The following is a 72,089-nucleotide window of genomic DNA, read 5'->3' as shown; positions in this document are numbered from 1 at the left end:
GGATACAATTTTGAGGCCCAATAGAAAATATGCAGCTGCCTATTTGGATGATGTGGTAATTCACAGTACAGACTGGGGGTCCCATTTGGTTAAAGTACAAGCAGTACTGGACTCAATAAGAGAGGCAGGGTTAACTGCTAACCCAAAGAAGTGCTACCTCGCAATGGAGGAGGTCAAATACTTGGGCTTCACCATAGGCAGAGGTCTAATTAGGCCCCAATTGAATAAAATTAATGTTATTCAAAACTGGCCTCGTCCAGTGAATAAAAAACAGGTAAGGGCTTTTTTGGGAATAACTGGGTACTATAGACGGTTTATTCCCAATTTTGCGACCACAGCAGTGCCGTTGTCAGACCTTACAAAAGGGAAGCAGTCAAATATGGTGAAATGGAACCCTGATGCAGAAAAAGCGTTCCAAGCGTTAAAAGTGGCTTTGTGTTCACAACCGGTATTGATAACACCAGATTTTTCAAAAGAATTTGTGGTACAGACAGATGCCTCAGAGGTAGGGATAGGCGCGGTGCTGTCCCAAGCCAGAGGTGGGGACGAACACCCTATCATTTATTTGAGTAGGAAACTCACTGAGCATGAAAACAAGGTATGCCATTGTGGAAAAGGAGGCTTTTGCCATTAAGTGGGCACTAGATACCCAGAGATATTATCTCTTGGGTAGACAATTCAGACTAGTGACGGATCATGCCCCTTTAAAATGGATGTATGTAAATAGAGCACAGGTTCTCAAACTCGGTCCTCAGGACCCCACACGGCGCATGTTTTGCAGGTCTCCTCACAGAATCACAAGTGACATAATTAACTCCACCTGTGGACCTTTTAAAATGTGTCACTGATTAATACACCTGTGCAGCTGCTGGGTTACCTGCAAAACATGCACTGTGTGGGGTCCCGAGGACCGAGTTTGAGAACCACTGAAATCGAGGCAAGAATGCCCGTGTAACTAGAAGGTTTCTAGCGTTGCAGGATTTTACGTTTACTGTCGAACATAGACCGGGTACACAATTGGCCAACGCAGATTGCATTGTCTCGCATCTTCTGTTTGGGGGCTACAAGTGTTCCGGCCCCTAGGTCGAAACAGGGGAGGGGAATATGTGACAAGAACACTGGGATAGTGTTTGAGGGCAGGTATGTTTGTCCCAGGTTCTTGTCTTGCATGTATTAGAAAAATTAAAACTTCTAGGAATATGTTTTGTTTTGTTAGAACCTTTTCAGTTTGTTGGAAAAGCTGGGTAAGGGCCCTGAAAGAGAGATGGGGCAAGTTCCAGACATTGGGCCCAGTTCGGGTATTTGGCCTCACAGAAGGCTAATCAGGCTTTCAGCTGTGTAAGAGTGTTATAAGGCTGCTAGCCTGATTAGGGTGGGCAGACTGCCTGGGAAGACTGCAGGATCTCTATGAGAGAAACACGCTTTCTGATACAAGTGAGCTATACAGTGTTTGCTGGAGAACTCTGTGTTTTTTGTTTTAGTGATAGTTAGGGACATCTTGTGTTTAGTTAGTGCCGGACAGGCAAGGTATTTTCTTTTGGTGTTTGTTTTATTTTCTGTACAATAAAACTGGCTGGGGCCAGTTGATCCTCAGCTGCTGCGTGCTGCCATATACCGGCACCTTGCACTCTTTCAGTGTTAGACCCATCCAAATCTAACTCTCTTTGCACATGTTACATATGCCCCACCTGTAGTGCACATAGGCCCTCATTCCGAGTTGTTCGCTCGCAAACTGCTTTTAGCAGCTTTGCACACGCTAAGTCACCGCCTACTGGGAGTGAATCTTAGCTTCTTAAAATTGCGAACGACCTATTCGCAATATTGCGATTACACACTTCTTAGCAGTTTCAGAGTAGCTTCAGACTTACTCGGCATCTGCGATCAGTTCAGTGCTTGTCGTTCCTGGTTTGATGTCACAAACACTCCCAGCGTTCGCCCAGACACTCCTCCGTTTCTCCAGCCACTCCTGCGTTTTTCCCAGAAACGCTAGCGTTTTTTCCCACACGCCCATAAAACGGCGTGTTTCCGCCCAGTAACACCCATTTCCTGTCAATCACTTTACGATCACCAGAACGATGAAAAAGCCGTGAGTAAAATACCTAACTTCTTAGCAAATTTACTTGGCGCGGTCGCAGTGCGAACATTGCGCATGCGCATTAAGCGGAAAATCGCTGCGATGCAATAAAAAATACAGAGCGAACAACTCGGAATGACCACCATGGTTTTGCCCATTAAAGAAAGATTTTGCTTTGGCTGTCAGATCTGAATTAGTCCCAAGGTTGTGAGATCTGCACAGGATCTGAACACAAATATAAGCTTTATACCCAGCTAGTAAGTAGCTGTATTATACTCGTATCATAAAAACAATATTCATTGATGGTGGCACTGTCAGGGGCTCATTCTTAGCTGCACGCAATGCAGCTGTAATTGCAGCCAGCAGTGGAAGCCACACGTCTACCTTATACTAATATGAGAACTGTAGTAGTCCTAGGATTTGCCCATCTGTAAGCAGCAACCTGCGCTGCGCTCCAGCCACCGCAAATCATAATTAATATTGACAGATAAAAGTGTCATTTGACATTGCGCATTCGCTGTATGCAAAAGCTCCCCATTTGCGTCCATGCACAGAGATCCGCCCAACTCGGAATCAACCCCTTAGAGGACAGGAAACAGCAAAATTGTAACATTAGTAAATTTTAATCTTTAGGATTCCAATAACTAAAAATCAAATGATTAATAAATATGTGAATACTGGCAAAACATTAGCTTATAGGGCGGATTTCAAATGTTATCACACTGACAGCCACTAGATGGCACCCAAAAAGAGTTAATCAATTGTAGCTCCGTTCAGGCGCAATGGCTGCCGGCGTCTGCATTTTAGCTTGCACCCCCTGTGGGTGGCAAGCTAAAATGCATGAAAAGTGACCCATTTGGGTGCCAAACTTAACTTTTTCACGATTGTGCCTTGGTCAGGTTCAGCTGCTTTATGCGTGATCAGCGTAGAAAAGAGACACAATTAAATACCACCCCGTTTTCTCCCTTCACTTTAAATTAGAGATTGGGCGCGATAATCAATTGAATATCGCCCATAGTGTGATTAGATAGAAAATTGTGAATAGAGTTTAATAAAACAGAAAAACATATCTAAGTAACGTATCACTTCTGTGAGTAATCATATGCTGGATCCTTTAAATAAATAAATAAAAAGAAAAGCAATGACCATATATGAAATGATTTATATAACACTGACTACAGTAATATGAAGTGTAGGCAGTGCCTGGTACTCAGTGTATGTACAGTAATATAAAGTGTAGGCAGTGCCTGGTACTCAGTGTATGTACAGTAATATAAAGTGTAGGCAGTGCCTGGTACTCAGTGTATGTACAGTAATATAAAGTGTAGGCAGTACCTGGTACTCAGTGTATGTACAGTAATATAAAGTGTAGGCAGTGTCTGGTACTCAGTGTATGTACAGTAATATGAAGTGTAGGCAGTGCCTGGTACTCAGTGTATGTACAGTAATATGAAGTGTAGGCAGTGCCTGGTACTCAGTGTATGTACAGTAATATATAGTGTAGACAGTGCCTGGTACTCAGTGTATGTACAGTATTATGAAGTGAAGCGTAGGCAGTGCCTGGTACTCAGTGTATGTACAGTATTATGAAGTGAAGTGTAGGCAGTGCCTGGTACTCAGTGTATGTACAGTAATATAAAGTGTAGGCAATGCCTGGTACTCAGTGTACAGTATGTACAGTATTATGAAGTGAAGTGTAGGCAGTGCCTGGTACTCAGTGTATGTACAGTAATACACTGAGTACCAGGCCCTGCCTACACTTTATATTACTGTACATACACTGAGTACCAGGCACTGCCTACACTTCACTTCATAATACTGTACATACACTGAGTACCGAGCACTGCCTACACTTTATATGTACAGTATTATAAAGTGTAGGCAGTGCCTGGTACTCAGTGTATGTACAGTAATATGAAGTGTAGGCAGTGCCTGGTACTCAGTGTATGTACAGTAATATATAGTGTAGGCAGTACCTGGTACTCAGTGTATGTACAGTAATATAAAGTGTAGGCAGTGCCTGGTACTCAGTGTATGTACAGTAATATGAAGTGTAGGCAGTGCCTGGTACTCAGTGTATGTACAGTAATATGAAGTGTAGGCAGTGCCTGGTACTCAGTGTATGTACAGTAATATAAAGTGTAGGCAGTGCCTGGTACTCAGTGTATATACAGTAATAACAGGTGTAGGCAGTAGTGCCTGGTACTCAGTGTATGTACAGTATTATGAAGTGAAGTGTAGGCAGTGCCTGCACAGTAATATGAAGTGTAGGCAGTGCCTGGTACTCAGTGTATGTGCAGTAATGGGAAGTGTAGGCAGTGCCTGGTACTCAGTGCATGTACAGTAATATAAGGTGTAGGCAGTGTCTGGTACTCAGTGTATTTACAGTAATAGGAAGTGTAGGCAGTGCCTGGTACTCAGTGTATGTACAGTAATATAAAGTGTAGACAGTGCCTGGTACTCAGTGTATGTACAGTAATATAAAGTGTAGGCAGTGCCTGGTACTCAGTGTATGTACAGTAATATAAGGTGCAGGCAGTGCCTGGTACTCAGTGTATGTACAGTAATATAAAGTGTAGACAGTGTCTGGTACTCGGTGTATGTACTGTAATATAAAGTGTAGACAGTGCCTGGTACTCAGTGTATGTACAGTAATATAAGGTGCAGGCAGTGCCTGGTACTCATTGTATGTACAGTAATATGAAGTGTAGGCAGTGCCTGGTACTCAGTGTATGTACAGTAATATAAAGTGTAGGCAGTGCCTGGTACTCAGTGTATGTACCATACTTGCCTACTTTTGAAAACTAGTTTCAGGGAGATTGCAAGTGGTAGCAGAATGTGTAGCGTGCTGTTGAGGGGACGTGTCATGTAACACCCAAAGGGCGTGTCTAGATCCGCCTATAGGCGTATCTATTGCCACTCAGGGGTGTGTCCTGCTGCAGAGCTGCTGGGTTTAGTATCTGTGTGGTTCCCAGTGCCAGCAATGTGGAAGGTTTGTGGGCAAGGTGAGGTCACTTAAATTAATTAAAAAATTACCCTTTGCTCCCTTCTGTAATTACCCTGGTAAATTATACACAACAAATGAGAATTTGCATATACGACTGTACAAATAACATTTATTCATTTTAAGTTGGGCCACTGTGAGATTGGCTTCCTTTGTACACTAACCCAAGACCCAAATGCTACAGATGAAAGGAAAGAAACTGGGTGCCGAGTGTCACAGGCATTACCCAGAGAGAGCACTCACTGAAAGCCATGGATGCCCTTTCAGAGTGCAGTTAATGCCTGTGACACTATGCACCCAGTCCCTTCCTTTTCTCCAGCCCAACCACCACGGACCGTATGATGCAGTTCTGGTTTACTTAATTCCCTTACATTCTAACAGACCACCGTCTGGGGAGAAGAGGCCACCACTACAGCTGACACTGACACTGCCGTAAAGCACACTAGCCTCCGCTTAGGCTACACACTAGAAGATATGAAATAATTCCAGGCACACAGCAATATATGCTTATACTGCAGCTGCTGAAAGGGATACCAGCCCCCAATAAATGGTAACAACAAAACAAAACAAACAATTTAAGCAGCACCGACATTTGCATAAAAACCAAATAAAATTAAATTCAACTCTATTATTTAAGTAGATATAGCAATTTATTTACACAGAAAAACAACATAAATGTATTAATCAGATGTAAACTGCTGGTACCTGAACAAGATTAGTCTATAAAAAAAAATCGAAAAAGTTACAATGCAACATGTTACATATTCCCATCCATCAAAATAGTTGTATGATACCTAGTTGCAACCAACTAACACATTTGTGACCACTACAAATATAGAATATCTATTCAGGTTTAACTGAATAAAAAAAGCATCTTTGAAAGACCAACCAACAGTCCGGGTAAGTAGGACTATATAAGAAAGAGTGCAGTAAACAATTAGAGAAGAGGCCTGTAATCCAATGAAGAGTTCTCCTTAAAGATAGTAATTAGCTAAAAGCACTGCACATTAGTTTCAATAGTCTAAAAAGCTGTGGCCAGGTTGGGTAGAGGATCCCGACAGCCATAATCCTGATACATTTTGGTACTATAAGCCTTACCCTACCCCTAACCCTCCCCTGCCACAGCCTAACCCTCGCATCCACCTTTCCCACAGCCTAACCCTAACCCTCCCACAGCCTAACCCTCCTCCTAGTGCTAACCCTATCCCTCCCGTCCCACAGCCTGACCCTCCTCCTAGTGCTAACATTAACCCTCCCCTCCCACAGCGTAACCCTCCTCCTAGTGCCTTACCCTAACGCTCCCCTCACACAGCCTAACCCTCATCCTAGTGCTAACACTAACTCTCCCCTCCCATCCACCCTTCCCGCAGCTTAACTCTAACCTCCTCCACCCACAGCTTAACCCTCTTCCTAGTGCCTAGCCCTCCCCTCTCACAGCCTAACCCTCCCATCCACCCTTCCCGCAGCCTAACCCTAACCCTCCCCTCCCACAGCCTAACCCTCCTCCTAGTGCTAACCCTATCCCTCCCGTCCCACAGCCCTACCCTCCACCTAGTGCTAACCCTAACCCTCCCCTCCCACAGCCTAACCCTCCTCCTAGTGCTAACCCTATCCCTCCCGTCCCACAGCCTAACCCTCCTCCTAGTGGTAACCCTAACCCTCCCCTCCCACAGCCTAACCCTCCTCCTAGTGCTAACACTAACTCTCCCCTCCCACACCCTAACCCTCCCATCCACCCTTCCCGCAGCCTAACCCTAACCCTCCCCTCCAACAGCCTAACCCTCCTCCTAGTGCCAACACTAACTCTTCCCTCCCACAGCCTAACACTAACCCTCCTCTCCCACAGCCTAACCCTAACCCTCCCCTCCCTAACCCTAACTCTCCCCTCCCACACCCTAACCCTCCCATCCACCTTTCCTGCAGCCTAACCCTAACCCTCCCGTCCCACAGTATAACCCTATTTCATCCCTCCCCTTCCCCGCAGCCTCACCCTAATGCTTATTGGTGGAATGTGTCAGGATTATGACAGTCCGGATGCCACTGTCAGTATTGTGACTCTTGGCATCCTGTCGGAATGCAGACTACATACCCTCTGGCCAGTGTGCCAAGTTCCCTGTTTAGTCATGGGACACAAATAAACTGCTCACCTGCACAGCCAAGCCCTGATGCTGTTAATGATCAGATGATATACATTGCCAGGACTGGTTATATGGCACCTGTGGATTCCTGCAAAGAGTGACTGAAAGTGGTGCATGCAGACCCAGGAAGCTAGTGTAAGAATACAAGCTGCTGCTACCATTGTTGCTAAATCCAAGTGGGCTAAAGTACCTCTGGCTTCTCAACCACGTGACACCCGCCGGCAGTGGAAGGGGCAAGGAAGTTTGAATAGCACTGTCACTATCCGCGTCACCATCTATTGCCTTTAGTAACCAGGTGGAGAGCAAAGTAAACCACTGTGCCCAAAGCGTGGCGAGCGAAGTAAGCCTGCATGAATGCATTTGGGCTCCCGTGTTTTGACCTTGATCCTCCCCCTGTTGCTGAGTGTCACATGCTTGTGATGTCAGGGGTCCTTTAGCCAGATAGGATTTAGACTTAACTCTGCTGCTACTGCTACCGCTTACAGTGCAGTGGTTGGCAGGAGAAAGCAGTTGAGAGTAATCTGATGCTGCACTTGGACAGTAGTAGGGTCTGAAGCTGGTGCTCAGGGACAATGCAGGCAGCTCAGCGGCATCTGAGACTGGCAGAGTGGCTCTGGCTGATGAGGCTGCTGCAGTGAGGCTCAGAGCGGAGTTAGAGATGGCAATGGCTGTGACTGGGAGTTGTGCCTTTCTGAACGTGCGCTGCTAGACGGCCACTGCTACCCACAACCCGCGGTGATCGGCCTTTAAGTAACATGACGTCATGTGTCATGATGTCTCCCGTGCAGGCCCCACCTCCAGCATTTCCGGACTTGCGCATGTGCAGTCCAGATTCTCATGGGGGACAGTGAAAAACCGGGAGGATAAGTAAGATTTGTGGGGCAGTGGAAGGCTATATTAAAAACTGGGAGCCTCCTGCTCAATACGGGGAGGGTAGGCAAGCCTGGGATAGCAGCAGAGTGGGGAAAATGCCTCTACAGCAAAGTGCATTGCTGCCCTTGCTGAGCGCATCACTCCGGCCCTGTCTACATGGTCTGTAAATCACATAAACACTTTCCGGTATGTGCTGTTTGAGTTACTTTGTGCTCCATCCTATGTCAGGCAGCTAAACGTAGGGCAGGGAGAGGGGACTGACTGCTGCTGCAGCAGCCTCTCTCCCCAGCACTGCACAGGCTGCTGTGTGCCGGGGAGGAGGCTGCAGCAGCAGTCAGTCCTCACCCTGCATGATGAGAGGAAGGAGAGCGATTGCGCCCGACCATCTGCATGGCCACAGCCACCCACTGATTCTGACACTGGTGCTCCCACCTTGTGCAGCACATACCCACTACGTCGCCACACAATTTTTTTTTTTATATATTTTTGAAAAAGCAGGGTCTGGCCACACCTCCCCCATTGACCACGTCCCCTCTCATTACCGGGAGCGGCAGAGCTGTCGGCACCACTGGTGTCAGGTTATTTTGAAAGAAAAATATTGGACCCATTCAGTGACAATATTATGTTTTCTAGGCTTGTCATGCTCTGATATATTGGTGGCAGAGCTGTGAAAATAGAAAGGACTGAGAGCTCTTACCTGTAGTATCTCTGCAGGATCTGCATAGCTGGGGCTGGAGAGGGTGGGGGCCTATGAGATGGGCGGGGTCTCAGCTTCTGGCTGCCTGCTGCAGCAGGGAATTCTGTTCCTGTCTGAGAGGAGTATTAGGAGGAGGATCGCTGGAGGGGGCGTGGCCAGTGAGATGGGCGGAGTCTCGGCTTCTGGCTGCCTGCTGCAGCCGTAGCAGGGAATAAATCTGTTCCTGTCTCTGAGGGTAGGAGGAAGATCGCTGGGGGGGACGGGCCAGTGAGATGGGCGGGGCCTCTGCTTCTGGCTGCCTGCTGCAGCAGGGAATTCTGTTCCTGTCCCTGTCTCTGAGGGGAGGAGGAAGATTGCAGGAGGGGGCGTGTCCTCGGCAGTGGGATCGCTGCTGCAGCTGTATCAGGAAAAAATCCCTTTTACCATCTTTGAAAGGGTGAGTGGAGATACGGCCAGGGAGATGCAGCAGCTGATAGTTCCCACACTGCTGGGACCAAAGCTCACCTGGCAAAGCTGTGGCAGGATACAGTCTCTGCGGGAAGCTTCTGTCCCGCACTCATGACGGCTGCAGTAAAGTGTTTGACTGTCTCTGCAGGACACTCAGCCATTGATCCGCTGCCTATAGGACGGCTCTCGTGCAGGCCCCGCCCCTCAGCCGTTCTGGACTCGCACATGCGCAGTCCATATTTTCACAGAGTGACCTGTCAAAAATCGGGAGGCTAAGCAAGGTTTGCGGGGCAGCGGGAGGGTAAACTAAAAAACGTGAGCCTCCCGCTAAATGCGGGAGGGTAGGCAAGCCTGGTATGTACTGTAATATAAAGTGTAGACAGTGCCTGGTACTCAGTGTTTGTACAGTAATATAAGGTGCAGGCAGTGCCTGGTACTCAGTGTATGTACAGTAATATAAAGTGTAGGCAGTGCCTGGTACTCAGTGTATGTACAGTAATATAAAGTATAGGCAGTGCCTGGTATTCAGTGTATGTACAGTAATATAAGGTGTATGCAGTGCCTGGTACTCAGTGTATGTACAGTAATATAAGGTGCAGGCAGTGCCTGGTACTCAGTGTATGTACAGTAATATAAAGTGTAGACAGTACCTGGTACTCAGTGTATGTACTGTAACATAAAGTGTAGACAGTGCCTGGTACTCGGTGTTTGTACAGTAATATAAGGTGCAGGCAGTGCCTGGTACTCAGTGTATGTACAGTAATATAAAGTGTAGGCAGTGCCTGGTACTCAGTGTATATTCAGTAATATCGGGGGTAGACAGTGCCTGGCAGTCAGTCTATGTACAGTAATATAAAGTGTAGGCAGTGCCTAGTACTCAGTGTATGTACAGTAATATAATGTGTAGGCAGTAGTGCCTGGTACTCAGTGTATGTACAGTATTATGAAGTGAAGTGTAGGCAGTGCCTGGTACTCAGTGTATGTACAGTAATATAAAGTGTAGACAGTGTCTGGTACTCGGTGTATATACAGTAATATCAGGTGTAGGCAGTGCCTGGTACTCAGTGTATATACAGTAATGTAAGGTGTAGGCAGTGCCTGGTACTCAGTGTATGTACAGTAATATAAAGTGTAGGCAGTGCCTGGTACTCAGTGTATATACAGTAATATCAGGTGTAGGCAGTGCCTGGTACTCAGTGTATATACAGTAATAAAAAGTGTAGACAGTGCCTGGTACTCAGTGTATGTACAGTAATATAAAGTGTAGGCAGTTCCTGGTACTCAGTATATGTACAGTAATATAAGGTGTAGGCAGTGTCTGGTACTCAGTGTATGTACAGTAATAGGAAGTGTAGGCAGTGCCTGGTACTCAGTGTATGTACAGTAATATAAAGTGTAGACAGTGCCTGGTACTCAGTGTATGTACAGTAATATAAAGTGTAGGCAGTGCCTGGTACTCAGTATATGTACAGTAATATAAGGTGCAGGCAGTGCTTGGTACTCAGTGAATGTACAGTAATATAAAGTGTAGACAGTGTCTGGTACTCGGTGTATGTACTGTAATATAAAGTGTAGGCAGTGCCTGGTACTCAGTGTATGTACAGTAACATAAAGTGTAGGCAGTGCCTGGTACTCAGTGTATATACAGTAATATCGGGTGTAGACACTGCCTAGTAGTCAGTCTATGTACAGTAATATAAAGTGTAGGCAGTGCCTGGTACTCAGTGTATGTACAGTAATATAAGGTGCAGGCAGTGCCTGGTACTCAGTGTATGTACAGTAATATAAGGTGCAGGCAGTGCCTGGTACTCAGTGTATGTACAGTAATATAAAGTGTAGACAGTGCCTGGTACTCAGTGTTTGTACAGTAATATAAGGTGCAGGTATTGCCTGGTACTCAGTGTATGTACAGTAATATAATGTGTAGGCAGTAGTGCCTGGTACTCTGTGTATGTACAGTATTATGAAGTGAAGTGTAGGCAGTGCCTGGTACTCAGTGTATGTACAGTAATACACTGAGTACCAGGCCCTGCCTACACTTTATATTACTGTACATACACTGAGTACCAGGCACTGCCTACACTTCACTTCATAATACTGTACATACACTGAGTACCGAGCACTGCCTACACTTTATATGTACAGTATTATAAAGTGTAGGCAGTGCCTGGTACTCAGTGTCTGTACAGTAATATGAAGTGTAGGCAGTGCCTGGTACTCAGTGTATGTACAGTAATATATAGTTGTATGTACAGTAATATATAGTGTAGGCAGTACCTGGTACTCAGTGTATATACAGTAATAAAAAGTGTAGACAGTGCCTGGTACTCAGTGTATGTACAGTAATATAAAGTGTAGGCAGTTCCTGGTACTCAGTATATGTACAGTAATATAAGGTGTAGGCAGTGTCTGGTACTCAGTGTATGTACAGTAATAGGAAGTGTAGGCAGTGCCTGGTACTCAGTGTATGTACAGTAATATAAAGTGTAGACAGTGCCTGGTACTCAGTGTATGTACAGTAATATAAAGTGTAGGCAGTGCCTGGTACTCAGTATATGTACAGTAATATAAGGTGCAGGCAGTGCTTGGTACTCAGTGAATGTACAGTAATATAAAGTGTAGACAGTGTCTGGTACTCGGTGTATGTACTGTAATATAAAGTGTAGGCAGTGCCTGGTACTCAGTGTATGTACAGTAACATAAAGTGTAGGCAGTGCCTGGTACTCAGTGTATATACAGTAATATCGGGTGTAGACACTGCCTAGTAGTCAGTCTATGTACAGTAATATAAAGTGTAGGCAGTGCCTGGTACTCAGTGTATGTACAGTAATATAAGGTGCAGGCAGTGCCTGGTACTCAGTGTATGTACAGTAATATAAGGTGCAGGCAGTGCCTGGTACTCAGTGTATGTACAGTAATATAAAGTGTAGACAGTGCCTGGTACTCAGTGTTTGTACAGTAATATAAGGTGCAGGCATTGCCTGGTACTCAGTGTATGTACAGTAATATAATGTGTAGGCAGTAGTGCCTGGTACTCTGTGTATGTACAGTATTATGAAGTGAAGTGTAGGCAGTGCCTGGTACTCAGTGTATGTACAGTAATACACTGAGTACCAGGCCCTGCCTACACTTTATATTACTGTACATACACTGAGTACCAGGCACTGCCTACACTTCACTTCATAATACTGTACATACACTGAGTACCGAGCACTGCCTACACTTTATATGTACAGTATTATAAAGTGTAGGCAGTGCCTGGTACTCAGTGTCTGTACAGTAATATGAAGTGTAGGCAGTGCCTGGTACTCAGTGTATGTACAGTAATATATAGTTGTATGTACAGTAATATATAGTGTAGGCAGTACCTGGTACTCAGTGTATGTACAGTAATATAAAGTGTAGGCAGTGCCTGGTACTCAGTGTATGTACAGTAATATGAAGTGTAGGCAGTGCCTGGTACTCAGTGTATGTACAGTAATATGAAGTGTAGGCAGTGCCTGGTACTCAGTGTATGTACAGTAATATAAAGTGTAGGCAGTGCCTGGTACTCAGTGTATATACAGTAATAACAGGTGTAGGCAGTAGTGCCTGGTACTCAGTGTATGTACAGTATTATGAAGTGAAGTGTAGGCAGTGCCTGGTACTCAGTGTATGTACAGTAATATAAAGTGTAGGCAGTGCCTGGTACTCGTATGTACAGTAATATGAAGTGTAGGCAGTGCCTGGTACTCAGTGTATGTGCAGTAATAGGAAGTGTAGGCAGTGCCTGGTACTCAGTGCATGTACAGTAATATAAGGTGCAGGCAGTGTCTGGTACTCAGTGTATTTACAGTAATAGGAAGTGTAGGCAGTGCCTGGTACTCAGTGTATGTACAGTAATATAAAGTGTAGACAGTGCCTGGTACTCAGTGTATGTACAGTAATATAAGGTGCAGGCAGTGCCTGGTACTCAGTGTATGTACAGTAATATAAGGTGCAGGCAGTGTCTGGTACTCAGTGTATTTACAGTAATAGGAAGTGTAGGCAGTGCCTGGTACTCAGTGTATGTACAGTAATATAAGGTGCAGGCAGTGCCTCGTACTCATTGTATGTACAGTAATATGAAGTGTAGGCAGTGCCTGGTACTCAGTGTATGTACAGTAATATAAAGTGTAGGCAGTGCCTGGTACTCAGTGTATGTACTGTAATATAAAGTGTAGACAGTGCCTGGTACTCAGTGTTTGTACAGTAATATAAGGTGCAGGCAGTGCCTGGTACTCAGTGTATGTACAGTAATATAAAGTGTAGGCAGTGCCTGGTACTCAGTGTATGTACAGTAATATAAAGTATAGGCAGTGCCTGGTATTCAGTGTATGTACAGTAATATAAGGTGTAGGCAGTGCCTGGTACTCAGTGTATGTACAGTAATATGAAGTGTAGGCAGTGCCTGGTACTCAGTGTATGTACAGTAATATAAAGTGTAGGCAGTGCCTGGTACTCAGTGTATATACAGTAATAACAGGTGTAGGCAGTAGTGCCTGGTACTCAGTGTATGTACAGTATTATGAAGTGAAGTGTAGGCAGTGCCTGGTACTCAGTGTATGTACAGTAATATAAAGTGTAGGCAGTGCCTGGTACTCGTATGTACAGTAATATGAAGTGTAGGCAGTGCCTGGTACTCAGTGTATGTGCAGTAATAGGAAGTGTAGGCAGTGCCTGGTACTCAGTGCATGTACAGTAATATAAGGTGCAGGCAGTGTCTGGTACTCAGTGTATTTACAGTAATAGGAAGTGTAGGCAGTGCCTGGTACTCAGTGTATGTACAGTAATATAAAGTGTAGACAGTGCCTGGTACTCAGTGTATGTACAGTAATATAAGGTGCAGGCAGTGCCTGGTACTCAGTGTATGTACAGTAATATAAGGTGCAGGCAGTGTCTGGTACTCAGTGTATTTACAGTAATAGGAAGTGTAGGCAGTGCCTGGTACTCAGTGTATGTACAGTAATATAAAGTGTAGACAGTGCCTGGTACTCAGTGTATGTACAGTAATATAAGGTGCAGGCAGTGCCTGGTACTCAGTGTATGTACAGTAATATAAAGTGTAGGCAGTGACTGGTACTCAGTGTATGTACAGTAATATGAAGTGTAGGCAGTGCCTGGTACTCAGTGTATGTACTGTAATATAAAGTGTAGACAGTGCCTGGTACTCAGTGTATGTACAGTAATATAAGGTGCAGGCAGTGCCTGGTACTCATTGTATGTACAGTAATATGAAGTGTAGGCAGTGCCTGGTACTCAGTGTATGTACAGTAATATAAAGTGTAGGCAGTGCCTGGTACTCAGTGTATGTACTGTAATATAAAGTGTAGACAGTGCCTGGTACTCAGTGTTTGTACAGTAATATAAGGTGCAGGCAGTGCCTGGTACTCAGTGTATGTACAGTAATATAAAGTGTAGGCAGTGCCTGGTACTCAGTGTATGTACAGTAATATAAAGTATAGGCAGTGCCTGGTATTCAGTGTATGTACAGTAATATAAGGTGTAGGCAGTGCCTGGTACTCAGTGTATGTACAGTAATATAAGGTGCAGGCAGTGCCTGGTACTCAGTGTATGTACTGTAATATAAAGTGTAGGCAGTGCCTGGTACTCAGTGTATGTACAGTAATATAAAGTGTAGGCAGTGCCTGGTACTCAGTGTATATACAGTAATATCAGGTGTAGGCAGTGCCTGATACTCAGTGTATATACAGTAATATAAAGTGTAGGCAGTGCCTGGTACTCAGTGTATGTACAGTAATATAAAGTGTAGGCAGTGCTTGGTACTCGTATGTACAGTAATATGAAGTGTAGGCAGTGTCTGGTACTCAGTGTATGTACAGTAATAGCAAGTGTAGGCAGTGCCTGGTACTCAGTGTATGTACAGTAATATAAAGTGTAGACAGTGCCTGGTACTCAGTGTATGTACAGTAATATAAAGTGTAGGCAGTGCCTGGTACTCAGTATATGTACAGTAATATAAGTTGCAGGCAGTGCTTGGTACTCAGTGTATGTACAGTAATATAAAGTGTAGACAGTGTCTGGTACTCGGTGTATGTACTGTAATATAAAGTGTAGGCAGTGCCTGGTACTCAGTGTATGTACAGTAATATAAAGTGTAGGCAGTACCTGGTACTCAGTGTATGTACAGTAATATAAGGTGCAGGCAGTGCCTGGTACTCAGTGTATGTACAGTAATATAAGGTGCAGGCAGTGCCTGGTACTCAGTGTATGTACAGTAATATAAAGTGTAGACAGTGCCTGGTACTCAGTGTATGTACAGTAATATAAAGTGTAGACAGTGTCTGGTACTCAGTGTATGTACAGTAATATAAAGTGTAGGCAGTGCCTGGTACACAGTGTATGTACAGTAATATAAAGTGTAGGCAGTGCCTGGTACTCAGTGTATATAACATAATATAAAGTGTAGGCAGTGCCTGGTACTCAGTGTATGTACAGTAATATGAAGTGTAGGCAGTGCCTGGTACTCATTGTATGTAAAGTAATATAAAGTGTAGGCAGTGCCTGGTAGTCAGTCTATGTACAGTAATATAAAGTGTAGGCAGTGCCTGGTACTCAGTGTATGTACAGTAATATAATGTGTAGGCAGTAGTGCCTGGTACTCAGTGTATGTACAGTATTATGAAGTGAAGTGTAGGCAGTGCCTGGTACTCAGTGTATGTACAGTATTATGAAGTGAAGTGTAGGCAGTGCCTGGTACTCAGTGTATGTACAGTAATATAAGGTGCAGGCAGTGCCTGGTACTCATTGTATGTAAAGTAATATGAAGTGCAGGCAGTGTCTGGTACTCAGTGTATTTACAGTAATAGGAAGTGTAGGCAGTGCCTGGTACTCAGTGTATGTACAGTAATATAAAGTGTAGACAGTGCCTGGTACTCAGTGTATGTACAGTAATATAAGGTGCAGGCAGTGCCTGGTACTCAGTGTATGTACAGTAATATAAGGTGCAGGCAGTGTCTGGTACTCAGTGTATTTACAGTAATAGGAAGTGTAGGCAGTGCCTGGTACTCAGTGTATGTACAGTAATATAAAGTGTAGACAGTGCCTGGTACTCAGTGTATGTACAGTAATATAAGGTGCAGGCAGTGCCTGGTACTCAGTGTATGTACAGTAATATAAAGTGTAGGCAGTGACTGGTACTCAGTGTATGTACAGTAATATGAAGTGTAGGCAGTGCCTGGTACTCAGTGTATGTACTGTAATATAAAGTGTAGACAGTGCCTGGTACTCAGTGTATGTACAGTAATATAAGGTGCAGGCAGTGCCTGGTACTCATTGTATGTACAGTAATATGAAGTGTAGGCAGTGCCTGGTACTCAGTGTATGTACAGTAATATAAAGTGTAGGCAGTGCCTGGTACTCAGTGTATGTACTGTAATATAAAGTGTAGACAGTGCCTGGTACTCAGTGTTTGTACAGTAATATAAGGTGCAGGCAGTGCCTGGTACTCAGTGTATGTACAGTAATATAAAGTGTAGGCAGTGCCTGGTACTCAGTGTATGTACAGTAATATAAAGTATAGGCAGTGCCTGGTATTCAGTGTATGTACAGTAATATAAGGTGTAGGCAGTGCCTGGTACTCAGTGTATGTACAGTAATATAAGGTGCAGGCAGTGCCTGGTACTCAGTGTATGTACTGTAATATAAAGTGTAGGCAGTGCCTGGTACTCAGTGTATGTACAGTAATATAAAGTGTAGGCAGTGCCTGGTACTCAGTGTATATACAGTAATATCAGGTGTAGGCAGTGCCTGATACTCAGTGTATATACAGTAATATAAAGTGTAGGCAGTGCCTGGTACTCAGTGTATGTACAGTAATATAAAGTGTAGGCAGTGCTTGGTACTCGTATGTACAGTAATATGAAGTGTAGGCAGTGTCTGGTACTCAGTGTATGTACAGTAATAGCAAGTGTAGGCAGTGCCTGGTACTCAGCGTATGTACAGTAATATAAAGTGTAGACAGTGCCTGGTACTCAGTGTATGTACAGTAATATAAAGTGTAGGCAGTGCCTGGTACTCAGTATATGTACAGTAATATAAGTTGCAGGCAGTGCTTGGTACTCAGTGTATGTACAGTAATATAAAGTGTAGACAGTGTCTGGTACTCGGTGTATGTACTGTAATATAAAGTGTAGGCAGTGCCTGGTACTCAGTGTATGTACAGTAATATAAAGTGTAGGCAGTACCTGGTACTCAGTGTATGTACAGTAATATAAGGTGCAGGCAGTGCCTGGTACTCAGTGTATGTACAGTAATATAAGGTGCAGGCAGTGCCTGGTACTCAGTGTATGTACAGTAATATAAAGTGTAGACAGTGCCTGGTACTCAGTGTATGTACAGTAATATAAAGTGTAGACAGTGTCTGGTACTCAGTGTATGTACAGTAATATAAAGTGTAGGCAGTGCCTGGTACTCAGTGTATGTACAGTAATATAAAGTGTAGGCAGTGCCTGGTACTCAGTGTATATAACATAATATAAAGTGTAGGCAGTGCCTGGTACTCAGTGTATGTACAGTAATATGAAGTGTAGGCAGTGCCTGGTACTCATTGTATGTAAAGTAATATAAAGTGTAGGCAGTGCCTGGTAGTCAGTCTATGTACAGTAATATAAAGTGTAGGCAGTGCCTGGTACTCAGTGTATGTACAGTAATATAATGTGTAGGCAGTAGTGCCTGGTACTCAGTGTATGTACAGTATTATGAAGTGAAGTGTAGGCAGTGCCTGGTACTCAGTGTATGTACAGTATTATGAAGTGAAGTGTAGGCAGTGCCTGGTACTCAGTGTATGTACAGTAATATAAAGTGTAGGCAGTGCCTGGTACTCAGTGTATGTACAGTAATATAAGGTGCAGGCAGTGCCTGGTACTCATTGTATGTAAAGTAATATGAAGTGTAGGCAGTGCCTGGTACTCAGTGTATGTACAGTAATATAAAGTTTAGGCAGTGCCTGGTACTCAGTGTATGTACAGTAATATAAAGTGTAGGCAGTGCCTGGTACTCAGTGTATGTACAGTAATATAAAGTGTAGGCAGTGCCTGGTACTCATTGTATGTACAGTAATATAAAGTGTAGGCAGTGCCTGGTACTCAGTGTATGTACAGTAATATAAAGTGTAGGCAGTGCCTGGTACTCAGTGTATGTACAGTAATATAAAGTGTAGGCAGTGCCTGGTACTCAGTGTATGTACAGTAATATAAAGTGTTGGCAGTGCCTGTTAGTCAGTGTATGTACAGTAATATTAAGTGTAGGCAGTGCCTGGTACTCAGTGTATGTACAGTAATATAAAGTGTAGGCAGTGCCTGGTACTCAGTGTATGTACAGTAATATAAAGTGTAGGCAGTGCCTGGTACTCAGTGTATGTACAGTAATATATAGTGTAGGCAGTGCCTGGTACTCAGTGTATGTACAGTAATATAAAGTGTAGGCAGTGCCTGGTACTCAGTGTATGTACAGTAATATAAAGTGTAGGCAGTGCCTGGTACTCAGTGTATGTAGGCTGTGCCATACAGGGTTATTGCATCTTCCAGCCCACATGTACAGGATAGGGTTAATCTGCTGAAAGCACTGTCCCAGTTCTGGTGCTTGTTAAACTTTAAAGGATTCATGTCACATAGGGACAAGAGACAGCACAGCTGTAGTGTCTGCCGTGATCGTATAGTGGTTAGTACTCTGCGTTGTGGCCGCAGCAACCCCGGTTCGAATCCGGGTCACGGCAACTTTTACAAACTTTTATATCATTATCAATAATTTCTTTAGAATACCACTAAGTCGTATTACAATTATTTACTGTTTTATCGCCTCCAACTGCTCCTTTTTTATGGTCTGTATCTGCCAAAAAGGGCTTTGTACCGATTTTTGACTGTCCAAATTAACACTGAAAGTATAGGAAAGGGGGCGCCTTTTACCAGTGTCCACGCCCCCTTTACTAATTTGAACTGGTTTTTATGTGTAAAATGTTGGAGGGTATGCTGTTTTAGGATTTAGCACTTGAATACAGATGCCAAATTCTAAAGTACAGTGGGGCAGATGTATTAACCTGGAGAAGACATAAAAAAAGTGATAAACCAGTAATAAGCGCAAGGTAATAACGCACCAGCCAATCAGCTCCTTTCATTTTTCAAATCTCTAATGATTGGCTGGTGCGTTTATCACCTTGCATTTATCACTGCTTTATCACTTCCTTATGCCTTCTCCAGGCTTAATACATCTAATACATCTGCCCCAGAGTTTCTGCCCTGTATGTTGATAGAACAGAACATAACACCGGCTTCATTGACTGATTATTATACCTCAGAATGTGTCATTAAAGTCGTACCTATACTTTTTTTTACATATAAAATTAGGACAACCCTGTGACCTAAAGTATGTCAGGTTTATAAGAGTTCTAGGTACCTAGGTATCTATTTCTATGACTATTGGTGAGTTGAGTGACAACACGTTATAGGAAAGTAAACCTAGTCATTTAAACAACATTTTGGGTGGGTATAGAAAATACTATGTGGGTACTAGGAAAATCGGGATACATATATGGGTGAGCCAAGCTGTGTATATTCGGGTATGATACAGGATACCAGCGGTTGGAGTGCCGGCGTTCACATGACCGGCATCCCGTCAATTAGAATGCCGACAGGGAACAGGTAATTATTTCACCTGTGCCCTAATCCACCTGGGGTGGTGACTAGGTCAAAGACTAGAGTGTGGGGGGGGGTAAGGTACAGCTAAACCAACCCCTCCTAGTGCCTAACACACACACACCCCCATGGTCCTAGCAGTGGTCCTGTTGACATTTGGTGTTTTGGTGCCGGGATTCTGATTGGTGCCGGGATTCCGGCATAGGTCACCTGTTATTATATAACACACATTATTCCAAATGTGCCGTAATCTCATCTTTCTCTTTGCCATTAAGACTTTGCATAAGCGCATTGCGCAGTCTGTAACCACCAGACCAGGAAATCTTCCTTCAGTTCTTCTTTGAGGACATACATCAGGATCCAGCACTAATAGTGTTATCTTCAATCAATCTGCTTTATTCACATCTTCTGTGACAGAAAAGAAGCTTCCTCCTCAATACAGCCGCCGGCTGAGTATCACATGTTCCTCTGTGTTTGGAAATGCCGCGCCCGGACTTACAGTCTACAGTGTATTAGTTGTATCTTAGGGGGTCATTCAGACCTGGTCCCTGCTGTGCGTTTTCACACAGCGGGCGATCAGGTACTAACTGCGTATGCACCGCAATGCGCACGCGCGTTGGACAACAACAACAGGCATCGCCGGTCAGCGATGGGATGGTGCGAAACATCCGATCGCACAGGCGTTTACAAGGAGATTGACAGGAGGAGGCCGTTAGTGGGTGGTAACTGACTGTTTACTGGGAGTGTCCGGAGCGCCATGTGTATATTGTGCCACTTAATGGTCAAACACTATTCCGATAGTCACACAAATGGCTGATGTTTGGCTGTGTCCGAGTCGCTCCGCGCATGGGTCTCGATTCTGTATGTACAGCGTCACAGTCCAGGTTTAGACGCAGAGTAGCAGAAGTGTAAGGGACGGGGACTGGGAGGCAACAGGGGGAGGGGCTAAACGGGCCCATGGAGAAGTTGCATCTTATTCTGCAGGTGTGTCCCTGAGAGGGGCTGCGCACAGAGGGGGTCAGCCGCTCACATGGGAGGCCGTACTCAGATGGAAGAACTGCACATGCAGTGCACCTGCAAGTTTCAGTGATGCAACCAAAGCCTCTGGGACCCTCTGGGGACGCCGGTGTTCTAGGCCTGCTCTGGCTGATTCCTCCAACGTGATGCTACTAAAAGTAATGTAAGGGCGCAGCTCAACGCGTGTCTGGTGTTTTATAATATACATTTACGATGGCATGCTTTGTTAATAGCTGTGATATATTTCTCTTAGACTACCTGTGATGTTGGCAGTGCAGCCAGTTTATTATTAGAGTCTGTGAAGCCTGGATATTGCAGAATGTGAGAATCCCGCATTGCTGGAAACAATGCACCAACCACATGGGAAGATCCAGGAGCGGAGACCAGAGTATCCTCTACCCCAAGGTCTGGTTTGTGACCGATCAGGAAGGTAAAAGCAGGATATTTCAAATACTAACCAAGAGCAGCTGGCACTAAGATAAGCAGCAGCATCGGGGCTGCTGCATCCGGTGATACATTTATATTTAGCGGCATATTCTGTTTGGTATTACAGCAATACTAATAATATGCCATTAGTATTTAACATTAATTATATCTCCGGCAAGGCCAAGCACCATCCTGCATCCTCCACATGTTTAGCGAGTATTAAAGGAGTTATGTCTCCTTCTTAAATGGGGGCCCTTAGTGTGAGTTGTTGGAAACAGAGGTGGTATCTCTAGAGCCTCAGGGGTCTATTTACGAAGCCTTTGATGGAGAGAAAGTGGACAGAGATAAAGGGCCTAATTCAGACCTGATCGCTCGCTAGTTTTTTTTTTGCAGTCCTGTGATCGCATAGTCGTCGCCCATAGCGGAGTGTATTTTCGCTTTGCAAGTGTAAGAACGCATATGTAGCAGAGCTGTATGAACAGATTTTGTGCAGTCTATGAGTAGCCCAGGACTTACTCAGCCGCTGCGATCACATCAGCCTGTCCGGGGCCGGAAATGACGTCAGGAATCCGCCCTGCAAACGCTTGGACACGTCTGAGTTTCTCCAGCCACTCCCTGAAAACGGTCAGTTGCCACCCACATACGCCCTCTTCCTGTCAATCTCCTTGCGATCGCCCGTGCAAATGGATTCTTCGCACAAGCCCATCGCTGAGCAACGAACCGCTTTGTACACGTGCGACACACCTGCGCATTGCGGTTCATATGCATGCGCAGTTCTGACCTGATCGCAGCGCTGCAAAAATTGCTAGCGAGCGATCCGGTCTGAATTAGGCCCAAAGTTCCAGCCAATCATCTCCTAACTGCCATGTCACAGGCTGTGTTTGAATAATGACAGTTAGGAGCTGATGGGCTGGTAATTTATCTCCATCCGAGGCTTTAGTTTAGAGACCCCTCAGTGTCTTCTGCTTCAGTAGCAGGTTCTTTGGTAGATGAATGAAAATTACAGATCCAATGGACCATTGTGTGTAAAGGTCCGTACACACAGAGCGATTTTGACTGAGCCTAGAACTGGCAGTAGGAGATTCTGACTAACTTTACCAGTGATTTTGACTAAGTGTGCCAGCGATTTTGGCTATGGGTGATTTTGACTATCTCATTTAAATAGGGGGATGTTTTCACTTTTCCAGCGACATAGTCGAAATTGCCTTGCCTGCACAGTCTATTTATCCCAGTGATAGTGATCTGGCGGGGACGCGCATCGCTATCACTCGCTGTGTACTCACGGAGCGATATGCACTAACTTTCTTAGCGATTTTGACTATATAGTCAACATCGCTGAGCCATATCGCGGCGTGTGTACACACCTTCAGAGTCTATCCATATAAAAGCTGTGAGACCAGTATACGGACACATCTGCCCTCCTCTGGAATCCTACAGATTGTACACTTGCGTTATACATTATACATATGTTACCTTATACTGCACAGGACTATGGTGTATTCTCTACAGTGTATTATACATTATACATACTGTATGTTACCTTATACTGCACAGGACTATGGTGTATTCTCTACAGTACATTATACATACTGTATGTTACCTTATACTGCACAGGACTATGGTGTATTCTCTACAGTGTATTATACATTATACATACGGTATGTTACCTTATACTGCACAGGACTGCGGTGTATTCTCTACAGTGCATTATACATTATACATATGTTACCTTATACTGCACAGGAATGCGGTGTATTCTCTACAGTGCATTATACATTATACATACTGTATGTTACCTTATACTGCACAGGACTATGGTGTATTCTCTACAGTGCATTATACATTATACATACTGTATGTTTCCTTATACTGCACAGGACTATGGTGTATTCTCTACAGTGCATTATACATTATACATACTGTATGTTACCTTATACTGCACAGGACTATGGTGTATTCTCTACAGTGCATTATACATTATACATACTGTATGTTACCTTATACTGCACAGGACTGCGGTGTATTCTCTACAGTGCATTATACATACTGTATGTTACCTTATACTGCACAGGACTATGGTGTATTCTCTACAGTGTATTATACATTATACATACTGTATGTTACCTTATACTGCACAGGACTATGGTGTATTCTCTACAGTGCATTATACATTATACATACTGTATGTTACCTTATACTGCACAGGACTGCGGTGTATTCTCTACAGTGCATTATACATTATACATACTGTATGTTACCTTATACTGCACAGGACTATGGTGTATTCTCTACAGTGCATTATACATTATACATACTGTATGTTACCTTATACTGCACAGGACTGCAGTGTATTCTCTACAGTGCATTATACATTATACATACTGTATGTTACCTTATACTGCACAGGACTGCAGTGTATTCTCTACAGTACATTATACATACTGTATGTTACCTTATACTGCACAGGACTATGGTGTATTCTCTACAGTGCATTATACATTATACATACTGTATGTTACCTTATACTGCACAGGACTATGGTGTATTCTCTACAGTGCATTATACATTATACATACTGTATGTTACCTTATACTGCACAGGACTGCGGTGTATTCTCTACAGTGCATTATACATTATACATACTGTATGTTACCTTATACTGCACAGGACTGCGGTGTATTCTCTACAGTGCATTATACATACTGTATGTTACCTTATACTGCACAGGACTATGGTGTATTCTCTACAGTGCATTATACATTATACATACTGTATGTTACCTTATACTGCACAGGACTATGGTGTATTCTCTACAGTGTATTATACATACTGTATGTTACCTTATACTGCACAGGACTATGGTGTATTCTCTACAGTGCATTATACATTATACATACTGTATGTTACCTTATACTGCACAGGACTATGTTGTATTCTCTACAGTGCATTATACATTATACCTACTGTATGTTACCTTATACTGCACAGGACTGTGATGTATTCTCTACAGTGTATTATACATTATACATATGTTACCTTATACTGCACCGGACTATGGTGTATTCTCTACAGTGCATTATACATTATACATACTGTATGTTACCTTATACTGCACAGGACTATGGTGTATTCTCTACAGTACATTATACATACTGTATGTTACCTTATACTGCACAGGACTATGGTGTATTCTCTACAGTGCATTATACATTATACATACTGTGTGTTACCTTATACTGCACAGGACTATGGTGTATTCTCTACAGTGCATTATACATTATACATACTGTATGTTACCTTATACTGCACAGGACTGTGATGTATTCTCTACAGGGCATTATACATTATACATACTGTATGTTACCTTATACTGCACAGGACTGCGGTATATTCTCTACAGTGCATTATACATTATACATACTGTATGTTACCTTATACTGCACAGGACTATGGTGTATTCTCTACAGTGTATTATACATTATACATACGGTATGTTACCTTATACTGCACAGGACTGCGGTGTATTCTCTACAGTGCATTATACATTATACATATGTTACCTTATACTGCACAGGAATGCGGTGTATTCTCTACAGTGCATTATACATTATACATACTGTATGTTACCTTATACTGCACAGGACTATGGTGTATTCTCTACAGTGCATTATACATTATACATACTGTATGTTTCCTTATACTGCACAGGACTATGGTGTATTCTCTACAGTGCATTATACATTATACATACTGTATGTTACCTTATACTGCACAGGACTATGGTGTATTCTCTACAGTGTATTATACATTATACATACTGTATGTTACCTTATACTGCACAGGACTGCGGTATATTCTCTACAGTGCATTATACATTATACATACTGTATGTTACCTTATACTGCACAGGACTATAGTGTATTCTCTACAGTGTATTATACATTATACATACTGTATGTTACCTTATACTGCACAGGACTGCGGTGTATTCTCTACAGTGTATTATACATACTGTATGTTACCTTATACCACACAGGACTGCGGTGTATTCTCTACAGTGTATTATACATTATACATACTGTATGTTACCTTATACTGCACAGGACTATGATGTATTCTCTACAGTGTATTATACATTATACATACTGTATGTTACCTTATACTGCACAGGACTGCGGTGTATTCTCTACAGGGCATTATACATTATACATACTGTATGTTACCTTATACTGCACAGGACTATGGTGTATTCTCTACAGTGATTATACATTATACATACTGTATGTTACCTTATACTGCACAGGACTGCAGTGCATTCTCTACAGGGCATTATACATACTGTATGTTACCTTATACTGCAGAGGACTATGGTGTATTCTCTACAGTGTATTATACATTATACATACTGTATGTTACCTTATACTGCACAGGACTGTGATGTATTCTCTACAGGGCATTATACATACTGTATGTTACCTTATACTGCACAGGACTATGGTGTATTCTCTACAGGGCATTATACATTATACATACTGTATGTCACCTTATACTGCACAGGACTATGGTGTATTCTCTACAGTGTATTATACATACTGTATGTTACCTTATACTGCACAGGACTGCGGTATATTCTCTACAGTGCATTATACATTATACATACTGTATGTTACCTTATACTGCACAGGACTATGGTGTATTCTCTACAGTGTATTATACATTATACATACTGTATGTTACCTTATACTGCACAGGACTGCGGTGTATTCTCTACAGTGTATTATACATTATACATACTGTATGTTACCTTATACTGCACAGGACTGTGATGTATTCTCTACAGGGCATTATACATACTGTATGTTACCTTATACTGCACAGGACTGCGGTATATTCTCTACAGTGCATTATACATTATACATACTGTATGTCACCTTATACTGCACAGGACTATGGTGTATTCTCTACAGTGTATTATACATACTGTATGTTACCTTATACTGCACAGGACTGTGGTGTATTCTCTACAGTGTATTATACATTATACATACTGTATGTTACCTTATACTGCACAGAACTGTGATGTATTCTCTACAGTGCATTGCTGTTATGTATCTGATACATTATCCTGCATGCACTAGCAGTATTTACTATATATATTTATCAAAGGGCCCAGAGCATGTGCTAATGGTTAGCCAAACCTCTAAGAATGGGCCCCTACCTCTGCAGTCCCCCAGTATGCAATTCATGCCCCAGTCTGACACTGTTATTTGTGCAAATCGGTAACAATGTACAGTATAGAGCTGAGTGGATTTGGAAAGTAAATCAATATTCTGGGGCAGATGTATTAACCTGGATAAGGCATAAGGAAGTGATAAACCAGTGATAAGTGCAAGGTAATAAATGCACCAGCCAATCAGCTCCAATATGTAAATTAACAGGAGCTGATTGGCTGGTGCGTTTATCACCTTGCACTTCTCACTGGTTTATTGTTTGTTTATGCCTTCTCCAGGCTGAATACATTGGCCCCCATTGGGCATAGTTGTGTTTTTTTTGGTCTGATGGGGGATGGTTTAGCGCCCCCCTGTGGATGATGTATTGTACCTGTGTGCTTCCCACGGGCTCGGTATATGAGTTACTTATTTAAAATGTTGTCAATAAGAACGAGGACACTAAGGTCAACAACGGCGTGCCGACATGTTATTAGTGCGATTTGAAGAATTTTTATAGTGTTGGCGTTAACAATTCAGACATGGTGCTAAAAGCCACTACATTCCTTTCACACAGGGAGATGTGGCATCAATGGAACCACCACTGTGTAAGGTTTACGTACCATTCAATTATGGGCGCACTGTGCATGCGCAGGACCCATCCTCTGTCATCATGTACCCCCACGCCGCAGCATAATTGACATGCTGCGGCTATTTGAGGGCGGGGGCAGTGACAGGAACCATTTTACAAAATGTCAAAGTCAGAAAAATATCACTCCACATGTTGCCATATTTACACCTCATACGTGTCCCCGCTGCGCATGCATACCCTCTCCCGTGCGTGCGCATACTCGCTGTTGCGTGCACCCGCAGGCGCACGGTATGCACATTTACGGTAGAGTTTGTGTGCGTCTAGCGGGCGACTCAATCGTTACATATTTTTACCATATAATGTGTTTTGTAGATTATGGTCCCTTTGATAGAATCTGAAAGTTTAGTTAATGTATCATGTTCATAGACAAAGAGATCCCTCTTTGTTTGATACGAAGGGTCAGACAGGGGTTACTCAGTGGTGTTTAGTATCCATCGGAAGAGTATTTAATTAGCAATATTCCGGTGTTGGTTTGAATCAGATTAATCGCTCGTGCGAATAGTTATGGACATAAGAAGTTTATGGACTTTTACTATTATTTGCACTTTATTATCCATGCGGCGGGAAACCTAGTTTCCCACCCACCTGAGCAGTTGGAAATAGTCACAGCCCACCTGTATGAACCAACCTATGACCTTTTGTTATAATGCGAAGACGAATTCCTGTGTCCAATGAACAATGAGATTGTAGGGACCATTGTACTGTATTGTGTGTAGGATATATATAGACAAGCCGATCTGATCCAGCTCCCATTCTACTATTCTCTTCAACGGTTCTCACCACTGATAATCGGGAGCTGGATATCCAGAGGCGCATGCGATTGTTTCCCTTGTGCGTAAGTTTCTCCGCAACTATATTATTGTTATGCACACCAGTGCCTGCAGGAAAGTACTGGTGTCAGAACTGTTATGCACTCCAGTGCCTGCAGGAATGTACTGGTGTCAGGACTGTTATGCACTCCAGTGTCTGCAGGAATGTACTGGTGTCAGGACTGTTATGCACTCCAGTGTCTGCAGGAATGTACTGGTGTTTGAACTGTTATGCAAAACAGATGGACTCACAGACAAACTGGGGGATATGACATAATGTACACAGAAGGTGATAGGGTAACAAAATACACACAAAGTGAACAGAGAAGCCCAGAGGCTAAGGAACTGGGTATCTCCCTTGTATGAGAACTGCTCAGATGGAAAAGCAAGATGTTGTGTTTTAATACGTAGAGAACCCGAAATGCTGTTGCTAAGGGCAACAGCAAAACCCTAAAGGGTTACCAACGGGTGTGGCAGTAAACTCCTTGGTCAGAGATGGAATGATAGACACAAGGAGAATCTCCACAATCCTAATTCTCACTTGCAGTGCACAGGTTTTAGTTTACTGCCACTAAACTGACCCCTGACACCTAGCACAGTGAGACAGGATTAGACAGGCAAGTCTTAGAATACAGCCGCAAACTTGCTAAGTTCACAGAGTAGTAACAGAACCCCAGCAAGCTAAACGACTGACTCCAGTCTTACTGCTAGGTCTGGATTGGCAGAGTGTAATACCAAATCCCCAGGCCTATTTGCAGTAAGCAACAAACAAATACAAAGCTACACAGTACTGACTAACTTTCATGAACTGACTAACCAACAAAGATTCAGCAGCATCTGCTTACCCTGAAAAGAGGCCTTATAAAGCAGGTGCTGTCCACGCCCCACTCAGACCTCACAGACTGTGAGCACAAAAACCAGCACCGGATCCCCTGCCGTGCACAGAGCCTATAACCACTGCACAGCAAAAGACCCGAACCGTAGTATCAGCTGCGCTCAGGTTACTCCACTAGCACTTGTCTCCCGGTTGCCATGACGACGTGGCAGCACAGGGCAGGAGACCCTAACAATTATTGTCTTTATTGATATTATGAGCCATATCTCTCTCTCTCTCCTCTCCCCTTTCTCTCTCTTTTCTCTTAAGTGTTATTGTACTGCTATTGTATTTTAAGTGTAGTTATTCGGTTAGGTGTGTATGACTTGTATTGTATTATTCTTTTGCAAATAGAACACCAGTACATTCCTGCAGACCTCTTTGTGAGAGGCGTGCATTATAAAGTGAGGCTTGGCTTATTAAGTGAGTTTGAAACAGCAGCAGGTGAGTTAGAATACAGCAACAGGTGAGTTTTAAAATACACCAAGTAACACACAAATTTGCAATACCATTTACATCTGATACAATGTTTGGCCTTGTGCAGTGCAATGGATGTAAAGCATTTGTTTGGAAAGAGGCAGCGTGGAGACTCAGCTGCTGTCCAATCTGTGAGCGATTTTCTCTGCTGAAGGAGGAGATAGCAAAACTGCATGCTGAGATTTGTAAGATGTCTGTGTCTTTGAAGCCTCCACTGCCTCAGAGAGCCATCAGAAGACATTCTGCCTGGACTACTGTGGGCTCTCAAGGGCAGAGGTTTCCAGAGGGACACAGACACCTCCCGCAAGCGGTGACACTGCAAAACTCGTATGCTACTCTTGCAGGGCTGGAAGATACAACTAATAGAGGCACTACAGAACAGGAGGATATGGGGACATCTACCAACCATAGGAACAGGAAATGGAACAGGAAAATTGAATCTCCAAAAAGGACTGCACTTCTCTTGGGAGATTCCATTATTAGAGGAATACATCTGGGAAATGCAAATGAAGTAGAGAAACAAGTAAGGTGCTTACCTGGAGCCACAGCTCCAAGGGATAAAGAGCGCATGCTAAGAATTGTGAAGGCAGCAAGAAAAGATGGGGAGGTGGATGTCATTGTCCACCTAGGGACAAATGACCTGGCAAATGCAGAACTCATGGCTGTAAAAGATGAATTTAGGAAGTTAGGGACTGCTCTGAAGCAGGTGGCAACCACTGTATCTTTTTCAGAAGTATTGCCAGTACACAGAGGGGAAGACAGAACTCATTGCATCAGAAACTTCAATGTTTGGCTAAGGACATGGTGCAATGAGGAGAGATTTGGATTTATAGGCCATAGTCACACCATCTGGCAAGATAGGAGCTTATACAAAAGTGACGGCCTGCACCCATCTTCAAGGGGAACGAGAATACTAACTGAACAGTTTGGATGCTTCATCAAGAGCTATTTAAACTAACAAAGGGGGGCAGTGAACCAAATAGGAATAGAGAAATCTGCTCCCCCAACACAGAGGTATTGTTTCTGCAGACAAAGGGAATAGGAAGCATATCCACAGCAACAGAAGATAATTCAGATCAAAACCAAATAAAAATAGGCAGAGAGAAGAACATAGCTAGGAACAGAAAAAGCACAAACAAAACTCTAAAAGCTATGTGTGCAAATGCTAGGAGCTTAGGAAATAAAATCCCAGAACTAACTGCAATAATGACAAGGGATGATCTAGACATTGTGGCAATTACAGAGTCATGGTACAATGAAAATCATGACTGGGACATAGCTATACCGGGATATACTTTGTTTAGGAAGGACAGAATTGGAAAAATCGGAGGAGGGGTAGCAATGTATGTAAAAAATGCCATAAATACTACATTAATACAAAGTATTGAAGAAAAAACTGAGGCCCTTTGGGTGACCATAGAAACAGGGGAAAAGTTGATTATTCGTATTGGCGTGATATACAGGCCACCAGGTCAGGAAGAGGAACTTGATAAGAACCTATTGCAGGACATAACTAAAATGGCATTAAAAGGAGAGGTAATAATCATGGGAGACTTTAATCTTCCTGATGTAAACTGGGAGGTGTCTGTTGCTAGTTCCACTAGAAGTAGGAACATTTTAAATTCCCTTCAGGGAGCATCCCTCCACCAATTGGTGAGGGAGCCCACTCGGAAAGACGCAATATTAGACTTAATACTTACAAATGGAGACAGATTATCGGACGTAAAAGTGGGTGAAAACCTCGGATCCAGTGATCATCAAGCAGTATGGTTCAGCATTAAGACAGAGACTGACTCGTCCCATACAAAAACAAAGGTGTTGGATTTTAGGAAGGCTGATTTTGTAGGGATGGGAAAATGTGTAAGCGATTATTTGGCAGAGTGGAGGAACTTGGAAACAGTGCAGGAGAGGTGGAAAACATTCAAATGTGCAATATTGAAGGCAACAGACCTTTGTATCAAAACTGTTAGGAAAAACACAAGGAAAAGGAAGCCAGTGTGGTTTGCAAAAGAAGTAGCAAATATTGTAAGAGCAAAAAAGATGGCTTTTAGGAAATATAAGCAGACACAAAATAATGAAGACAAAAAGATATATCTTGTTAGACAGAAGGAGACAAAGAAGGTAATCAGATGTGCAAAGGCACAAGCTGAGGAGAAAATGGCCCAGTCAGTGGGTAAAGGAGGCAAAACTTTTTTTAGGTATATAAGCGAAAAGAGAAAAACAAAAGGCGGAATTATAAAACTAAAGACGGACACTGGGAGTCTTGTTGAAGGAGACAATTTAATAGCAGATCATCTTAATGATTATTTTTGCTCAGTATTTACTACTGAAAGAGAGGGGAAGGGGCCACAGTTAAGTTGCAGGGATATTCAGGAAAATGAAACAAGTACATTTACAGAGGAGAAGGTCCTAACAGAACTCTCAAAGCTGAAAGTGGACAAATCTATGGGGCCAGATGGGATACATCCAAGGATACTAAAAGAACTTAAAGAGGTGCTGGTAGCACCATTGACAGAATTATTCAACCAGTCATTAGCTACAGGAGAAATTCCAGGGGACTGGAAAAGAGCAAACGTAGTCCCACTGCACAAAAGTGGAAGCAAGGAAGAGGCAAACAACTACAGACCAGTGAGTCTTACATCAGTAGTAGGGAAATTGATGGAAACACTCTTAAAAGAAAGAGTTGTAGATCATCTCAAATCCAGCAATTTACTGGATCCCAAACAGCATGGATTCACTGGGGGGAGATCATGTCAAACAAATCTTATTGACTTTTTTGATTGTGTGACTAAAGTGATGGATAAAGGTGGAGCCATGGATATAGCTTATCTAGACTTTAGTAAGGCTTTTGATACAGTTCCACATCGCAGACTGCTAAATAAACTTGAAAGTTTGGGATTGGATATTAGGATTATTGAATGGATAAGATCTTGGTTGAAGGATAGAAAACAGAGAGTTGTGGTAAATGGAGTGCATTCACAGGAGGGAAATGTTACCAGTGGAGTACCCCAGGGATCTGTACTTGGACCAGTGCTTTTTAATATCTTTATTGGTGACATTGCAAATGGCATTAAAGGGAAAGTATGCCTTTTTGCAGATGACACAAAGGTATGCAACAGGGTAGACACACCAGGTGGGGTAAAACAAATGATTGAGGATCTAAGTAGACTAGAGGAATGGTCAAGAGTCTGGCAATTACAGTTTAATGCCCAAAAATGCAAAATCATGCACTTGGGTCTCAAAAATCCTAAAGCTAAATACAGTATTAATGGCACTATACTGAAAACCACTGAGGAGGAAAGGGATCTAGGAGTCACTATTTCAGATGACTTAAAAGCAGGTAAGCAATGTAACAAGGCAATGAGGAAGGCTAGTCACATGCTTGGCTGCATTGGGAGAGGAATCAGCAGCAGAAAGAAAGAAGTAATAATGCCACTGTATAGGTCATTGGTACGGCCTCATCTAGAATACTGTATTCAGTTCTGGAGGCCATATCTTCAAAAGGATATTAATACATTAGAAACTGTACAAAGGAGGGCAACTAAAATGGTGCATGGCCTACATCACAAAACATACCCAGAAAGACTAAGAAATCTCAATATGTATAGTTTGGAGCAGAGAAGGGAAAGGGGGGACATGATAGAAACTTTCAAATATATGAAGGGTTTTAACAAAGTCCAGGAGGGAAACATTCTTCAAATGAAGAGAAGCAATAGGACACGAGGACATGCACTGAGACTGGAGGGGGGAAGGTTCAGGGGAAATTTGCGGAAAAATTATTTCACAGAAAGGGTAGTGGACAAGTGGAATAGCCTCCCATCAGAGGTGGTAGAGGCTAAGACAGTAGAGCAATTTAAACATGCATGGGATAGACATAAGGATATCCTTACAAAGAAATAAGGATCAAATAAGGTTAGTGATAAAAAAAAAAAAAAGGGGCAGACTAGATGGGCCAAGTGGTTCTTATCTGCCGACAAATTCTATGTTTCTAAGGTGTTAGAACCTAAGACCGGCATCTGTGTATTCATTATATTTCTAAGTATTCTCAGAGCGTCGGAGACGCTCGTACAGCTTTTAAGTTAATAAGGTTACACTGTGTTGCATTTACACCCTATCACTGCACCAAGGTTTACTGCATAAATACATTGTTTTTGGTATAGTTAGCGTACATTGTGAGCGTTAGCGCCGCTTGTGATCTCCTCGTGGTCCCAAGCGTCCGCAACGCTAATAGCATATCATTACGTTAGTCAGCAGCCTATAGCGTGCCTGCCTGTGATCTCTTGGCCGTGAGCGAACGTGACGCTCGAGCGTCTCGACTACGGCTAAGCGATTGTTACGCAACGTGCGTACACTTACGGTATTCCATACGCCAATAGCGTACTGTGTTCTTTGACCTTTTAAAGGGTTTTAAGTAAGATAAATATTAGGCTTTATCAAAAACTGCCCCCAGTTTTGTAGGTGCTGCCAGGCCAGAGTCTGCGTCTTTGGCCCGCCTTAGGAGATCCATCACCCATTCAGAGTAAGATTAAATTTGGGCCTAATTCAGACCTGATCGCTAGGGTGCGTTCTTTGCATCCCTGCGATCAGGTGGAGGGGGTAAATGCTGTGCAGGGGTGCGGTTGCATTTGTATCATAAGTTTGTGCAGTGTTTTGCTCAGCGCAGGACTTACTCAGCCGCTGCGATGATCGGGGCCGGAGCTGACGTCACCCCAAACGCCTGGTCCCACCTGCGTTTTCCCGGAAACTCCTTGAAAACGGTCAGTTGCCACAAACAAACGCCCTCTTCCTGTCAATATCCTTGCGATCGCCGGTGCGCTTGGATTTTTCGCACCATCCCATCACTGGCCGGCGTTCCCCGTTGCTGCAGTCCGTTGCACCTTCACATTGCGGTGCATACGCATGCGCAGTTCAGACCTGATTGCAGCCTGTGAGAAAACGCACAGCAGGTCTGAATTACCCCCTTGCTCTGCCATGCCTTAGGATATCCATCACCCATTCAGAGTAAGATTAGACTTACTCAGATTGGAGATGACTATGGTGACCGATGGTGATCTAATGCTGCTTCTACAGACCCAGTACTCTGATCCGCGATGCAGGTGGGAGGCAGCTTTTTCCTTCAGATGTTTCCTGCAGCATTTACATATCAGTTGTATAGTATTACATAGCCGCTTGCAAATATGAATCAGGCCCAATGTTCCCTGTGCTGACTGGAGATAGGTCTCGGGTTCATACTCCAAGGATGACTACTTCTACGCGGTCAGGCCTTAGGATAGCAACAGCGGTGTACAATGGGAGACTCCAGGAAGTGAGCCAAAGGCTAAGTTCCAAGATGGAGTGTCTGTTACATTCAGGAGAAGAGAAAAGAGATTGGTACAGGAAGGGAGATGGTGCCCACTCTGAGGGGTGGTATTCATGTGACCAGCGGTCAGGAGACCAACGGTCACATGACCTCCCCCAACATCCCGCCCCCTCACTATACCGACGGTCGGCATGCCAACCAACAGGGACTATTTCCACTAGTGGGAGTCCTGAGCCCACATGACGAGCGCAGCAAGGGGCTTGCTGCACTCCCCCCCGTCGGTATGCTGCCGGGATCCCAGCGTCGGTATGGTATCTGGTTGATAGATAGACAGTGTCTAGATAGACACCATATGTTAGAGAGACATTAGGTCGACAGGGTCAAAAGGTCAACATTGTCAAAATGTCGACATAAAAAAGGTCGACAGGGTCAAACGGTAGACATGGTCAAAAGGTCGACATAAAAAAGGTAGACACAGGTTTTTTTTCCAATTTTACATGTTTTGGGACTTTTTCATACGTTCTCTATCCATGTCGGCATAGAGTTGGCTAAAAACCTTGTGGCGAGCACAGTGAGCCTCCAAGCCTGAAGCGTGGCGAGCGTATGTCTTTCTACAATTGGGGGTCCCAGAGGACAAAACTATCCACACAAACCCCATAAAATGAAAAAAAAAAGTGTCTACCTTTCTTATGTCGACCATTTTCATGTCGACCTTTTAACCTTGTCTACCTTTTGGCCCTGTCGACCTTTTGACTGTCTAACATGTGGTGTCTATCTATTGACGGTCTAACTAGACCCTGTCTATCTATTATACCACACCCCACTCTGAGAGAGATCCCCAGAAGAGCATGGGTGGGATGTAGTGTGCATGCCTTACATCCTGCCACGTATCGGGTACATTCTGACATTAATAACGCTGGTATGTACCTAGAACATCATAAAAGACAGCTCTCCCGATAAGAGTTGTCCTGTGCTATAAAAGGGTTTCTAAAATCCTAATATACCTGAGAAGAGTTTGACAATCCCAGGATGTGATGTCAGCTCTGGGGCATCATGTGATAACATCATGTGATAACGTCGAGGATGATAATAATGAGAGAGAATTGAGGAGTGGCGCAGATACCAATGAGTCTTACATGAAAAAACAGTCCTTTCAATTCCAAGTGGATAAGTTCTGTATCGTAGAGGTCTCGTTTGTAAATATCGCCCTTGATCCTGTAGTTGATATCCTTAATTTAAATAAGAAAAGATCATAGTGCATACCAACAATACTAGTAACCAGGATAATTATTGGAAAAACTCACAATATATGAATTTTAAATAGGCATATCACCACTCAGGGTATGAAGAACCGGATACTGGCATAGATGATGGACCAAGATCCCTTTTTGTATGTGGACTTAGATCCGGTGGTAAAACCTTTACTTGACAAAAAGAAAGCAATTCATGGTGCAGACCAATATTAAAGGGGCACAAGGTTTATTTTAAACAGGATAAACTCACAATTTATACATGATAAAAAAGCATATCACCACTCAGGGTAAAAACAGAACGGGGTGCTGGTGAGACTGGTATTCCAAAGTTACCCTCCAGATGGTCCAAAAAGGCTCTGCTGATGGTTCCGGATACCAGGTAGCAGGATGGAGGATAAAAGGAGTCCAGCGTCAGGTCACCCTCAGTAAGATAAAACATATAATAGCCCAACGCGTTTCGGACACTCAGGTCCTTCCTCAGGAGCATAAACAGGTATGGCAAAAGACATGTATTTATACCTAAAACTAAATTAAACAATCAAGTCCACCTGGGCAACTTCCTCCGCCCAGAAAACGCCGGCCGAACGTGCGTCCGTAACCGGAAATGACATCGTCCGGAACCGGAAGTTGTAGTGCGTTCCACCGTTGAAAGTCCGGAAGCGGAAGTTGTATTGCATTCCACCGCTGAGATCCGGTAAACCATTATGCGTTCCAGATGCGCAAAATATAAATAAAGATCCATATAGTCAAAGAATGTCCATATTTACGGAAAACGGACATTTTTAGTTGTTCCCACAAAAGTCCAGATTTAAAGGTGTTTCCACATGTAAAAAAGATAAATAAATATAAATACTAATGGTATTCATGATAAATAACGGTAAAAAAATAAAAAGATAGCAGCAGAATATATCTAGAATAAAAATTTATAAATTAGAGGAACCACTTTAATTCGAATTCTCCATTTAGGCCGTCTGGGGTTAGAGTTTTTAAGGTAAAAATCCACTTCATCTCGGCCTTTGCTAATTTGCTTTCAACATCTTTATTTCTCCAAGATGAAGTGATACCCTCTATACCCCAGAATGCCTTAATAGCAGCAGGATTACAATTATGTACCTTCTTAAAATGTGCGGACACAGTGTGACTCTCCAATCCCTTTCTGATGTTATAGGTATGTTCCGCCAGCCTAACTTTTAAGTTACGGCTGGTCTTCCCTATATACACCAAGCCACATCTGCACTCAAGGCCATATATAACATTTTTTGAGTTACAAGTCAAAAATTCTTTTATCGGATAAGATTTACCTTTGACACAAAAGTCTTTAATTTTGCTTGTACCCTTAACTAATTTACATATGGTACAGAGTCCACATCTGTGGAAACCAATGGTCCTGATGCTTGTCCTCTTAACTTCATCTATAGCGCTATTTACTAGTTTGTCCTTTAGAGATGGAGCACGCCTATATATGAAACTGGGGTGAGTTGGAAGTTTTGGTCCAATAACTGGATCCTGACGAAGAAGCTTCCAGTTCCTCTTAAAAACTGATTCAATTTCTTTATAATTTTTAAGAGGAACTGGAAGCTTCTTCGTCAGGATCCAGTTATTGGACCAAAACTTCCAACTCACCCCAGTTTCATATATAGGCGTGCTCCATCTCTAAAGGACAAACTAGTAAATAGCGCTATAGATGAAGTTAAGAGGACAAGCATCAGGACCATTGGTTTCCACAGATGTGGACTCTGTACCATATGTAAATTAGTTAAGGGTACAAGCAAAATTAAAGACTTTTGTGTCAAAGGTAAATCTTATCCGATAAAAGAATTTTTGACTTGTAACTCAAAAAATGTTATATATGGCCTTGAGTGCAGATGTGGCTTGGTGTATATAGGGAAGACCAGCCGTAACTTAAAAGTTAGGCTGGCGGAACATACCTATAACATCAGAAAGGGATTGGAGAGTCACACTGTGTCCGCACATTTTAAGAAGGTACATAATTGTAATCCTGCTGCTATTAAGGCATTCTGGGGTATAGAGGGTATCACTTCATCTTGGAGAAATAAAGATGTTGAAAGCAAATTAGCAAAGGCCGAGATGAAGTGGATTTTTACCTTAAAAACTCTAACCCCAGACGGCCTAAATGGAGAATTCGAATTAAAGTGGTTCCTCTAATTTATAAATTTTTATTCTAGATATATTCTGCTGCTATCTTTTTATTTTTTTACCGTTATTTATCATGAATACCATTAGTATTTATATTTATTTATCTTTTTTACATGTGGAAACACCTTTAAATCTGGACTTTTGTGGGAACAACTAAAAATGTCCGTTTTCCGTAAATATGGACATTCTTTGACTATATGGATCTTTATTTATATTTTGCGCATCTGGAACGCATAATGGTTTACCGGATCTCAGCGGTGGAACGCAATACAACTTCCGCTTCCGGACTTTCAACGGTGGAACGCATTACAACTTCCGGTTCCGGACGATGTCATTTCCGGTTACGGACGCACGTTCGGCCGGCGTTTTCTGGGCGGAGGAAGTTGCCCAGGTGGACTTGATTGTTTAATTTAGTTTTAGGTATAAATACATGTCTTTTGCCATACCTGTTTATGCTCCTGAGGAAGGACCAGAGTGTCCGAAACGCGTTGGGCTATTATATGTTTTATCTTACTGAGGGTGACCTGACGCTGGACTCCTTTTATCCTCCATCCTGCTACCTGGTATCCGGAACCATCAGCAGAGCCTTTTTGGACCATCTGGAGGGTAACTTTGGAATACCAGTCTCACCAGCACCCCGTTCTGTTTTTACCCTGAGTGGTGATATGCTTTTTTATCATGTATAAATTGTGAGTTTATCCTGTTTAAAATAAACCTTGTGCCCCTTTAATATTGGTCTGCACCATGAATTGCTTTCTGTTTGTCAAGTAAAGGTTTTACCACCGGATCTAAGTCCACATACAAAAAGGGATCTTGGTCCATCATCTATGCCAGTATCCGGTTCTTCATACCCTGAGTGGTGATATGCCTATTTAAAATTCATATATTGTGAGTTTTTCCAATAATTATCCTGGTTACTAGTATTGTTGGTATGCACTATGATCTTTTCTTATTTAAATTAAGGATATCAACTACAGGATCAAGGGCGATATTTACAAACGAGACCTCTACGATACAGAACTTATCCACTTGGAATTGAAAGGACTGTTTTTTCATGTAAGACTCATTGGCATCTGCGCCACTCCTCAATTCTCTCTCATTATTACCATTTGTCTGGAATTTTTGTGAAGGTTCCTCTTTGAGTGTGGGGCTGCATGATATCTAGCAGCGCATCTGTTCATTAACCCTTTCTTTTGCACAACGTCGAGGATGATGTTACTAACAGTAAAAGACAGAAAAATAAATAGGACCTCTGTGGTGAATACCCCACTATGCCTGGGATGAGGAGGATTGGCCAAGTCCTGGAAGATGCTCGTACAGTATGACACCCTTCAAGTTAGGTCCCTGAGGTTATACACCTACATCACTCTGCAGATGGACAGGGGCTAATCGGCACCGTGGGTATTAATGATTATGGGGGTTAGTCAGGTCACATCACACCGCAATTTCCCCATTGCCGGTGCCAATACACATGCGCAGGTCACATCCTGCGCATGCGCGCCCGGCCAATGCGATTGGATCGCATTGGCTGCGAACGCCTCTGCCTGAATGACTGGCAAAGGCGATTGCGGGGGTGGGGCGGTGCTGTTTTCAGGACAGCTGCTGCGATGGAAAAAATGGCAGCGTGCCGCATGCCTTCACAACCAGGCTACGAAGGCAGGGGGTCGTCCACAGTTGCTACGACCGCAATTAAATTGTCCCCCAGCATGCGAAAGAAAGGATTGCAGGTTCCGCTTTTGAGCTGAATCTACAATCCAACCGGCATAACCCGCTATGTTAGTAGTATTGCAGGTTTATGATTGTTGTTTTGCTGGTTTTATGTATTTGCAGTCATTTGCATTACATGCTGTTAATCTGAGCACAGACCCTATCTGTATGACGTAGAGATGAGCAGGTTCGGTTGTCAGTGCTCTGTGAGTGGCACGCTGTTATGGTGGTTTTTGCGATGTTGTGCGTTATTAATATGAAGCCCAGGGTACAAAATCCGTTTGACTGTGAATTGTGGGGGTCATTCCGAGCTGATCGCTACATAAAAATGTTCGCTGTGCTGCGATTAAGTGGAAAAACTGCACTTCTGCGCATGGATATGCGGCGCAATGCGCACGTGCGAAGTACTTTCACAACGGCCGATGTAGTTTCACACAAAGTCTAGCGAAGCTTTTCAGTCGAAATGGCCGCCACAGAGTGATTGACAGGAAGTGGACGTGTCTTGGTGTCAAATCACCGTTTTCAGGGAGTGTTCAAAAAAACGCAGGAGTGCCAGGAAAAACGCAGGCGTGGCTGGGAGAACGCAGGGCGTGTTTGTGACGTCAAATCCGGAAATGAACGGTCTGAAGTGATTGCAAGCTCTGAGTAGGTCTGAAGCTACTCAGAAACTGCACCATTTTTTTTTTGCTGCCGTTCTGCGATGCTTTTGTTCATACTTCTGCTAAGCTAAGAGACGCTCCCAGAGGGCGGCGGCATAGCGTTTGCATGGCTGCTAAAAACTGCTAGCGAGTGATCATCTCGGAATGACCCCCTGTGAATTGTGATGTAAGACATTGGTGTAAGATGTTCAATAATGGACGAACAAACGTGCATGACAAAGATTGAGCGGGACCTTTTCTCTAAGCTTAAGAGTTCCTGGGCGGAAAACGTTTTGGAAGTGAAGATGAGCTGGAGCGTGCAGGCAACAACTGGTTCCATGGACTGGGGGCAGCCGGGTACAACAAGGGGATTCTAAGGCTCGTGCACAGATGTGATAAATGCTTACGTGTGATTATGTGGAGAAATAGACAAAGGTTTATGTGCTTAAAAAAAATTTATATTTTTTTTTTTTCTTTTGTGGATCACCCTCGTACAAAGCGATATCTTTCTTTGAGGCTATTTTCATGGGGAAGTATGCTGGAATGAAAATCCCTTTAATTAGGTATGCAAATATCACCACATATGTTTATGCTAAAATAAGTTTGCGAGCCGATGATGTCCTGTGATTAATATTGCTTCCCGGTTACTCTATTGTACCAGAGATCCATTGGCTCCTCCTGTGCCACATTAGGTGCCAGCTCAGAGAAGGATATAAAAGATCAAAAGTCTGATTCCATTCACCAGAAGAGCTCCTAATCCCAGGTGAGTCTCCTGATGCAACCTACCTGTACAGGACATGGGTTCTGCTACAGTATATGCACATACATGTACTTACCATTTCACATATAGGTGCAGCACCTATAGACTATCTAACACAGTACAGTATGTCATTCTGTGGGACTTTACCCAATAAAACAGCCCAATGGGAACTGAAATTAGCTTTCATTAAACTAGTTTTATTATATGGTCAACTTCCTCTCATCACCTCTAAAGCTCCATACACACTAGCCGAGTCCCCGTCTGCGCCAATATTGGCGGGGGCGCCGGCATCGGCAAGTGCTTACACACTTGCCGACGCAAACGGGGAAGTGAGCGACAGTGGGGGGAACGACACCAATAGAGTGGGAATAGGCCAATCCTGCAACGGGCTTTGTTGCGTTCCCTCCTCCCCGCCGGGGATCTGGTTACCAGGTTTGGTATGATGACGGTGGTCGTAATACCAGCCCGCACAAAGTCCTGACCCTCCGGCAACTCACAGGGCTAGGGCTCCACTGGAGCCAAAGGTCATCAACCTCCACTGTGGCACTTTGCCTGCTGGGTCTCCCATAAGAGTTCCTAATGAGCACAGAAGAGGTGACATCAGAGCTCACCGATTATAAATATTGACCTCAGAACTCATCATTTATACAGAATTGGTTATGTCTTCCCCAGTGATTATGGGCCTAATTCAGACCTGATCGGTGCTCTGCGTTTTCGCACAGCAGCTGATCAGGTCTGAACTGGGCGTGTGCTGGTGCATGCCAGACAGCTGACGGCCGTCTCAGCCCTGCGATCGCCTCTGCCTGATTGACAGGCAGAGGTGGTAGCTGGGCAGGCCGGCGGCATTTGGCCGCCGTTTAGGGGGCGCGGGCCGGGCAATGCAGGTGTGCTTGGACCGTGCGGGCCGCGGTGGCTGAGTGACATCACACGCAGCCACTGCGACCCTCACAGCGACAAGTAGCTTCCTGCCAGCGCGCAGCAGCTACACTGGTAGGGAGCTACTCTCCAAATACAAAAGCATCGCCGCTGTACGGCAGAGTAGGGCCTGACATGCGGAGCGGGCTAGTGCTGGGCGTCCCCCCCGCATGTCAGTGTGAATGATCGTAGCTGTGCTAAATTTAGCCGATCAATTAGGTCCTATGTCTCAGACTTGCATTACTTTACTGTAACGTCATCTGTACACTTCATTTCCCAGCTTTGTGATTTGGCGTGGATCATGACTCGTCTTCTAATACTCCTGGCAGCTCTCTGCGCCATTGCATATGGTAGGAGACTTAATACTATTGTTTAATTGGGTCTGTCACAATTCTATAGCTGACCATACACCTTAAGATTATCTTTGCAACCAGGTGGCTGGTTGAAACAAAAAACTGGTAATGTATGGGGGCAAATTACAATGGAGAACAGAAAAAAAATGGTTATTCAAACAAGGTTAAATTCGTTTGATGTAACCAATTTATCTAAATTACAGTTTTTGTCCATTTTCCGGTGTTTGGGAACAAATAGGTGACATTTGTTCCAATACATTACCACATTTTCGTTCCAACTAGGTATATGGCAGCTTAAGACCGCACAAGGATGCGGCTTGTCATAACGTTTCTGTAGTTTCATACAAATATGGGATGGTTTGCTGGAACTGAATGAATTTTGGGCTGATCATGAACATAGAGTATGTTGATGAGAAGTGAGAATCACACATATTGTAGGGATTCTATTGTGTACAGGATGTTTAAAGTGTAATTGTAACCTGCACACTGTGGAAGCAGCCATTTTGTGTAGTCATCAGGTTTAAGAATTGTCAGCACTGAGGCAACAGATCTGGGGATTCCCAATGTCTCTAGCTCAAAATTTAAAGGGCAATGCTTTTAATAGCAAAATATAAAGTGGACAGCTATTAAAATCATTTGCCATTTTACACTGTGTGCTTAACCACTTAACTGACGATTTATTTTCGCCAAAAAACGCTCCGAAATTGTCTTTTTTTTTTATGAGTGAATTTGGTGATGAACAGGAATTTAACCCTATCCCAAATTTTTTAGTTAAAAGAAAAAAAAAATTGTTTTTAGATCGATCGGGAACATTGCGACCATTGGGAACATCGCGGCTTTCATTTTGAATGTCGGGACAGCCTCCAGGTATACAGGGGGTCTGGGGGTCTCTTGGGAGGGTTAACTTACACTCCCCAGCGGCTGCCATTGTCTGCAGCCGCTGGAGGGGGGGATCCTGCCATGCTGACCGATCAGCAGTGATCAGCAGCACGGCAATCAGTAGGGGAGAGTGCGGGGAGGCAAAGGGACCTTCTGGTCCCTCTGACAGCAGCAGCGGAGGGAAGTTTCCCTTCCTTGCCGCTTCTAACACTCTCTATCTGACTGGTCACATCCTGTGCGACCTGGTCAGATAGAGCACTTGCAGGCATGGTCGCATCTGATGCGACCATGCCAGGCAAGTGATTAAACATGAAAGGAAGCGGCGACTATTAAAAGCCAATGCTTAATGTATAAGACTAACACACTGAGGAACCATCCTTTTTCCTACAAATACTCTGCGAGGTGACCCGAAGATTTAACATTGATGAATCTGTCTATAACACCGTCTTCCAGTCCTCAGTAGCCACTGGCAGTATCTCATGGCCCAGTATGCCTCAATGCTGCAGACCAGCTGTAAGTTCTTATCCTATAAATTGTTCTCTGAAAAAGGCAAAACTCTGACATTTACATTTTTTTTTTATTTTTTTTAAGCCAACCTCGCATTTTACTGCTTACCTTTATAGCATTTCAGGTTATTCATTGGTATAGATGAACATATTGTTTTGAATTAGTGATATTTACTGTATGTGCTTACTGTTGAGTTATTACAACAGACTGAGACTTTATCAGTGTTGAGTAATTACTCTGGAGGGACAGCAGGTGGAGCTGTTTATGTGTTGATGTGTTAACAGTCTGATATATTTATGTACTTGTTTGTCACGAGAATCTTTCAGAATCAGAGAGAAGCGTGCCGTTAATGGCTGTTTATATATGCCTCTATTGCACCCATTTCTTCTATACTCACCTTTCCGGCGTCCATAGGTTACCGTGTGTGGGCACCCTCCTCTCCCGTAGCCGTCACCGCCGCTGCTAGCGTACTGAGCACTAGAGACTCTGGAACAGTGCCAGAGTCTACAGGGCATGCGCAGGACTCCGAAAAAATGGTGCGGCGGCCATTGTTTTTGGAGTCTTGCGCATGCGCTGTAGAGCCAGAGTCTCAGTGCTGAGCGCGCTAACAGTGGCGGTGATGGCTACAGGAGAGGAGGGGGCCCACACACGGAGTCTGCACACGGGTCCCCTCCTCTCTAGAAATGCCTCTGATCTATACAGCTTCATTATACCACAAGAGCCTCCCAATGTGTGCCTACTGATTATGTAACTGAGGAGATCCTATCTGCGAAGAAAGACTTCTATCACTTCCTCACTGATTTCTTTTCTCCAATACCCAGGATGCCCTCCCATTGTTAGCAGATCTGCTTGGGGGTCAAGGTGGACAAACTGCAAAGACTCCCTAAAGCCCCAACGTCCATTGGCAATCATCCACCACACGGATGGGGCAAGCTGCAGTTCAAGGGCTTCCTGCATCAGTCAAGTAAAGGGCATTCAGAACTACCACATCAATAAAAATGGCTGGTGTGACATCGGATACAAGTTAGTGCTAAATGTGGCGCGATGGGAGGGGCTTAAATTGTATATTTATCAATATTAAGTGAAAAGAAACTTTAATTATTACAGTGATAGAAAATCTATTGTGACACTATCAAGAATGTGCTTAAAGCTTAGCTGGCCGGTCTAGGGGAATATTTACACTTCGTAGGGAATTAGTCCTGATCATTATCATTTCTTATTGCTGCCATTAGAAATTGAGTTTCACCCAAATGTAGCTATCATTGGATATGCGTAGTCATCAGACTGTGTATGGGGGTCATTCTGACCTGATCGCACGCTGACACTCTTCGCAGCGATCAGGTCAGAAGTGCGCCGGCGCATGGCTGACAGCCGACGGCTATCGTTGCCTAGCGATCACCTCTGCCTGATTGACAGGCAGAGGTGTTCGCTGGGCGGGAGGGGGCGGCACGGCGGCGTTAGGCTGCCATTTTGTGGGCGCGGTCCGGCCAACGCAGGCGTGGCCGGACCGTGTGGGGGGGCGGGCCGCAGCGGCTGCGTGATGTCATGCACAGCCGCTGTGACCCGGGCAGTGATGAGTAGCTCTCGGTCAGCACGCTAGAGCCGCTGTGCGATGCTTTTGTACTTCTGCGGTGGGGTCGGGCCTGACATGCGGGGCGGACTAGCCCTGTGCTGGGCGTACCCTCACATGTGTGAGTGCCTGACCGTAGCACAGCTACGATCAACTCTGAATCACCCCCTATGTGCGTTCAGAGATTATTGGGTAGCCCGTAGATTGCAAGCTTTTGAATCCCAAGTTCTAGAATGCTTTGTTGTATCCAGAGCCGGCCCTAACCAATATGATGCCCTAGGCAAGATTTTGGCTGGTGCCCCCTAGCACCACCGCTGGTTCCGCCTCTGACCTTGCACCTCTTTCCCAGCACCATCACCCCTCACCCATAGCAGTCCTTATTTTGGTGTTTGTACCCCCTATATTTTGAATAGGAACAGTTCGCACATTTGGCGCACAGCCCAAAAAGGGGGGTGTTTTTGCTGGCAAGGGGGGATGGCCACACAATAGTACCCCCAATTCCAATTACGCCACACAGTACTGCAACTTTATTCACATTTGATCATGCGATAGTGTCCATAATTCATATTACATCCCACAGTAGTATCACTTTACCTTATAAATGTTACTCCTCACAGTAGAGCCCCTTATTCACATTACATGAAACTAAATTGCTCCTTATTCACATTACACCAGATCCTATTGCTCTTTATTCACATTAGACGACACAGTAGTGCCCTTTCTATACGCAACACCACATAGTAGAGCACCTTATGCACATAATGCCACACATTAGTAATGCATTTATACACATAATTCCACACAGTAATGCCCCTTACACATATGAGACACATTATTAATGTCCTTATAAATATAATGTGCCTTACACATTATGACAACCTTTATTAATACCCTTTTACACATAATGTCCCTTACACATATGCCGCAAATTATTAATGCCCTTATACACATAATGACACACACAGTGCCCCCTACACATTTGCTGCACATTATTAGTGCCCCTATACACATAATGACACACATACAGTAGTACCCTGTTACACATATGCCGCACATTATTAATTCCCTTATACACATAATGACTCACATAGTGCCCCTTTACACATATGTTGCACATTATTAATGCATTTTTACATGACACACATAATGCTCCTTACACATATTCCGAACACTACTGCACAACCAACCCACTCACATGCACACAGCACTCACACTGCCACTAACACTGTGACCTCTGCCTCTGCTTGGATACAGATGTATCCTCATAAAGCTTGCCTCAATGCTAACGTTGGGCACCTTTTTTTTTATGAAAATGCATCTTATTTGCATTGTTGTGGCTAGGATGCACAAGCAGCTTCTGCTGATTAAACTGTTATGCAGCATGCCTATATACTGTGTGAGACTGTGGCTGTATCTGCATATGAAATGGTACACACAGAATATAGGCATGCCGCATATCATTTTAATCAGCAGAAGCTGCTGATGCCCCTAGGCATATCAAATGCTCTAGGCAATTGCCTAGTTTGCCTATGCCTATGGCCGGCTCTGGTTGTATCAGGTATTTGCAAAGTTTTTATTCATATATTTTACAAATTGCATGTAAGAATTCAGTCCCTCTCCAGTAATGGCTTATGCACGGGATCCGGTCTAAAAATCGACAGTGTCTAGGTCGACAATGTTTAGGTCGATCACTATAGGTCGACAGTCACTAGGTCGACAGGGTCAGAAGGTCGACATGTTCTAGGTCGACAGGTCAAAAGGTCAACATGAGGTTTTAAAAAAAAAATCCTTTTTTTTTTTTACTTTTTCATACTTAACGATCCACGTAGACTACGATTGGAACGGTAATCTGTGCCAAGCGAAGCGGTAGCGGAGCGAGGCACCATGGCCGAAGCATGCGAGGGGACACGGTGCACTAATTGGGGTTCCCGGTCACTCTACAAAGAAAATGACACCAAAAAACCATAAAAAACTCATGTTGACCTTTTGACCTGTCGACCTAGAACATGTCGACCAAGTGACCCTGTCGACCTATAGTGGTCGACCTAAACATTGTCGACCTAGACACTGTCGATCTAATGATCCACACCCTTATGCACATGAGGAACCTTCAATCTGTTAATAGTTACATTGCATTGTTACATGGACACAGGACTGGGCACTTTGGTCTGTTTTATTATTATTACTTATCAACAATTGGAAACAACAGTGATAAAACATAACTGGGTGTGAAGATACGGGGTTCTTCTAATCACTCAGACACAGAGCCGATGAAACCAAAGTGATGGTTTATTTCTCACAGCACACAGGAATAGATAATTCACAGGAAACAGAAGTAAATATAGCCCAGAAACAGAATACAGGTAGCAGTCCAGATAGTAAGTCCCAGTAGAGCAGGGCTGGCCAAACCGGTCCTCGAGATCTACCAACAGTTCATGTTTTCCAGGCCTCCTGGAGATCTGTAGAATGGTCAGTTAGGAATGAATGCAGCACATCTTAATTAGTAATGACTACACCTGTGTACCAGCTAGGTGGTCTGGAAAATGTGACCTGTTGGTAGATCTCGAGGACTGGTTTGGCCAGCCCTGCAGTAGAGGATTTAGGTCCACCGCAATTCCACACAGAAGTTCCAGATAAACAGGTCCACACAGCAGAACTATCACTGAGTCCACACAGCAGTGATAGCAGATTAGTCCATGCAGTAGTAAGTACATATAAGTCCACACAGCACTGTTGATGCGTTCCACAAGGTACCCTGGCAGAGAATCACCCCTTAGCCAGAGTCCTTCGACTAACATCCGGAGCTGACCTGCGCAACCTCTTTTAAAACCTTCCAAATGCCCATCATACCACGCTCACCTGGGGAGGAGACGCAGGTTCCTGATTGGTGGGACCCCACCTCAGGTATTACCCTACTCCCTCCCACAGCTGGCCTTCTCCTGCTGACCACATGCTGGGTCAGGCTCCGCGATGTCTGTCAGAGACCAGGATGTAACGGGACAGTAAACAGAAGGAACAATGACAGGGAAATTGGTTTAAGTCCTGATTGTCCCCTGTGGAGGAGAGCTTCAAAGAGACATTACCTGGTCCTCAAATGTATTTCCTGTGTGACCATATGAGGATCATAGATGGACTCAATAGGCATAGCAATGATAACCTGTAATAACCTCATACCAGACTGGCATTCTCCTACAATAACATAACATGACAGCACTATGTGCCAGGTCACAGCACACCTGTATTTACCTGGGTAAGATTATAGTACAGAATATATAGGCTAATGGATGAACACACACATGGGGTAATAGTGACACAAGCCAGAGAGACATGGGAACAGAAGGAATAAAAAGTACATTAAACGCTATAAAGATTGAAACACCACAAATACAGTATTAGCCTCACCCTATATCCCCACACTAGGTAATAACAAACAGAGGTAGGAGGGCCCTGCTCGCAAGCTTACAATCTATAGGGAAATAGACATTGATACACAAGGATATGTGCTATCTATTGCATAAGGGTCCTCCAGATATCAAATGTTCTTGGTGGGCTGTATGATATGGTCACCCAGCGATGTTGACCTGGGGTCAGGAGGATGTGAAGGGGAAGAATGAGAAACTATGGGGGTCATTCCGAGATGTTCGCTTGCAAGCTGCTTTTAGCAGCTTTGCACACGCTAAGCCGCCGCCTACTGGGAGTGAATCTTAGCTTATCAAAATTGCGAACGAAAGATTAGCAGAATTGCGAATAGACACTTCTTAGCAGTTTCTGAGTAGCTCCACACTTACTCGGCATCTGCGATCAGTTAAGTGCTTGTCGTTCCTGGTTTGACGTCACAAACACACCCAGCGTTCGCCAAGACACTCCTCCGTTTCTTCAGCCACTCCCGCGTTTTTCCCAGAAACGGTAGCATTTTTTCACACAATCCCATAAAACGGGCAGTTTCCGCCCAGAAACACCCACTTCCTGTCAATCACATTACGATCACCAGAACGAAGAAAAAACCTTGTAATGCCGTGAGTAAAATTCCTACCTGCATAGCAAATTTACTTGGCGCAGTCGCACTGCGGGCATGCGCATTAGCGACTCTTCGCTCCGTTGCGACAAAAAAATAACGAGCGAACAACTCGGAATGACCCCCAATGTGAGGATGTGAGTGGACTGTACAGAGGGGATGTAATTGGATAGGAAAGCTTATGAAGGCTTTGTGGACAGTTCCGGAATTTGATAAGCTTGCCTGAAGAGGTGAGTTTTCAGGGAACGCTAAAAAGTTTGTTTTCCATCATACAACGGATAATAACACGGGTTACCTGAGGGACATGTATAGTATAACCACAACCGATAACTAACAGACTGAAATGGCCCCAATGTGCATGAGCCCTTTGCTATCACCGACGCAACAAAAATAATTGCTGCCTGAAAGTGCCAATCACTTATTGCTAATTACTGCCTTATGATTTCCCATCAGCAAGAATTACTAAGACGGAAGAAAACAAAATAAATTGACTCTATTGGAGGGGATTATTTAAATTTTATTAAGAGATAACGTACCAACCAATAATAAGCTTCTACCTGTTATTTTACAGGCTGTGCTAGAAAACTGATAGTCAGAAGCTAAGTGATTGGTATTTTCTCTCTCTCTGAGATTTGGTAAGTTTCCCCCTGTATCTCCAGTGAGTGCTGAACATAGGGCCTAATTCAGACCTGATTGCTAGGGTGCATTTGTTGCATCCCTGCGATCAGTTAGTCGCCGCCTACAGGGGGAGGGTATTTGCTGTGTGCAGGTGTGCAATCACATGTGTAGCAGAACTGCACAAACATCAGTTTGTGCTTTTTCTGCTCAGCCCAGGACTTACTCAGCCGCTGCGATGATCGGGGCCGGAGCTGACGTCAGAAACCCTCCCTCCAAACACCTGGTTCCTCCTGCGTTTTCCCGGACACTCCTTTAAAACGGTCAGTTGCCGCCCACAAACGCTCTCCTCCTGTCAATCTCCTTGCGATCGCCGGTGCATTCGTAATTTTCGCACCATCCCATCGCTGACCAGCGATCCCCGTTGCTGCGGTCTGTCGCGCCTGCGCATTGCGGTGCATGCGCAGTTCAGATCTGAAAACGCACAGCAGCAATTAGATATGAGTTACCCCCATAGCTTCCAGCACATAAACACTAAGGCTGGTGTCTGTTTCCATGAGGGGATATAGAGGAAGTGGAGATGTTTAGCAGGTCTTATACAGTAGATGGGTCAGGCAGAGAGGCAAAGTCCACTTTGCGTCACCTCAGAGAAGTTGCTGGATCTGAGACATGATGTCGCTCTCCTGGGAGGGCGGGAGTGCTCCCCGGGTGCTGCCGGATATTCTGGGAGAGTTTCACATGGGCGGAAATAGTAACTATATACTATATTGTGTTCTAATTACACAGCTTTCTAATCGGGGGTGATGGCTCTGTATATGAAGGTCGTGGGTGGACGAAGCTCGGAGCTCATGCCAAAGGTTCCAACAGCCTCTCCATTGGGATCGCTTTCATTGGAAGCTTCCAGAGTAAGTGGAAAATCAGTGACATATGGGGTGTTCCATATAACCTCGTTATTTGAATATTCTCTCTAAGAGCAAATAAAGTCCATAAATGAAGATACAGCTGTGATTAGTAGAGCAAATAAAGGCCCTCATTCCGAGTTGTTCGCTCGGTGTTTTTCATCGCATCGCAGTGAGAATCCGCTTAGTGCGCATGCGCAATGTTCGCACTGCGACTGCGCCAAGTAACTTTACTATGAAGAAAGTAAGTTTACGCACGGCTTTTTCATCGCTCCGACGATCGCATTGTGATTGACAGGAAATGGGTGTTACTGGGCGGAAACACGGCGTTTTATGGGCGTGTGGATGAAAACGCTACCGTTTCCGGAAAAAACGCAGGAGTGGCCGGAGAAACGGTGGGAGTGCCTGGGCGAACGCTGGGTGTGTTTGTGACGTCAGCCAGGAACGACAAGCACTGAACTGATCGCACAGGCAGAGTAAGTCTGAAGCTACTCTAAAACTGCTACGAGGTTTGTGATCGCAATGTTGCGAATACATCGGTCGCACATTTAAGAAGCTAAGATTCACTCCCAGTAGGCGGCGGCTTAGCGTGTGCAACTCTGCTACATTCGCCTTGCGAGCGATCAACTCGGAATGAGGGCCAATAACTGAGTAGGGTCTAATACAGATCTGGTCGCAGCAGCAAATTTGTTAGCTAATGGGCAAAACCATGTGCACTGCAGGTGGGGCCGATGTAACATGTGCAGAGAGAGTTAGATTTGGGTGTGGTGAGTTCAATCTGCAATCTAAATTGCAGTGTAAAAATAAAGCAGCCAGTATTTACCCTGCACAGAAACAAAATAACCCACCCAAATCTAACTCTCTCTGCACATGTTACATCTGCCCCCCCCCCCCCCCCCCCTGCAGTGCACATGGTTTTGCCCATCTGCTAACAAATTTGCTGCTGCGATCAGATCTGAATTAGGCCGTTAGTTGTATAGTTCCAGCTGATTTGTTTGTAACGTCAGAGCCTTGGGATGTGGGATTCACTTTTCCAGTAATATGGCAATGTTCAGTGAGCAACCATTCTATTCACCAGAGGTATACTGACGTTCAAAGATTATCTTTTTAGCATATCTTTTTTTGTTTAGTTCTACTTAACAATCCTTTTGAATTTAGACTACAGCTTATAAGAATTTATTACCTGTTTATGGGTGGAGAAGAAACGGACAGAGGGGTTGGGTATGAAATGTCAGATGGTTGTGCTCTAACCCTCCGCCTACCCTAACCCCCCTCTCCCCTCGCAGCCTAACCCTCTTGGGTTGCGTCTAAACCTAACATCCTGCAACCGAAACCTAACCATCCCTCCCCGCAGCCTAACCACCCACACCACAGTTTAAACCTAACCATCTCTGCAACCTAACCCTAAGTCCTCAGGGGGTTGGCTAAACCTAACACCACCCAATTGGGATCCCGTTGGTCTGGATTCTGGCATCATTGTTTTGTCCCCTTTCGGGATTCCCGTGACGGTACATTGAGCACCGGGATCCCAACCGTTGGGATATTAACCGCATCCCGTACACAGATATTCCTTTTTATGCTTGGCTCCCACACATTTGCTAAAATGGGCTTTATAACATTTATCAGCCCCCCAGGTTTAAAAAAAAAAAAAAAAAAAAGAAATGTCTACAAGAGGCCTCGTTACACGGTGTTGGCGGTATTGCCAATGGATTTCATGAACAATGAATGATCGCACCATCTACCACATTAAAAATGATTTTGGTTTATTCACTGTGTACCCAGATGTAGGCTAGCAGGGTTTTGTGCCCCAGGGTAGAGGGTAAGCCCCAATCTCACGGTAATTCAGTACCAATAGTGGTCTGTTGAATTGAGAAAAGCCATTGATGTTTGTTACCTACCTGTCCAGCAACACTTACTGTACAATGTACCAGCGCTGCAGGTTTCTCCTCTCCCATCTCCTCGCTGTGGTGGGAGCGGGACAGGACAGTTCAATCTCCATTATTTATGATCATGTTGATAGAAGACGATAAGCAGGTATAGAAAGCCATGCCTGTCGCCAGGTGTTAATAGGAAGACCTGATAGAATTTTTGGTTGAACTCCATACTGTATGTTTCCCTTTATTTGCCCTTATTATGGTGGTCATTCCGAGTTGTTCGCTCGCTAGCAGATTTTAGCAGCATTGCACACGCTAGGCCGCCGCCCTCTGGGAGTGTATCTTAGCTTAGCAGAATAGCGAACGAAAGATTAGCAGAATTGCTATTAAATATTTTCTTGCAGTTTCTGAGTAGCTCCAGACCTACTCCTAGATTGCGATCACCTCAGTCCGTTTAGTTCCTGGTTTGACGTCACAAACTATTATTATTATTTATTATTATCCTTTATTTATATGGCCCTGCGTTCGTCCAGCCACTCCCCCGTTTCTCCAGCCACTCCTGCGTTTTTGTCTGGAACGCCTGCGTTTTTTTAGCACACTCCCAGAAAACGGCCAGTTTCCGCCCAGAAACACCCACTTCCTGTCAATCATACTACAATCACTCGAGCGAGGAAAAAACGTTGCTCGAGCTTGAGTAAATCTACTAAGTTTTGTGTTAAATTACTAAGCGCAATGCGTGCTGCGTACCATGCGCATGCGCTTTTTTGCCGTTTTTTCTACTAATCGCTCCATTGCGAAAATCGGCAACGATCGAACAACTCGGAATGACCACCTCTGTCTTGTCTTGTACTAACCCCTCTCTCTTACTGACCCCTCACATTCTCCTTTCTCTCCCCACCCAGATAAACTCCCACCTCAGGCTGCCATAAATGCAGCTAAAAGTCTTATCCAGTGCGGGGTGTCCAAAAACTATATTAGGAAAAACTACACCCTAAAAGGACATCGGAACGTGTTCCCAACTGCCTGCCCCGGAAATACATTGTACAATAACATCAGAACCTGGGGCAGGTTCAAGGAGAAAGGATTCCTACCATAGAAGTCAGTGTATTTAGCAGGGATGGAGGAAAAGGAAAGCTGCTGATTGGAATCGTAGTATCGTCCTTCTCTTCATTCCTCTGTCCCACTGATCTGATTTTATTACTATCAGCATCTTACTATTGCAAATCATATATCTGTCCTGCACATATCTAATCATTCTACTATTGCAGTAAATTAAAATAAAGCATTCAAAAAGGTTTGATGTTAATTTGTATTGATTTTATAAATGACGTTAGACGATGGAAAACGAATGTAGTTGGCTATTAATTAGCTCCTGCAATGTCCTGACTGCACTCAGGGCCCTTCAGATACAGTATATAATAAATCCCGATGGTTTAGGTACATCTCCGATGCCATACTGTGCATGTGCTGACCTCACTATGGCCAGATGTACTAAGCATTGGAGATTAAGTGGAGAGAGAAACTGCCAGCCAATCAGCTCCTGTCATTTTTCAAACTCAGCCTGTAATTGGCAGTTAGTAGCTGATTGGCTGGTACTTCAGGGTCTATGTATGGGGTGTAGTTAATATCCGGCTATCGGGATCCTGGCATTCAGAATCCCGACAGCCGGGAATGCCGACGGCGCTCACCATGGGTATTCCCACGACACCCATAGGGGAAGCTCGCCCCACTGCCGGTATTCTGGCGGCCGGGATGCCACTGTCGGTATATTGACAGCCGCCATCCTGGCGGCTGGGATATTATTACCATCCCCTATGTACTAAGCCTTGGAGAGAGATAAAGTGGATAGAGAGATAAAGTACCAGCCAATCAGCTCCTAACTGCCGTGTTACAGGCTGTGTTTGGAAAATGAAAGGAGCTGATTGGCTGGTACTTCATCTCTGACCCCTTTATCTCTCTCCAAGGCTTAGTAAATTGACCCCTTTATCTATCTCCACTTTATCATTCCCCAAGGCTTAGTACATCTGTCCCTATGACAGATTATTTGCAGTGCCCTGGACACCACAGCCTGAGTGACAGGTTGCGTCCGTTTGTGCTTCACTGGCGTCAGCAGCGTGAATTTCTTGATCATCCGGTGTAACAGGGTTACTCAGATGACCGATGGGTACAAAGACACAGCGGCTGTGTGATCTGCGTACGTCTCTGAAGCAGGCGCGCAACGCCACAGTCTTATAAAAAATGGCGGGGGAGGAAGTGCTATAGCTTTTTCTCTAATTTATATATGTGTACTCTAACAATGATATAAAAAAGAGGAGTCAATATATTACAGGTTGAGTATCCCTTATCCAAAATCCCAAATTTTTGGGTCCCCTACTGAGATAATGACGTATATATTATATATTATGTGTGTATATATAGATATATTATATAGATTTATAATATATATGTATATGTGTCATTATCTTAGTTGGTGAACCAAAAATGTGGGATTTTGGATAAGGGATACACAACCTGTTTAGGGTTATTAGCCTATTGCCAGCGGCAATGTGATAACAGACTCGCAGGTATAATGGGAAGATGGAAACAGATTTTACTGGTACAAATGTCTACAGCTATTGCAGAGCGTCTAGAGAGCTCAACGCACAGTATTTCCGATAACTTAAGCCTACATGGGTCCTTCTATACTGGTTGTCAGTGGTGGTAGGCGGAGTTTACCGCTGGTGTCATGGCAACTATAAGCCCCGGAAGTTTTAGGATTTTGATGGGTTTAGGTTTATTTTTGCTCTAATTTTAGAGCAAAATTTCTTATAACAGAATTTAACACAATAAAAAGACAGGGCCTGATGCAAAGGCGGAAGTGGCTGCATCTATTGCCGGTCGCCCATCTGCGACCTTATGCAAACGCTGCTACAGAGTCCTTTCCTTGTGTGCATCTGACTGCGCAAGGACAGAGACACCCACCCTCAGTGACGTTATATGCCGCCATCGGTTGGACCACACTGGAGAAGTTTTGCGGCACTTCAGAAGAATTGCGGCACATATGGACGGGGTGGGGATAATTGCTTCAAATGTGCCTAATGACGTGAGAGCCACCATCTGAAGTGGCCAGGAGCATCTTCTTTCCTGGCTTCTTCCAGAGAGGAGACTCTAAAAGTCATCAAGTTTGCTGTCAGGCCTCATGCTTAACTGTGATCACTGTCGGCCCTCTTCTATAAGGCACCTCAGTGACCATGTATCCCCCTGTAATATCCGGGAATGCAGGACCAAGATAAGGCTGAAGTTGCTGCACCTTCAGCATACAAAGCATCAGTCAAGTACAAACAGTCACCATAAAGATAGGTTGGTATAAATAAAATAAAACAAAGGAGGAATCAAGAAAATTAAAAGGTCCATCAAGGAGGAATCAAGAAAAGTAAAAGGTCCATCAAGGAGGAATCAAGAAAAGTAAAAGGTGCATAAGGTCCACCTGACAAATCCAACGAACGAAGAAGAGGGGACAATTATTAAGATAATCAAGTACTCTGAATAGTGTAAGCAGGACTGGAAGCCATGGAAAATACCTAGCATAAGATCTTGGACATGTTATGGATTTGTCTTATTGGCTCAAATTTTTTTTCAATATCTGCTTGGAATGTTAAAAGCCATACTGTCCATGAAAGGATCTCACTTGTTCTAAAATATCAGAACTCTCTTAACAATATCTTAAAATGATGTACAGTACTTCTGATGAAGTATAGGTTCTCTAAAAGATCTCCTCTGACTTCTGTACTAAAGGGGGGTAAAGAGAAATCTATTTATGCTAAAAAAGTTTATGAGCCAATCATTCACTGAATTACAGTAGGTGGCAAATAGGCTTCCTAGAGGTCAAAATGGGTGTGGATCATTTGGTCGACCATGTCTAGGTCGACAACTGAAGGTCGACAGTAAGTAGGTCGACACTGACTGAAGGTCAACACGTGACTAGGTGGACATGGGCAGGGTCGACACAAAAGGTCAACACAGTTTTTGGGGGGTTTCTTGACCCAAATTTCCATCTGGGGCCACCGACAGTTGAAACTCATCCCCTTGCGGAGCTCACTTTGCCACACTTCGGGCATGGTTTATAACCAACTCTATGCCCACTTGGCTAGAGAGGGTATGAAAAGGTCCTGAAACCCCCCCAAAAAAACTGTGTTGACCTTGCCCATGTCGACCTTCCATACCTGTCGACCTTACTGTCAACCTTCAGTGGTCAACTTAATGACTGTCGACCTAAACAAGGTCGACCTACCGATCAAAATTGTGTAGTAGTATTACAGTAGGGCACAAGACAAAGCCCTAGAGCCAGGTTAATAAAATTCCAAATTTTGCTCCAACATTACACTATCTAATGACAGGACCAAAATAAGAGGATGCTGCCTTTCTACCACACTTTGGCCAGCACCCAGATTCCTCTACTACAAATAATTTCCTCTGTGTTTGTGATGCCTAAGCTCTATTAATTAATTTGAGGTATTTCTCTTGTAATTTTGCTCAGTGCAGCCAAATACATACCTATGTGGGATATTTAGCTAAGGACTTCCATTTCAAGAGATGGAATATCTCTGTCACATCTAAAATGCATTTATTTCCAAAGATCAACAGTTTTCATCTGAAGAAGATCCCCGTACAGGTACCTCAAGTGATAGTAGTTGGTGATTCTAACACACTTTCTGGGCCAAATAGCACATTGTTTTAACTGGATGCAGGATTGATATTGCCAAAATATCAGCCATGTGCTGGTACTAGGGGGAGTGGCCACACATGGTAGTGGCAATTTCCCATCATGGGCCCTCTGCAGAAGCTGCATGCCTCCATTAGGTCACATGCAGTACCATCTTGGGGACATGGTAACGTCTCCCTTGCACCGTTTCCGGTGTAGAAGACGGGGAGATGGACAGGGGAATCGGGGGAAGGGCGATTGATGGTACTGCTGCTGGTTCTTCTGGTAAGTCCTCTTCGAATCATGACTGGGGTGTGTCCATATCTTTAGGGTCCAGTGGAACTGTAGGGTTTACAGCAAGCAATTCACCTGTTGCTAGGTGGAGATTGCATAGGAAAAAAAGGGCAGGGGGCTCTTCCACTTCATCCATCTCTTCTACAGACCCAGAGGCCACGGGTGAGGAGAAGCGCAGGAAGCGTAGGCGGCGTAAAGGAAAATCTAGTTCCTCCAGCATTTCTTCAGTAGATGGGGATGTAGTTTCAGTTAGTTGTTTGAATACAGCTGTCCTGCGTGGGATGTGTCTGAGGATTACGCATTCGTGAGGGGCGGTACATTAATGTGTTTGCCCTGACAGGGAAGATGAAAAGGGCGCTGGCTGTGGCTAGAAAGAAGAATGGGATAGGATAAGATGCTTTTAATTCTTATGTGAATTGGCAGAAGGGTATGTTTATGTTTGCAGCATGCTACTTGGAGGCGCACACTGAAGAGAATATGAATATTATTAATTATTTTTCGTTCACTAGGGGGCACAGGATTCATTACACTGGGTATAGGCTGGATAGGAAGCGAGGCAGGCACCAAAGAGTTACTTTCTTCCCAGCATGCCCCAGCCTCCCTGTTACCTACAGTATATCCCAACCCAAGGCCTGCCAGTTTTTTCTTTGGTGCTGAGCAGAAGGCACCTTTTAAAAGAGGGGGCTGTACTGTATATCAGCCCTGATTTACTTTCTTTAAATTATTATAATTTTTTCTTCTTACAAGATGAGCAGCTGTGCGGGCGGACACTGCAATTCGCCCGCACAGCTGTTCCGGCGCTGATGGCAGCAGCATCGGCAACCGGGTCAGTGACTTCCATCGCGGACCTCCAGGACAGCGGCGGAAGGACCCACAGCCGCAAACGGAGGTGGGCCGGTGAGTGAGACCGGCTCGCTAGCGGGAGGGGGCAGGTGCATTGGAGGCCCGGGTAAACTGCAACTTTTTTCCTGCCCGGGGCTTGCTAACTAAAACTGGCAGGCCTTGGGTTGGGGGTGGGATATAGGGGACAGGGAGGCTGGGGCATGCTGGGAAGAAGGAAGTAACTCTTTGGTGCCTGTCTCACTCCCTATCCAGCCTATATCCAGTGTAATGAATCCTATGCTCCCTATGGACTCAAAGAAAAGGATTTAACAAGGTAAGAACATAAATCCTATTTTACCTGATTCATGAATTAGTGAGGTCAGCAAGGGGCTCGGCATGGCACATATATGACGAGGAGTTAAGACGGAAGCAGCATGGCAAGGCAGTAATAGATTTTGGTTCAAAAGATGTAGAAGTGTTTCTGTACATTACGCAACCCCCTTGGGGTTCAGCAGAGGGTGTAGTTGCGCGTCGAGGGCAACCTATTACGTGTCCTGTGACGCCGAAGGTGGGTCACGGGAAATGTTTTGCATTTAATAACGGTCAATGTTCTTATGAAGTGCTGTGCCGTTTTCCTCACCTCTACATCCGCTGTGGGGGTGAGGATTGTGGAAAATCGGGAACAGGTGTATCAGCGAAGCAGGTCAGCCACGCTCCTGCGGTGGCTGGTTCTAAGTAGAGCGCCTACGCCGGTAAGGGTAGACCGCATGGAGGTTTGGTTGTTCGGTTACCCTTTGAGAGAGGAGGCAGCTTTTTTGAGGAAAAATTTTATACAGGGTTTTTTGTTGCCGATTCATGGGAATGCATCAGCGGGACGTGGAAGAAATTTGCATTCGGCAAGGGAGTTTTCAGAGGTGTTGCAGGCGAAAGTGGATAAGGAGTTGCGCTAGGCTGCATGGTGGGACCTTTTCCATCCCCTCCTCTTTCGGATTTGGTTCTCTCGCCAGTTGGGGTTGCTCCCAAAAAGGTTCCTGTGCCATTTAGGCTTATTCAGCATCTGCCTTGCCCGGTAGGGTCTTCAGTTAACGATGCTATTTCGGAGGCCATTTGTAAAGTGACATAGCAGTTGTTTGAGGAGGCACTCGATTTGATGTGGACTTTTGGTCTGGGGCCCTGTTGTGCAAGAATGATGTTGAATCGGCATTCATATTGCTGCCCTTCATCCGGATTCCTTCAGGTTCATAGGTTTTCACTTACCTTCAGGCAACTACGTTAATGGGTGCTTGCCCATGGGCTGTTCGGTGTTGTGCGCATTTTTGGAAAAGTTCAGCTGTTTCCTACAGTGGTGTTTTTCGGTGGGGACTGGCGAACAGTGAGTTGCACATTATCTGGACGATTTCCTGATGGCTGGTCCTCCCGGATCTCCAAGATGTGGGCGCCTGCTTTTTGATACGCTGGCTTTGTTTTCTGAATTACGGGTTCCAGTAGCTCATGATAAGACTATAGTGTGCCGGCGCATGCTGGACGGCCGAAGGGCGTTGTACCGTAGCGATCACCTCTGCCTGATTGACAGGCAGAGGCGGGAGGGGGCGCGGTCCGTCCAACGCAGGCGTGGCCGGACCGTTGGGAGGCGGGCCGGGGCGGCTGCGTGACATCACACGCAGCTGCTGCGACCCGAGCAGCGAAGAGGTTCTCCTGGCCAGCCGCAGGAGCTGCGCTGGCCGGGAGTTACTCCTCAAATGCAAAAGTATCGCCGCTGTGCGATGCTTTTGCATTTCTGCGGGAAGGGGGCCGGCACTGACATGCGGGGCGGACTAGCCCTGTGCTGGGCGTCCCCCCGCATGTCTGAGAGCCTGAAAGTAGCTGTGCTAAATTTAGCACAGCTACGATCAACTCAGAATGAACCCCATAGGCCCGTCTCATGTCCTGGTCTTTTTGGGGATTGAGATTGATACGATAAGGGGTAGTTGCCGCATACCTCAAGATAAGTTTAGCCGCTTGCGCGATAAGATTGTGTTAGCTTTGGCGCATGGAAAGGTGAGGTTGCAGCAAGTTCAGTCTATCTTAGGGCTCCTTAATTTTGCATGCCGCGTTATACCAATGGGAAAGGTTTTCTGCCAGAAGTTGCAACGGGCATCGGTGGGTGTCACAAACCCTCGTCATTTCATTCATTTATCCGGTGAAGTGAAGAGAGATTTGGCGATTTGGGATGAATTTCCTTTTATGGCATGTGTATATGGCAATCTCCTCCGCAATTGAATATTTATTTGCAGCTATTGACAGATGTGGCTGGTTCATCTGGTTTCAGGGCATATTTGGAAAGGAAATGGTGCATCACTGCCTGGCCGGAGGAATGGAGACTAAAGGGCTGGACTGTTAATCTGTTGCTGCTGGAATTGTTCCCAATTATGGTGGCACTTGAGCTATGGCGTTCTAGTTTACGGAACAAGTCCGTGGTATTCTGGTGCGACAACCTAGGAGTAATGCATACTATTAATAGGCAGCGGGGCTGGAAGTTCTGCGCCAACTGGCACAGATAGTTTTGCGCTGTTCACAAGATAATATCTCATTGATACATTGTCGCTCTTTGATTGGGTTAGATTTTGGCGTTTGGCACCTCACGCTATGCCTATAGATGATCCATGCCCTTCTTATGTCTGGCAGGTGGTCCAGCCAACTTGGAGGGCCTAGCAGAGTGTTCCCTCACCCCAGACACGTTGAGAGCCTATCAGGCGGCTCAACGCAAATGGGAGCGGTATGCATGGTTAAGACGAAATCAAGGTAGGAGTGAGAGTACTGCAAACCTTTGTCTAGCAATGCTATAAGAAGGGCAGGTCTAGAGTTTCAGTAGCGAAATTATTAGTGGTTATTTCTTATTTTTTGAGATTGGAAGGAAAGAAAGACAACTAATACCCCTTTCATACCAAAAATGCAGGGTCTTACCCGGCAATACGGTCCCGGGATCATGCAGGGACATTCACGGGTAAGACGCCTTGCATACCGCAGTCAGCAGCCCGGCATATTGCCGGTTTGCTGACGTCAGCGGTGACGCGGCGGGGGACGGCGCAAGAGATCACATGATCTCCAAGCGCCGACTGTACATAGAGAGTGAACGGGAGCCGGGGCGCATTGACCCGGCTCCCGTTCACACTGCACAGTGACCCGGGTTGAACACGGATTCAACCCTGGTCAAGAGCAGGGTTGAAATACCGGGTCACTGGACTCGGTATTTCAACCCCGGCACCCTTTCATACCGCACATGAACACGGGTTATGCGCATTCATGTGCCAATAACCCGTGTTCAGAGGTGCTGGTGTGAAAGGAGTAAAGTCTTTTCTGTTGACGCGAGCAATGAAGGGATGGGCTCATGTCGCTCCGGTGCCTCGGATAGGTGCAGGCCTATCAATGGGGTTTTGCTGTGTAGTTTATTGGGAGTTTTGGAGGGTGTTTGTAGTTCGCGGTATGAATCGTTATTTGGGCTGGTGTTTGCTATGGCATTTCGAGTGGAGGAGCTTCAAAACCTTGGCGGTTGGACGGCCTATTATTATTATTGCCGCAGATTTTAGCATTTGAGGCATCTTGGATCTGTGAATGGTCATATGAAGGGGTAATGGCTCTATGGTTAGTAGGGGGGGCACCATCGGTCCAGGTGGGCCCCTTCCTTTATATACATGGGTAGTGGAAGTAGGCAAGACGTCTCAAGTCGGGAGGAGTGGCCTGGGCAGTAAGCCACCACCCCTTATGGTGTTTCATTCCCCGAAAGAATGGAGTGGGTAGGGATTTTCACCCTCCACCTTTCGAGTTGATAATAGGGGATGGGGCTGAAGCTGGGCCCATCCTATTTATGTTAAGTTAGTTTGGGGTTTAGGTACACTTTTGTACCTATTTAAATAGGCCATCCCCTTATGGCCACCATACCTTCCTTTGGTCATTTCAATAAAAAGCTGACCTATTTTAATTGGCGATATGGGCCCTCATTCCGAGCTGATCGCTCGCTAGCTGCTTTTAGCAGCAGTGCACACGCTAGGCCGGCGCCCTCAGGGAGTGTATCTTAGCTTAGCAGAATAGTGAACGAAAGGTTAGCAAAAGTGCTCATAAATTTTTTCATGCAGTTTCAGAGTGGCTAAAAAACCTACTCCTAGATTGCGATCACTGCAGTCTGTTTAGTTCCTGGTTTGACGTCACAAACACGCCCTGTGTTCGGCCAACCACTCCTGCGTTTTTGCCTGACACGCCTGTGTTTTTTAGCACACTCCCGGGAAAACACTCAGTTACCACCCAGAAACACCCACTTCCTGTCAATCACTCACCGATCAGCAGAGCGACTGAAAAGCGTTGTTCGCCCCTGTGTAAAATTGCTTAGTTTTGTGTGAAATTACTTGGCGCGTGCGCCCTGCGGCCCATACGCATGCGCAGAACAGCCGGTTTTTAGCCTGATCGCTATGCTGAGAAAAACGTCAGCGAGCGATCAACTCGGAATGACCCCCCTGGTTGTCTGTGTCATTTGTTTTGTATAGGTATGCTTGAGTGCATGGGCTATGATTGCTTTCATAGGACGATAGCGGTTTTATTTATAATATAAAGAAATTGTATGGTACTGTTTTTATTTTCTATGATTTTTGTTTACTGCATTTCTCTAGGTTTAAAAAATATATATTTTGATATTATGCAAGTGTCTATGGATGTCTCATATTATTATTGTAGAACCTCACCTCTTCCCTTCCCACTCCACCCTTTCCTATCTCCATCTTCCTCCTTTCTCTCCCTGCGTACCTCCTCTTCCACCACTCCTTTTCACCTTTCTCCCATTCCCCTATCTAATCCCCTGTTTTCTTCTCTCCCTCTTTCATATTCCCATCTCCTTCTCTCCACCCCCCCCCCCTCCCAGTCAACTGACATCAACCCCATCTTCATCTTCTCTCCCCCACTGTCCTCCTCTACTTTGACTTTCTCTCCCCTGTCTACATCTTTCCCTCCCTATCCTATCCTCCTTTTCCTTCTCCCCTGCCCCTCACTGCTCTTCCCTTATACCCTCCTCCCCTGTCCTTCCAATTACACTTACATGCAGACAAAATCAATCAAATCTTTTCTTGATTGCAACTGCTGTTGTTTTTACTTCTGTTCTTGCAATTTGAATTTCTGGCTTCATTGCCTCAACAATGTTCTACATAACACGTGCTCTTCTATCAGATGACTGCTTGCCCTCTACATTAATGGTCAATGTTCCTTTGTTGCAGGTTTTTTGTATTATGTTTGTTATATTTTATTTATAGATTATGATTTTGGATTCATCATCCATGAAGTTTTTTCCAGTTATACCTCTAATTACCAACCCAAAGAATCATCCCTTGATGAGGACGAATCTAATATTGAAGATTCTTACCCCCCAGAAAACTATTAAGAAAATAGCACCATGTTTTATTAATTTATGGTTAATGATTACAAAATTTTGATTGGAAAATTATCTGGGCAATACTATAGTTTTAAGCGCATGGAGCCTGTATGGAAGCGGATAAGACAAACAGTTTTGGCTGTGGCAAAAGGGCCTGGCTCTGCATCTGTCTGCAAAAAGCGATATTCAGACTGCAAGATTGCTGTGAAACAGAAAATGTCTATAATGCATTTGGATTCCCAAAAACTGGTGGTGGACGTCCATTGATTCTGGTGATGTGTGAGTGGGGAAAAAACATTTTAAAAAAAGTTGTCACCCAATGCTGTCATGGGTATTAAAAAATGTGTTGACCCTGAATTGGCCTCATCGCAAGCTTATTCTTCTGGTAAAAAAAAGATTCTCAATTTTTAGTATAGGAGCAATTTTTTTTATAGTTTTGGCATTTTATTTATTAAGGTTTTCTAATTTATTTATTTTTTGTTCTGTTTAGGAAGTCAAAAAACATACGAGGAAGACTAATAATTTGAAAAAACTCGGAAGTTGTTGATAATCCAAAAAGTAAAAATAACATACTGGAAGGATGTGTTGTTGAAGTTACCAATCAAGAAAAGGGTAAGACACCACAGAAACGGTGGACCTATGAGATCTGACATTGGTCACTAAAAGCTTTCCTGGTTTTGGTCACATCCCATATACCAATGCAAGTGATATGGGTAAAAAGGAAATAAGATTTGGTATGTGCAATATTAAACATATGAATGAGAACTATACAACTGTAAAAAGTAATAAATACCCTTATTAAAATCTTATTCATCATCAAAGAATCATCTTGGTTTCTTGAATAGGCGCTTTGGTCTTGATGCTTGTGCTGAACCTACGTTTTCTTCTTTTCCAGTGCTTTCTTCCTCCTCCGACATTTCTGTATTCACAGCGTCAACATGTTCCTTATCTACACTACTTTTAGGGGTAATTTTTTGTTCAACAGACATCATCTTTTATTTTGTTTATTCAGACTTTCAAACTGAATATTTTTTATTTCTGTAAGATTTTGGAATTTCTTCGAAACAACTGATCAAATGATGTTAATTTTCCTGATACTGTTTTCCAAAATTCAAAAAACCTTTCTAATGCTTTATATTTAATTTTGAATAATCTCAAACTCTGTGCTAACATGACTTTTACTGGCATCAGGTGCTGCAGATATCATACTGTTGATTTCTGAAGAGAAGGTAGCAAATATTTACTTGACCTCAAATGTAGATTATCCATCAGAATTTAGCCTTTGAATTTTTACTAGACACATTGAGTAGCTCTTCTTGATTCATTTGTTTCCTTTGGTGTCTATTTGGTTGAAGTTTCTGCTCCTTAGTTTAGCGTATCAGTAATTTATTGAACAGATTCTTCACTAACAACATTGGTTATATATGTCCTCTGTTCAGACTGTGGCATTCCTGAAAATAAATGACCATATTTAAAAAAAAAAGTAGCAATAAACATACTATCGTCTCAATACATAAATTATGAAGAGTACAACAAACAGTGAATATCTTAAATTTATATTGCAGAGCTGCTCCCGATTTGGATTGCTCTCTAACAATCCAAAATATCTCTCAATGACCCCAGGTGTTGCTATATGTGACCTATTGTATTATTTGGTTTTTTTTGAGAGCGTTCTCTTGGTTTTCAATTTGGCGTAAGAAGCCAAGGACAACAGCTATATCCTGAATCACCTAGTAAAAAAAAATTTGTTCATTTATTTAAAAAAAAAATTTAGTTAACAATACTGTCAATGTTATATTTATTAATAAAATTTATTTATTTAATAACCAAAACCAAAATATCCCATGTTAACTATAATTCTAAATGAAGTTAATTTGGTAATCCTTATTCATAATGGGACAGATATATTAAGCCTTGAGAAGTGATAAAGCAGTGATAAGTGCAAGGTGATAGCGCACCAGCCAATCAGCTCCTAACTGTCAGTTTACTTATTGGAGCTGACTGGCTGGTGCGTTATCACCTAGTACTTATCACTGCTTTATCACTTCTCCAGGCTTAATACATCTGCCCCATTATTAAATCAAATTCATATATTTTCCCTTTTGATGATCGGAGCACCAGGCTACTCGAAGAACTCGCTCTGTGAAACAAGCCACATCGTAATGTCCATGTTAAAAGTAGACCTTCGTCAAGTCAAACCCTATCAACAATGCCGCACTACATTGGAGATGGAGCTACTTCACAGGAGATGGAGCCTACATTGTTTATGAACCTCTCATTTCTGACACTATGAAGGTACTCACCATAGCTTGGGTAGTTTTTCCCCTTCAATGATGCTGAACATGATGGGGACCTCAGCCCAGTTATGCATCACATGCTTTAGGTTTAGATCAAGCGTCTCTGTAGCTGATATGTAGGTGTCATGTATCAGATATCAGAGGGTCTGACTCATGCAGAGTACAAGCAACTGTGACAAAGACAATGTAGTGAGGAACTGTCTCATTTCTGGGGATTAGCCACAAATATGTGTCCCATTAATGTATGTACAAGGGACTCAAGCTTCGATATCTGCAGCAGTCCCACCATACCCGCAGTTGCCACATCCCTGATAGGTATTATGGAGGTTACCATGCTGCCAAATTTGCCATCTTCCATATTGTAAACAACTCAAAGTATTGAGCCCAGCAGCTTCTACCATCAGTGGATGCTGGTAGCCCATTCAAGCCCATGGGTCATACTTTGCATACATAGCTAACAGTAGATTCCCCACAAAACCTTCCCAGAAGTGCCTGCAGATGATTTGGAACCGTTCTTGCGTAGAAGCCGTGACAAGCCGTCACAGTACCAGTGATGTGAGGTGAGGAAGTGCCGGCTGTGTCACCCCCGTAAGTGCACTGTGGCACACCAGAGTGCCACGGTGCACAGACAGCACTGGGCCTGATTCAGAGATGGAAGAACATTGGTGTGGTATGCAGTTCTCCACAATGGTCTGGCGATTTAGGAGGATTTACTCATACAGTAAGTGTTGGGCAGAGAGTGTTTGTATGAGGTAACGGGGAGTGGTGACTCAAACACAGGAGCACAGATTTGAGGGCGTGTCATAGCTTGTGACGGCAATCATGTATGCAGTTACAATGGCTGTGGCATCTTACTTCTGACCACCATACTGTGTGATCATAAGGTGGAAGGTCAATTATCAATCAATGTGCGTCTGATGGTTGCATCTTCGTACACAAGCAGCAAATCTCAGACGCCTCCAGTGAGCATCTCAATACAAACTGCTCACTGACCACCATGTTTTGGTTTTAGATCTAGATTCATCTTTGTGTTTTGGTCTGAATTCGGTTTTCAGGTTCGGTTTAAAATCGATGAATAAAAATTGATTTAAAAAAAGCTAAAATATGTCATTTTTCAATCCAAAATTCGGATTTAAAATCCGATTCCAAACCACCAGAAAATCCAAACTGTGACTCTGTTCAGAATGGATCTCCTTAGGAAATCTGGAGCAAGGTTTGGTGTGGATACACAAAATATGGGTGGATTCAGATTTCTGGAGAACCAGACCATACATCTCTAATATAAATACTGGTGGCTGTGACATTTGCATATTTTAGCATCGCTGCTGCATATTGAATCGCAGCTGTGACACCAATAGTGGTACATCCCTGAACCAGGCCCACTGCCACTGATGAATCTTGTGCTGATTAAGGACTGTTCATTTTTAACTCTCCTACTGCCAGATTGTATGTAATTAGGTAGTTTTATTGGCCCACAGCCAAATTAATTTGGTTATATCTATTAGTGGTAGCACTATTTATTTCCTTATGGAGTTCCGTCATTTCCATTAGTACATTAGTTGTGCTGGATAAAATAAAATATACTTATTCCGCATGCAGACACAGATTCTCAGTATGTGCGGGCAGAAGTAAGAAGACTATGCGGGTGACCAGAAAAGCAGCCAAATAATTGCTGATCTCAGAATAAGGCCCTTCCGTCAGCAGAGTTGGACTGGCCCCCCGGTGGGCCCCACTGTCTGGGGTCCCCCACCTCCTCCTCTAGGTATCAGGTTCTAGACTGCGCACTTGAATTATACATATGTTACCTTATACTGCACAGGACTAAAGTGTATTTCTACAGCCATTGCTGTTATTACTCTGGTATATTATCATGTATGCACTAGCAGTGTTTGCTATATTTATTCATGTACTCTGCTATCGTTAGCCAAACCGCTGTGGTGGCTGGCCACACACCCCTGCAGTGCGACATGGTTTTGCCCAGTTGCTTGATAATTTACTTTACTAACATTCACGAATCAGGCCCTCAGTCCGCTCCTGGCAAAGAGTTAAGGTTTCCCCAACCAGACAGAGACAATGGGAGAGAAAACTTTTACAAAAGCAATCTAGAATTGTTTTCAGTAACCCAAAATTACTGGAATGGGTCACGGTTATAAAATAATAGAGTTGGTTCAGTAGACACATAAATTACAATAACAGAAGCTCTTTCCATGTTTCTATTTAACTATTCCCAATACTAAATTATTGACGTCCTTTACACATTAATATTATGTCCCAATAGCCCAATACAAATGACATATCATTGATAACCTGGGTTACAGTTAACTCCTTGTGCACACGTCGGGGCCAAGGTCAAATAGCAATTTTGCAGTGCTGACACATAAAGTAGGAGCAGGATCTCTGTAGCACACATAGAAGTGTGTAATAATGGGTTCCTCTCACCAAATTAAATCTGGATGGCTTTATATGTGGCACTACAAGGCTCAGCCACTTCTTTGGTTCTCAGCTGCTTATCACTGCACAATGGCGTCACCTCAGCTCTTCTCTCTTCACAGCTCCAACTGTCACTCTTCCCACTTTTTTAAATCAGCCCATTTCCAAAATGGTAACTGCAGGGCATCGCACGCTGGGTTAGAGATGGAACTCTCCAAAAGGAACCATTAGGTAGGGACTCAGAGCCCCCTGTAAAATAACAATTAACTTTCCCCTTCTATGATCTCTTGCGGTTAGATATATTTTACACACAGACCTCAATGCTAGGATAAAAAGTACACAAATGAACCCTATGAAGAGATGCCAGCCTGGTGTTGAGTTTACATTACTTTAATCTGCTCTATTGTGTTTGTAAGATGTTAATAAGACTCATATGTATAAGGATGAAGATATCTCACTTTCGTCATTGTCATCAATTCTGCAAATACAAGAACACGGAACATATTTATCTTTCTTCAGTTCTTCCTTAATGACATATAACATGGCCTGCCGCTAATTTTACTATTTTTAATGAAGTTCTTTTCCAAATTTGCATTGGCATAAAGACACTGCACCCTTACATATCCACTGGCTGAGTGTCATGTGTGACGATTGCTGGTGTATTTACAGATGCACGGCCTGGATAAAGGCCATCTTAACAGTATTGTAGGCCCTGGGCAAAGCAATGCAAAGGGGCCACTACACACCCATTCACAGGAATAATAATTAAAAAAAAATTATACTTACACCTTTTGCGGTCCAACGCCATCCACATGATTCCATACAGTGACCAGCCATCCACCAATCAGCAATCTGACAGCCTTTCACTGTGTGGCTGCAGGCTGGGAGTCAGGTAGAGAATGCTGCCTCGCCACTCTGGGGGGATAAATTTACTAAGGTGATGTTGCTCATAGCATTCTCTACCTGCCTCCCAGCCTGCAGCCACACAGTGAATGGCTGTCAGATTGTTGATTGGTGGATGGCTGGAGCTAGCCACCAATCAGCGTTGACAGCCAGTCAGAAGCTAATACTTTAGAAACTTGCCAGAGGGATTTGGTTTTTATGGGGGACCAAATCGACACAAAATCAAGAAAACTATTGTCTAGTCAACTCCCAAAGTATGGTGAGAACCGTTTCCTGTCTGTTTAACAATTTTGAGCTGTACCACAAATTTTTTACTGTTCAAATTTAATTTAGTCTGGGTTTTTTTTTTATTTGTCCAAAACAGGGAAGTAAAACATTTTTAGGCCTTTAAATAGTAACTAGCATCTTAAGTTTGGCTGTGGACATATACCTTTACTATTGATGGTTATATTTCACTGTCTCACCCTTTTAGGTCATGTGAACCTAAGTATAATTTTTTACTATATATCAATATGGTGTTGAGGTTTATTTGTCCAGATACCAAACTCATTCTGTACTGTTTTCTCTATAATTGTCTCTGTTTTGAAAAGGTGTATCTTGGTAACCCTGACTTAAGGTGGCTACTCACAAGGCATTTTCAGTGATAACAATATACGTTAACGAATGTTCAGTCTTTATTGGTTATTGGTAGCCTGAAAGCGTCCAGAGTGTTTGGTGAGATATTGTTGAACGATGAACGTTGCGTGCTTCTGCACATCATTCAGCATTAACCAATATTGTGCAAACTCGCAGCTGATAGCGGCGATGTGGGACAAAGATGTGTGGTTTTGGATTGGCGGTGGTGATGTCAAAGAACGTTACGTTATAACAGTAAGGAACACTGTCAAAGCTCTATGTCCAGGAACGCGCTATTGGACAACGATATCTAGTCATTTAGCACCTTAAGTTGAACATGGGGTAATGTGCAGCTGGCTTTAGGGGCCTACACATGCATCGAGCTGAGAAAAAGTTCCTTTGGGAGACCACATTTATTGTGCTTGAAGCAATGCTTACACCACCAAACTGCAAGTCTATTTCCAAACCACTCACCAACCGATGCTTTTACCAGTCTGTGGGTGGCCCATGACTTAGTCCTACAGCGCGATACTAACCTGTTCTTTGAGTCCAAGTGTTTAGTCAAAAAACGGGATTTCACTATAGTTTGGTATCGATCAAACTCTCTGAGTTAATAACGCATGCGCAGAGGTTGGGGATTAAGCCAGTGTGTACTATTGTTCTACAGAAAGGACAGAATTTTGCCTTTACTACATTTCTCATGGTATTCTATGGTTCTTTGACCGGTCACGCACCAGCTGCTGTGCAAATAAATTCCCTTGCATGCACTACCTAAGTATAACCACGCTCTAATAGCAAAAAATGACCCAAGGGATGCTAGAGTGTGTTTTTCGACAACTGCAGGATGGCCTCTGCTTGAAGCCTCATTAAAGTTTCTTTAGACAAGTTTAACCATTGTGTTTAGTTTGATAATAACTTACCCAAAACGGCAAGTCCATGTTCATGGATTGGTTTGCCCAAATAACTACAATAGTCTGCAAACCAAACAATTTGAAAGAGGTTAGCCGCAAATAGGATGTATCTCCAAGATGTTAGAAAGTCGGAATTCAACTGGCCCCCCAGTTTATCACAGGCTGCCTCTGTAAGATTATTAGGCCAAGGCATTAGGAATTTCTGCGGGGCTCATGCAGGAAATGCGGATGCACGTGCAGGAGCAGACCAGTACATGCGCCCATGGGCCTTGTGTACAAGTTCCGTTTTGGAACTGTCTTGGCTTTCAAACCTGAATTTGCCCTATTGGGTGACTTTGCAAATGCTACAGTGTTGTTGCAATGTGGTCGCTAACTAACCTTTAACTTCAACACTATACAGGATTTCTGAGGAGTCCACAGGAAAAGCAGAACCAAACAATAACCAAAGAGAGTCCAAAGGAACCATGTTGAGGAGATAAAATGTCTTGAAAACTTCAATCCTAGAAAAGATAAGGTAAAAAACAGTGGATACATGTTAGTTTGGCAGGTCAGATTGACTTTATTAAAAGATAACGCATGTTAGGTCTCAGCAGGATGTACAAAAATATGAGACTTTGTATCCACCTTGATACCAATTAAGACTAATGGCCTATTTAGAGGCGCTGCACAAGCTCACTGTGCTGAATAGCTTTATCACATTTTTAAGTCATACATTTTTGTAAAGCTAGAGACCTGGCTAAAGCTGGGGGAATCTTGTTCCGTTGCCAGATCCACACTCTCTTGTGGAGTCGATGCCCCCGGGTGGCTGAACCTGTGCCTGGTGTTGGTGTCCTTTGAGCTGATGATCTGGAAGGTGTTGGGAACTGGAACATTTGAGTGGTTTCCAGGAAAACCCTGGTATTGCTGTGAAGGTGGGCCAGTCCAGGGCCCTTTAGATG

At 43.9% G+C, this 72,089-nt stretch overlaps 1 protein-coding gene and 1 non-coding gene across 2 annotated transcripts; both read left to right on the top strand.

Annotated features, from left to right (window-relative positions):
- Nucleotides 1-18,915: 18,915 nt before the first annotated feature.
- Nucleotides 18,916-18,987, top strand: TRNAH-GUG (transfer RNA histidin (anticodon GUG)). The gene has a single exon. It is a non-coding gene; the product is annotated as a tRNA-His (tRNA).
- A 22,097-nt stretch (nucleotides 18,988-41,084) lies between these two features.
- LOC134947967 (peptidoglycan-recognition protein SC2-like) lies at nucleotides 41,085-54,084 on the top strand. The gene is made up of 5 exons (XM_063935757.1): nucleotides 41,085-41,182; nucleotides 42,375-42,444; nucleotides 44,655-44,856; nucleotides 50,820-50,938; nucleotides 53,709-54,084. The coding sequence occupies exons 2-5, from the start codon at nucleotides 42,396-42,398 to the stop codon at nucleotides 53,900-53,902; spliced, it is 564 nt and encodes a 187-aa protein (XP_063791827.1). The 5' UTR covers nucleotides 41,085-41,182; nucleotides 42,375-42,395; the 3' UTR covers nucleotides 53,903-54,084.
- Nucleotides 54,085-72,089: the final 18,005 nt, after the last annotated feature.

The sequence above is a fragment of the Pseudophryne corroboree genome, chromosome 8, assembly GCF_028390025.1.
Source record: "Pseudophryne corroboree isolate aPseCor3 chromosome 8, aPseCor3.hap2, whole genome shotgun sequence".
NCBI lineage: Eukaryota > Metazoa > Chordata > Amphibia > Anura > Myobatrachidae > Pseudophryne > Pseudophryne corroboree.
This window is presented reverse-complemented; position numbering and strand designations above follow the sequence as displayed.

Bases quoted from the DNA above. Each gene is read 5' to 3' on its own strand.
- LOC134947967 (XM_063935757.1), top strand. From the start codon at position 42,396: ATGACTCGTCTTCTAATACTCCTGGCAGCTCTCTGCGCCATTGCATAT. The intron at 42,445-44,654 runs GTAGGAGACTTA...TCCAATACCCAG, and splicing joins TCTCTGCGCCATTGCATATG to GATGCCCTCCCATTGTTAGC. The intron at 44,857-50,819 runs GTTAGTGCTAAA...CTAATTACACAG, and splicing joins TGGTGTGACATCGGATACAA to CTTTCTAATCGGGGGTGATG.